Source organism: Dicentrarchus labrax, unplaced genomic scaffold (genome assembly GCF_905237075.1).
Source record: "Dicentrarchus labrax unplaced genomic scaffold, dlabrax2021, whole genome shotgun sequence".
In the NCBI taxonomy this organism is placed as follows: domain Eukaryota; kingdom Metazoa; phylum Chordata; class Actinopteri; family Moronidae; genus Dicentrarchus; species Dicentrarchus labrax.
In genome coordinates this window covers 13,953,195-14,025,283 of record NW_026136708.1, presented here as the reverse complement: position 1 = coordinate 14,025,283, position 72,089 = coordinate 13,953,195, and the positions used below count along the sequence as shown (strand labels likewise).

Below are 72,089 nucleotides of genomic sequence, written 5' to 3'. Positions count from 1 at the left end.
CTTTTTTGTAGTCTTTGAGTTCCAGCTATGACATACAGAATAATATAAGGATTTCTTGAAACAGTCCAGATTGTCTTTGTCAATAAGATCCTTGCTTTGATGGACTTGGAACAGAGGTTAATAAGGGGGATTCATGGTCATATGCAGCCTGAGAGAGAGAGAGGTATTCGAGGCAGAGGGGACATGTAAATTATAAAGCTGCAAACCAGTGAAACCACAATTGTTACTCCAGAGCCACCATTCATTTGTAATCAAATCTACTTGAGTCAAGGTCTTTGTGCTACTTCTGGGATATTATGTTTGATCCTGCTCCCTTTGGAAGGCACTGTTACTCTTTTAAAACTGAAATCTAAGACCAGTTGTAGACTTCTTTATGTATCACTGTGAAAAGTGTAAATACTCTAAGACCATAGCTAAGATGATTGGTATCTCCAGAGGGATTGTTAATGCTCATGTTTCTCCAGCTGAAGATCACACATCTCATAAACCTTCTCCTCTACCGCTCCGCTCCCTTTAAATCAAAAAATAATATGCCCTGTCTTCTGATGGTTAAACACATGCACAGTGTCAGGAAAAGTCATGCTGTGCTGTGCCACCACCCTCTTGTTAAGGGCCACATCAAGCCAGGGGGCAAAATCTGTAAAATATGTGGAAAGACACTGAGACGACTGGCTGACTGCTGGTTTTGGGTGGTGCGCTGCTACATGTACGCTTCTATTTTGGAAAGCCTGGTTGTGTCCAGATGGGAATTTCTCTGGCAAGTAATTGACAGAGAAATGTAAAGGAGGAATAATGAGGGATAGAGATACAGAAAGCCGGCTGTTGTTTGCTGTGCTCTCAGTTTGTGTAGGTATGATTGAGACACCAATGACACTAAGCCATGATAAAATCAGATAGAACAGAAATGCTGAGCACTACCATCAACATGAGTACCCTGGGTGGGGTCCAGATCTAGTCCAGATTATTGTACCTTAATAAACAGACCAAGGATGCAACCATTCAGTTAACTACCTACCACATCAACGTGAACGTCAATGTGAATTTTTCTATTCCCACAATGCGGCTACCATGCTGCTGAGCTTGAGAAAGATTTTTAACTTCATGACCTCAGCTGATGTGATGGGTGTATTTTCATATTAAACTGGTGCCTAGCAAAGCTTAAAGGTTATATGTAACCTCCGGCATCATATTAAAGTAGAGACAATGTCACGTGTCATAAACACACACCAGTGGTCCATGTGAGTCACATCCCTGTGTTCACATTTTGATTTATGAACTGCATCGTGACCAAGCTCTAGCTTTTGGGAATTCCCTATAAACAATTAAGCGTTTATGAACTGTAGAAACCTTGTTGATGTTTTCTTTTTGCCGTCTGCATTCATACATGTGGTTATGAAGTCACAGTTACCCGCTGAGTGTATGGGTTGTGTGGGGAGGCCACGGCTTGGCAGCATCCAATTAACGTTTCTGACTACAGCTGACCATAATGATGGGTCCGAAATTTAAATGTTCATGGAAACACATCAAATTTAAGAACAGTATGGTGTTAATAAAATTGGATTACCTTGACATTACTTAACAGGAAAACATCAAATTTTAAAGGGATGTTTTGTACACTTGAAAACTACATGAATTCCATCTGTTCTGTGTAACAATAAGCTCAACATCATCCGCAACAAGAAATCGTCCTCAGTATCTGTTGACCTTTAACGCTGACTAATTATGGATAACACTGGATTTGTAGTGACTGACACAGAGTTGATCATTCCAACCAACACAGCACAGATTTCCAGGTAATAACATGCTGGTTTGATATAACCATCATGGAAAATATTATTCATGCAGAAAGCAGTTGATGGAATAGTAAGCCAAGCATAAAGAATGAAAAATAAATACACTTATTTGTCCTATAAGCCTGTCTCTCCACTATAGTAATCTGACACCTGTTTCTTAATACATTATAATGCATAATTTGTTTTTTTTTTTGTCAGCACAGAGCTGTGTCGGTCAGGAGCAAGAAAAAATCTGAGCTCTGGTGGATCTAAGATTGCATTCCTAGTCAAGTGCAAATTGAATTGCTGTTGAAAGGGCATCTAGAATCCAGCCAGCCGGCGAAAATGAATTAATTTTCTCTGTCAGATTCTTGGAAGAGCTAGGTGAAGACAGCATCTGCTCAGAATCACTCGCCTGTCACAGGAACCTGCTACTAAAAGTACTGGATGGACTAGGAAAAAAAAAAGATGGTGGCTTGCTGATGTGCAATAAAAGGTCGCACTGATGTCAGGGTCAGAGATCTAAACTGTGTGTGTGCATGTGTTATGTGCTCCAGAAAATCAGAAAAATCTGACTTTTCAGGCAAATACTGTATCATATTATGGTTGTTTTCCAAATGATACATTTTATTTATATTACAACACCCACAATGGGATTTCTTGAACTACAGAAATCTTTCAGACTTTGTGATCTTTCAGTTTTCATTCTTTATAGGACATTTGTGTAGCAGGCTGGCGAGCTAGTTCAAGTGAACAACTGTAGCTCGCTGCTGCATGAAAACACAAACAATAAAGCATAAATCGACCTGTTTTCTACAGTCATCATCATCAAGTTCATTATAGAATGACATAACAGTTTTCATAGCATTCATAGCTTCTTGTAATAAAATAAATCAGTTTTTTCAGTTGTTGAGGATGCTGCCTCTTAACCTGACCTCTTTTTTTTATTAGTTTTTTTTTCTCTAATAGATGACCTTCATAATGCAACACAAGACAACATATTACAGTAAATCAATACAATGTATGTCATTAATTTGAACCATTCATCAATGTCTGACTTAGTTAGTAGTTAGTGTAGTTTAGTTTCACTTGCCTGGCCTCTGTGTGTCAGCCTTTTCGCATGATATACAGTATGTAGCACCCTTTTGGAGGGTTATCATTGAGCCAGTCGGAGACATTATCAACTCACAGGACTAAGCCAATTAGCTAACTAGCTACAGCTGATAACAATAACTAGGTGGGTGGTCAATTGCGGAGTTCTGGTGCCATTTTTCAACCATGTTGATATCAACTGTCGACCTCAAAAAGCATTTTAAGTCAGAAAGTTTAACTTCCTCTCCAGGTTTGGACTCTTTGGAAAGGATTTAACTTCCATCCTGAGATACAAGAACCAGTCCTTCACTTCAACAAGCTGTTAAGTATTTGCTGCTTGTGCTACTGTGTGTTGTTGTGAGTCCATGTTTAAGCTGTGTTTGGTTGGTTTTAAAACATGCTTAAGTTAGCTGTTAGTTAGAATTTTTTGTTGGCGGTAGATTGTCTCAATATTTGCTCATTTCTAGTGGCTAATTTTTGCTGTTTACATTCACTCTTTCATTGTTTATGGATTCATTTCTTCTAGTGTCTTGTTTGTTGCTGGTGTTTGAAATGTTTCCTATCACCTCACTTAACTCTTGGGCGTACCAAGTTTTAATGTATGTTGGCTTTGCGGATGTAGCTAAATATAACTGTTGTGTTGCATACAGCTCATTAACAAAGGCTACACATCATTTTCCTGTAATATTGGCTTCATGGGGAAAACTGCACGGCTTTTGTCTGACAAGAATCTGATAGCGGGTTGCATTCAAATTCTCTTTTCACACTTTGTATTTAAATAGTATTAGAGAAATTGTTAAATTAATAGAAATTCCGATATGTGACTGCCTGCTTCATTATTCCTTCCTATCATGATATCATCTAAACTGCTGCTGCACTCATATGAGCTCATATTCATGCACTGACAATCATCTGCTGCTTATCAACGCTTTATACGCTCTTTCATGTGAATGTTTTTTGTTTAATGGTTAAGTTATTGGCTGCATGGCTGACATTTTAACCTACTGTGATTTCAATCTCAGTTTACTGGATGGTGAGTTATTTGCAGTAACACTAGGTGGAGGCCCTTTGTTTGGGAATGGAAACAGAGTAATTTCTACACTATACATAGCATTGGGCTTTGGTTCAAATGGAGAGTTGGAGAGAGGTTTGTTGCTGTGTGCTGAGCTTTGTGTTTGAGTGACAGGGTCAGAGCTGAGATGCAAAAAGATCCATAAGACATAAATAAATGTGTTCAATGTGAGTTGGACGACTGAAATCTTCCTGAATTGCTTTACAGCATCTATTCTGTACATAATATTTGTCCCTGGAAATAATTTGTCCGGAATAATTTGGAATCTTTAGATTCATATAAATTATAATAAGACATAGGGTGTATTAGTGTTGTAAACATGCATCAGCCACACTTTTGATTATATCCTGTTTTGGTATGTTGCTGCTCTTGGATAACAGTTATAAATTAGGTTAAGTGATTTATTAAGGCTTGAGATGCAAAAGACAGTCGTAAAAGCTCATCTTGTTTTGTGTAATGCAGCTTTCATGACCTGCCAGCGGTGGCCAGAGGCACAGCGTGCTCTGCAGATTGTTCTCATTCCCTCATTTATAATAGTTATGCTTTACGAGAAGCTATTATCTGTCTAAAAACAATGGTGTTCCAAATGCAGAGATAAGAATTTGCTGGGGTTTTTTTTGTTTTTTACACAGTGATGTTAGGCCAAGGTTACATTCCCCCCCTTTTTTTTTTGGCCTTGCGGCTTGTGAGGTCTGCCATGATTAAAAGGAAGTGAGGAAACACACCTGTTAAAAAAAGAGTGGCCACATAAAGCACAACTAAAATACTGTTTCAAAGTGTCGCTTAAAATTAACTGCTTGGGTCTTAGTTTAACACAATGTGACCTCCTTGGCAGTTTTGGAGCTCTCACGTGTCTTGATGGTGACATTGATGCTTTAATAATATGTGGCCTCCGCGTATGTTTGAGTTCCTACATCAATGGGATCCACATCCCTACCCCAACCCCTGGCCTCTAATCCAGACTCTTGTAATCTGGCCAGCTGTGGTTTGGCTGACGGAGCGACAGGCAGCCCTCCACTTCCACTCATTCCCTCACATTCCCTCAGCCACATTCAAACCCCACAGTGACCCATATAGACAGCAAGCCCTGTTATTCGCCAGTAACTCTGCACACCATCAAAGTGTTTGTTATAATGTTTAATAATAAGCAGAACCCTCATTTGGCTCAGCTGGGTTTAGAACCGACTGAGAATTTACAATATACGTTTCAGAGACATCCAGTATGTTTTCGAAGAAGTTAACTTAACCTATAATAACTTATATAAACCTCTGTTATTGGGCAGAATTGCGACAGCATGAACATAACTTATAACTAATAAGAATACAATTATTTTGATTAGGGCTGCAAATAAGGTTTTTTTTAACTGGAAACAGCGAATAATGCCTACTCTCATTTCCCAGAGACCAAAGTGATCCAAAGTCCAAATATCAAAGTTTTTCACTTTGGGGTACATATTTATGACACAGAAAAGGATCAGATCATCACATTTGGGAAGCTTGAACCAGGAAATGTTTGACATTTTTTGTTTGAAAAATTACCAAAAAGTTTAATCGATTATAGATAGCTGCTGGTTAATTTTTGGTTGACAGAGAGATTAATGAATTAATTAAGTAATACATTTTTTTAAACTATTTTATTGATAATGACAGCTGAAGAGTGACAGGAGGAGGGGTTCTTTGACTCATAATTCTGATAATGGAATTACAATTTAAGCAAAGCCAAAAGGGAATTGAACAGGTTTTTAACTGTTGGTCAGACAAAATAAGCATTTTTAATCAACAGTGAAAACAATAATTTGTTTCAACCTGACACCGAATCCCTCTCCTCCCTTGAACTACCAAACCAATACAGACCAGATTACTAGTGCCTAGTGGAGTGATTAAGTCCCTAGAATTGATCATGGGTCCTATCAGTTCGTTGTATACTATTTTAATCTGCTCTTCTTGAGTAAACAACTGTCACTTTGGGTAAGGTTTCTTCCCTTCTATCCCCATTCGTTTGTTTTCATTGAACACTTAGCTGTCATTCTGCATTAGTGCTCGTGTCAACAGCTTGGTCAGTCACTCTTACGGTGGAAAACTGTTGTTGAGGCAGTTAACAAATCAACACAAATCAACAACAGTAGGGAAAGAACAGTTTTTCAGTGGGTGGCACTAATCTCATAATTCAGCTGTATTTAAACTGCATGCAAAGACATAAAAAATGTTTGTCTGACTGTGGTCAGAAAAAATGGTGACAATCCCCCAAAACCCAATAATTTATATTCTAAATATGAATGCACTGTTTTTGACCTTGCTATTTATGAGGCGATGCTGTGATTGTTTTCAACATGATATCCATGTCCATCTGCTTTCACTATGAATTTGGCATCCCTCTGCAGATTTCAATGGATCCCTTGCTGTTTGTGTTTGTGAGGTCTCTTATGAACACACTTTGTGTGTGTCGCTGGCAGCCATGACACCAGGGACCATCGCGGATCACTGAGAGCCTTTTTGAACCATTTGGGTTTGAAACTATGACCCGCATTGGTTATGTGCTGTGTAATAATAAGTGGTATGAGGCTGATCAGGAATCCGAGCAGCTTATGATTTCATGGAGACATCGTATGATAATGGCTGGTTGGTTTGTGTAGTCTTAAATAGAAGTGGCGAGTGGATGACAACAACATCCGTATCTGGTGTAGCTCAGAAACCTTGTGGGCAAGGCAACAGTCTCTTTATGAAGTGCTACGGCTGGACTGAGGTCAGATGAGAAATTTGACTTGTCAATATGTTCTTTTTTTATGTTGTCACTTTTTCCAATTAATGTACAATTTATTGACAATTAGGATGAGGAATAAATTAAATTGATGGCTTTAAAATCAGTACCTTTTAACTGCACTGTGTTCCTCTGGTGCCATCAACATGGAAACATTTCTTTGGAGAAGTTAATTTTAATTTCAACACACTCACAGTACTTTTAGTCCATTTTGCTAGGTGTAAACTCAGACAATACCAGATACACTTGGTCTCAGTTGTCTTTCAAGTGAACTGTTTGCATTGTTTCTCAGGCATGAGAACACAATATGAAACAACAATAGGTGACAACCCAAAAACATGACTGTTTATGAGTATACAGAAACAGATGCTTACATACAGCTCAGTTAGAGCAAAAAGTAGAAATTCCAAAACGCTTGGTCTGTGCAGTATGGAATAAAACATCCTGCCATATTATCTGAATTCGTCCAAAATTAACCCAGAATCCAAAAGTTAATTGTTTGCAGATGTTTTCAAAAAAAGTGTGACATTTAGCATCTGCAAGTTGTTAATGAAACTGAATTTGAAGCTTTCTGACTGGATGTTTCTTACTGAAATGCCCCTTTGGAGTTGTAGTTAGCTTCTCTGCTTACATTTATTAATTACAAGTTTGTAATTATGACTTTTTAATAAAGAACCTGAGATTTTCTATTTAATTTGATAATTGTTTCATGCATTTTCTCATCTCTAGATATTTTCCCACTGCACTCCAAACTTTGTGGTAAAAAAACTGCAACTACACATCTATTTTTTCTGCTGTCCTTTCTCTTAGAACTGTGTGATATATAATCACCTGACAGTCCTGGCTTCATGTTTTCCCCATAAACACAAATGCTTGAATGGCTTCTGTGGAAGTGATGTCATCACTTAATCCCCTCTGCTTGGCCTAATGTGCAGAGCAACATCTCTGCTCTCTTCCTCTGCCCGCTAATAATTTCATTTTGTCCTGGCCTACAGCAGTAAAGAGGAAGCATGACGATATGATTCAGCGTGGGCCAAGGTCTTAAATATGGGACAGTTTTGACAATCAAATGCGTGTTTGTCCTTGCGAGAAGTTGGCTGTACGGCATTAACACCGAGCGTGATCTTGATGCTTTGGACAAACATGAAAAGTTGGTTATTAAGAGTTTTGTTGTTGAGCCAGTGTTCGTCACCCCCTGGCAGATTCATTTGTTATTCATTTAGATTCAAGAGAGCACACCAAGTACTGATATTATCCAAATGTCAGTTATCTTTGTAACTATTTCACATGATGTTTTCTGCTCGAGTAGGCTCATTTTAAACAGATTTTTTAGTTTTTAGTATTTAGTTAACAAATTATATCTAAAAGTCTTGTTCAGTTTGAGTTTGAGTGTGCAGTTTATTGCACAGCAAATGTTTAGGTGTTTACGTTTAATGATTCAAGTTCAAATTTGACATGTGTAACATATTTTCATTAGTGTTATAGAATTTGTTAAAGTTCTGGTGTCACAGCACCACAGAGCAGCTCTGCTAACAGCTGGTATCTTTGTATTGGTGACGCATTCCTTTCGCAACTTTTACAGATTGCCGGCAGCCTGAAATCCCAAACACAACTGTCAGGAAAAGAAAAGCCTGAACGTACTTGGGCTCACGCATTGTTGTTGAGAGTGTCTGATTGTTGTTGAGAGCTACACAGGCAGTGATCTGACTCAGACTGAAATCAATCACCTCTCTGCGCTCTCAGCTGAACATTTAGTTCTAATAGAGTTCTGTGGGATGAGATACTTTCTAGCATCCAGGCCACCCAAATCTGAGCTAATGAGCTAATAAGACATTTAATTAGTTTAATTCTTTTGTTTGGAATAAAGCTGAAATGTATGTTATTGTCTGTAGGTCAAAAGGCTTTTGCGTGTAATGGAACTGAATCCTCTGATATGTGCTATATAAGTGATTAACACAAAGAGTGTCAGGTGATTGGAGGCTGTTGAGAGCAGAAGACCTCCTATGTTTTCTCTTCTCTTGGTGTTAACGTGGCATACCCTCTGCAGAGCACCCTTCTCTCAGTCTGTCCAGCTTCCTGCCTACAGACGACTGTTTGTGGGGCTGGCTGGCTGGCTGGCTGGCTGGCTGAGTGGGCTGAGCGGGCGCCCTTGCTGCGTTTGTCTCGGTTGGAAGCCTGAGGTGAGATCCCAGAGTAGCGCTGAGGATCATACAAGGACAGGCACATCTGGAAAGTCTAATCTGGCTGCACTTGCCAGTCAGCGAGCTGGTGCTAATGAAAAGCAGGACTCTGCCTACTGCTAACACTGCCTGGTTAGCATTAGTTAAGCCAATCAGTTGTACTTCTTAATGTACTTCCATACACTCCCAGTCTGAGCATGTTTCTTTACTTACATATTTTTTCCACCTCCAGTATTTACAATATATTCTAATTTTGCAGGCAAGGTTCAACACAGACTATTTTACTCTTTGTGGTCATAATGTCGAGACAGCAGGGCAAAATTTACAAGAGAATTATATGCTTGGACTAAAGGGACTCCAAAAGTTATATTTTGCTTGCTTGATATTGTCTGCAAAATCGTTGCGTGCTAATGTTAAACATAGATGCTGTGGCTAATACAGCATGTTCTGTATAGCTGCACAGTGAGAGAGATTGTTAGTGGTTTCAAGAATGAGTAAGTACACAAGGCACTAGTTTTTTCCTTTCTCTTGGAAGTCAGAATAAGAGACACCCCAGTCACATGGCAGTGCATTTGTGAAGGCACTCTGTAAGGCTGCTCGAGACTATATAGTGGGTTTATTCAAGCCTTTGCAAACTGCATGCTGTGTGGCTTTCTGCTCTAAGTGTGCCAGCATTCACTGCTCTGAAATTCACTGGTCATGAATCTTTCCTAAGCACGTGACAACGCCCTCGCACATGACCAAAAAACCCACAACCAGCGGTTCACAAAGTACAGAGCCAGAGGCATTACCATGACTTTTTGGGGTATGCAGGGTCATTGCCCCTTTCAGAGCTGTCCAAGGCCTTGCCTCTCTTCTCATCTCAGCCTCAGCTCACCCATGTCCCTGGGCTGCAGGCTGGGAAAGGTGAGCAGGTGTGACTGGAACACTGAGCCCCATTCAGAGGAGAAGGCCACAGGGCAAAGAGGAGCGAAAGATTTACACCGTGTCCACATCTTTACTGTATGTCGAGATTTACAGCCTTGCCCAACGCAAAGCAGATTTAGAACGGGGGACTCCTCAACTTTAAACAGGACAGTCAGTTGTTTACAAAGCAGGCTGGTATTTTTAGGTGGACATCAGACCTGAATTAGCGGCAGGCACTTCCTTGAATTAGTCCCTAAAGGAAGTTATGAATGTGACAGTGATTTTTAAAAGAGATATATCAACATTTTGCAAATTTGGCAATTGCCTACGATTTTAGTTACTTAAAATTAACCACAAGCAGTCATAGTCAAGCTGATACAATTTTGTATCCATTTACAAGCTGCTGTTTCCCTGCATGTTAAATATAAATTGGCACTTTGAATTACATAGTCATAGAATAGCTGAAATGGTTTAATTTAATTCCATGTTTCACATTACCCGACATTCTGCATTATTGCATTAATGTCTTCCTATTCTCACATACCCATTTTACTGTTTCACTGTAATTTTCAACATCCGTGGTGTTTTTGTCTCAGCTCCGACAGCAGGGTGAGGCACAAAAGGCCTTTATTTTCAGCGATGGCATACATGTCAACCAAAAATAAACCCAAAAACTGCAAACATCTCTTTTTAATGTCCGCTAGATTGTAAAGACAGTAAAAGTCTCCAGCCTAAACAGAAGACTTTGAAAGATAGTGTTTGTGGCAGTTGTTTAGGACTTGAAGAAACCAACATGGCCCGTTCTCAAGTTTCTGAAAGCAATGTTTATGGTCCGTACTTCTGTGTTTGCCTGAGTCCTAACAAAGATTAAATATATCTCCCAAGACAACTCTTTGTTTCGCATTTGTTGAATTGAACATCTTTAGGTTAATCTGTCTTGTTAAAACTTCTGTTTTGGCCCACATGCACGATTGCATGCATTTTAAATTCACTGTGCCAGGAGTTTTTTCCCTGAACATAGTTAGGTTACGCAGTTACGTCTCTGATGTTTGTTTTCAGCACACAAATTGTAAATTTATAGCCTTCCAATGGAAACATTTGAGAAATACTTTTTCAGCTTGTTTTTTATAGGTCAATGTGACAGGGAATTTTTGTTATTAAACAAAAACCAGTGTGTTAGAATAAGCTGGAATATGCTCAGTAGCACCCCCTAGACGCCACATCAGTGAGGTTATGAATCATTAAATATGTCAAGTTTTTGAACCATGAACATATTGCACACAAAGACAGATTTTTTTGCACATGTGTTTATGGTTGTGATCGGATTGTTTTTCAAAAACAAAACACACTGTTTGAATACAGTGCATTTCTTGTCATCCAATACTAATCCAGTGACGCATACCTCTTTGAATTAAAGCCCTGACAGTTTAGTTCTCACTGTCTGTAGTCATAATGATGAGTAATTGTGCATCACTAGAAATTACAATACTTTACTGTCTTACTTTGTGGTCCTATATCTTTAAAAAAGTAAAAAACAATAATTAGTCTGTTTGCCTTTGATGAGCAAATGTAATTTTCTGTCTGTTTTATATGGTAAAGGGCCACCTTGGACCACCCGTAGTCTGATTACCGGACAAACCGAGGAGAGAATATATCATTATGTCTGCCTCCAAGTGAGCAAAGAAGAAAGGAAATACTCAAAGTTCCCTCAAGAGCCAAGCCTGACTGTTCCCATCCTTTTCAGATAGGCAGTGCAGATCTGCATCATATTAAATGCCTCGTGTGCCCTTTGTAGTTGAGTATCAGTAAGCTGCAGTGCTGGATCTGTGTTTCCGATTTAATTTGGAAAGAAACATGTTGAGGTGAGCACTATCCAGTGTAGATATGAAACTGCATTACATATTTTGAAGCTCTAACGATAAACAGGCATTGGCCTTTCCCAAAAGGAAAAGAAAAGTAAGAACAGTTATCTTCTGATATTGTCAAAATCTTCCCTGATACCTTTTCATTCTCATTTATACCGTTTTAAGAGGAAAAAATTAGGACGCTCCAAAAATGCCTCAGTGGTGCCATAAAGGCTGGGAAACTTGTAAACCTCAGGGCCAGGGGTGTATAGGAAAGTATGCAGTAAAAAGAGCCTTTATAACAGGCGAGAGGTGGATTGAACGAGGGCCAAACTGATGCAAGGAGGACACAGAGCCAGACACGAGGACTCAGGGTGTTAGACTATTAAACAGCATGTGCTACATGCACATCAGACTAGGATTTCTAGCAGGCTGAACAATGTGCCTCTCAGATGAAAAATAACCTGACTGGTTGAGTTAAACCTCAGAAAGCAGAGCAAAAGAACCTCAAGCTTTTGGTTGCAAAAGGTAGTTAACTAACAGCTTGAAAAGTGCAGAAAAGGATGAAAATGAGTTTTCTTCATGGTGGAAGGTCAATCTGTTAAATACCCTAAGTGAATATAAAGTAGTTACAGGTTAGTACTGAATGGCTGGTATGAACTTGAAGGATTAAATAACTTAAGAAGAATCCACTGCTCTTTTCAGGTGGTTTTACGCAATAGTAGCAACTTGAGTTTGAGTTTTACTCTATTTAACTAAAAACTTATTCAGACTCTAATTTATCTTGACATCCAGAAGGAGACAGAAATAATAAGTTCAACAGTCTGGGATTTGGTTATCCCTAAAGGGACTCTACATGTTGTTATTTCTGACGTGCCATACAGAAAACCATCTTGACTCTCTTTGGGATCCACGTTTGTAAACCAGTAGAAAGTTGCAGCAACTCTTTAATATCCATCAAACGAAAGAAGCAAAAGGACTACTTACGCTGTGACACATACACTACGAACTACATTATATACCCCTCTTGTTTGGCTCAATTTACCTAATGACTGCTACATTTCTTGGCCAATCCACAGACTGAATTCCTTTGTAGTCAGCGCATCATTTTGGTGAAGAATGACTAGGTTATTTCAAGTATAAAATGTAGATTGGAAACCACAAACTTGTATTTGCAACATGTCTAGACTTTGGTAATGACAGGTTGTCCCTTTTCTAATGTGAATGGTGCTTTTTGTGTTGTTTTTATTACCATAGCTTTGTCTTGGTGATATTTTTACACTGATATTGGAAACTGTAGAGGGTTCAGCTTGAACCTAAAATAAAGGACGGAATCACTTTATTCTTTAACTTATTAATCTTGGTAGCATTAATGTGGAGACATAATGTTAACATTAAGGATTTCATCATACGTAGGGTCATGCATGGTACCACCAGACTTTATATATCTATCAGGCAAACATACAGTACACAGGAAATATTACTCGCATTAATTGCTGCAAATTAAAAGATAATGAGATATATCTTTTAAAAACAATTAACATTGTGGTAATTATTTAATTTGACAGGAGGAAGGATATTTTTCCTCTGGGCCTCCTGGGTTCAACACTGTCACACACACTTCATCGCCAGTGCTTCTTCCATGAGTCCTGGTTATTTGTGCACAAATATGCATCTGTTGAGTGAAAATAGCACATACCTCTTACACTTGAGATATGAATTATTCTACAGGCATCAATTTTCTTCCCTCATAAAACATACAGTTCAGTCTGCCCAGACCTCCCTGGGCCTATACACAGTGTAGTACAGTAAATCCACAACCAGGCCACAACAGACAGCACCAGGGCTCCTTCATCATATTGTCTGGCGTTACACTCCAGAGATGTCGGCCTTTGCGGTCAACATTTTCTTTTCTGTTTTGCTTCCATGATAAGCTGACAGAGTCAACCTGACATAATTATTTGTCTGGGGTTTGTTTGGGTTGTGAATTGCTGCTGTGGTGTAAATCAGCAAGGAGCTGGCGGCCAATGAGACAGCTAAAAGCCACATTAAAGGACAGGGGCGGCTTTTCTGCCGCCGACCACATTCACTGCTCAGCCGCTTCCCATTGTTTTTCCTCCAGGACCTGGCAACCGCAGCTGCGGACTTGGACCTGGCAACTGCAGCCAGGGTTTTGGTCATATTTCTTCTCACAATTTGTCCCCTGTTACACCATGTAATGTTGGATTTGTGTTCTCAGAGTAAGTTTTAATGTGTCAAGATTCAAGTTAGGACTTCAATGTAGGTCATATATTGTAGAGACTGTTGTTGGATATAAAATAGACAGGTTTTTGTGCCAAAGGATAATATTTATATTGATACTTGCTGTGTGCGAAGCTCACATAAACTATAACATTGCCATACAGTGTCATGCAATGCTCGAGAATGTGTATAAGGGTCACGTTCAGTAAAAAAAATAAATATAGCTGCTTTGCTCTTAAAATTATGAGGCTGAGGCCTAGACAGGGAGCCAGGCTGTCTGAGTAGACCTACTTTTAGTCAAGAGGAAACTCTCGGCACGTGCAGGAACAGTTCACCTTACAGGTCAACAAGCCTGAGAGACGAAAGTGGTTGGAAACATGCTACATATAAACAAGGAAGAGAAACTGTGGCTGTCAGGACGCCCCTCCCTCCCAATGGAGATATTTTTACGGCACTCCCAAGGCTATAATCGCGGTCTCTTAACTATGTCTTTGGGATTGTTGAATGGGAAGTGTTTATCTGAACCCCGTGGAGAAGTGACAGGAATAGCCAAAGGCAGTATAACATGAAACAGCCCTCTGCTGGCCAGAGTGTAGCTAGAGTTAGATTTGTCTATTTTCGGTCAAGAACCTCTGTGCTCATTTTAGAGCCTTTCCAACTGGCCCTGTCTCTAATCAAAGGATCAAACCGCTTTATTCTGAAAATGGGCAATTACTGTACCAACTACATAAAAATGGCATCAAAGACCTCAGCAGCTTAGTTCTTGCTGAGTTGTTGATATATTGGGATTTTCAGCACAGCTGCTTAAGTTTTTGGGCAAACATGCTGACAAGATACTTTTCATATTTAGTCAAGTGACAAGGTTGACACTGAACGACTTTAGAGGTCCTATTCTTGGAATTTACATTCTTGTATTTATCAGTATTTGCTCTAAGCTGATAAACCCGCCAATATTTAGATGTATTTTCTCTGTTGATTGTCAGTTTTACATGTTTAATGTACATAATTAATTCTGGAAACATTCACCGAATCACAGCTGGTTTCAGTTGTCAGCTGCATCCTCAAAAACTGGAACATCTGCAATTTGCAGCGTTGACAACTGCTTTAGAGTTGCTTGTCTGTACTGGTACCGATGTGAAATCGCTGTGTGTGTTGATGCATTAATTATGTTGTGATTTGCATGTGAGATTTATTCTTTGAATGAATGGATACATAAATCTGTATAACTTCAAATAAAACTTTGTTCTCTTCTGCAATCTGCCATTAGATCAAGAATAGTTGGATCAAATATTAGATGTAGATTTTCCTTGTGCTCTCATAATAAAAACAAGAAATCTGAATTGATCAAAATAAGACCCACAGTTGTTGACTGAAAATGAAATGCAGCTTGACACTCATGAACTGGAATCTGAAGACGTTATTCTGAATATATTCTTTTTTAGTGTTTTGTCACCACCCCGTAAATATGTCTTTCAGCTGTCAACGTCAGCTCAAAGTGGATAAAACGTCTGGTTCATTAATCAAATTCGTTACCTTTGTTTTGATGCAGAATGACTATTTTTGAGTCCTTGGTTGGACTACATTGTGTTGTGATATTAGCTCACCCTAGCCTCCCCCTCTTCACCCAAACACAGTCCATAGGGGTCCCCCATGAGAGGCGGTCAACCCCGCCCTGAGAAGCACTAAGCTCAGTGACACGGCTGTCAAACAAAATCTCTGCGCTTCCCTAAGTCCTGGTTGCCAGGGGTGAACATCAGGAATGTCGCCGGCTGACAAAGGACGATTAGTTGCCTGATTTCTCCATATGCTGACATTTGTGAGTTTTCATGTGTTGTATGGGAATTCTTGGCATTGAGGTTGGTTTGGATACCACAAAGGGTCCCGAAGGTCCTCTTTCAGACACTACACACAAAGGATGTTGTTGAAACACATGTGAAATTTTTGTCTCAATCTGACAAACTAGAGAAAGTGGCTGGATAACAGTATCAATTCCCCTTTCTGTTTACAGCTATGTGACTTTTAGAAAGGGTTTAGCTTCTTCGCTGTCACCTTAACACGAATAGTTACAAATAATAAAGCTTCTCTTATTAGCAGTTTAAGTAGCACTACCTAACAGGCTGTAGCAATATGGCTTGTGCCTTCAAAGTAGAGATGTTCCCTTCTTCTTCTTCTTCTTCTTCCTTCGCGATACTAATTCCAATACCTGCACTTTGCATATTGGCCAATACCAAGTACCAATCGGATATTAGTTTAGTTTTTTATAGTAGAGTTGCTCCGCCTCATCTGAAATAAAGATTGACTCTGCTGAAGTCAAATATTGCAAAATTCTGTACCTCATCAAAAATGCACCCAAAGAAAATCTGAATAGACTTAAGTATAATGACACCTGATCCAGAATGCAGTGGACAAAAACAGACAAAAGAACATCAACACTGGCAGCAGCATGATGTGCCACCAATTGGCGAGCAGCCACGGTAAAAAAGATTCTTGAAGGGCGTCTGACATGATGATTGTGATGTTCAGAGCTGATAGCTGAAGTCCACAGGGATCTGTTCTGGTATTGGATGAATTGACACCCAAGACTTTGGGCACTACAATGGGACTCTATCCAACCAGGTATTTCACTAAGTGAAAATGGCATGAATTAAAATTCACCAGCATGAACACACTTGACACAGACATAATTAATAGTTACTCGTTCATAGTTATTTTGAACTTAACATAATCTTTTCTGACCCACCTTTCTTCTTTTACAGCTGAATCAGTGGCATGGTTATATGTAGGAAATGCATGTCAAGCTCTAAATAGCAGATGATCGCTTTATATAACAGGGCAGAAATGCCAACAAAGTTATGAAAATCTTTGTCCCAGAAGGCACTTCTGTTCCTTCCGTATAAGACATAAGGTCTTTGTTTACAGGAGGAATATTTCTACTCTTAAAATGATCCTTTGTTTAGAATAATGAATCTGTTTGCATGCTCCAGAAACCCAATCTGATTTACTTGTGTTACCACAGTAGCTAATCGTGTTGATCCCGCAGTTAATCTTCACCATTTTTTGGGACTTCCGGCTAAAGCAAAGCAGACTGTAATGACCTCATTGAACTGCGAGTCTGAGCAATGAAGCGATGTAAACCACTTTTGGTCAAGTCTTGCCTTGATCTTATCCCTCGAAATGACATGTGCAAGTGGCAATTAAGTGTTTTCTTATTTCTTCTGTCAAAGTGAGTTCCTTGTGTGAGTGCAGTCTAAAACAAAGGCCTTAATCTACCTACAAAGAGGGCTATTTTTCAGACAAACAAAAACCTCTTCCTTTCCTACTGCAGATGAAGGGGATTGGAATCATACACACTCAACTGAACATTAACAATAACATTAACTGAAATAGTAATACAAAGGAGTCACAATAAAATCTTTACCGTAGCTTAAAAATTATGCAAATGTGTCTGAACATTTCGAGGAGCTGATGATATATAATACACATACAGAATGCACACCAGGTAACACTTGGACAAATGCTTAAAATTGTGACCCTGTATATACTGGCCAGTAAGTCATACAGAAATAGAAACCAACCAAAACATGACAAAAATTGTCGGATAACAGAATACAAGAATACAAACATACCCAGACAGCTCTGTGCTATGGGCGCATTTTTGTCAATGCTAATGCCCACCCCTAGTATTTACACAGGTTTTAAATATATGTTCACAAGCTATATATTTAGTTCCAAGTTTAGCCTGTTAGCCTGTATGTATCGGGTTAACCTTCGCCTTGAGGGGGGATGTGGTCTCTGTGATTTCTATTAGCACCCATTTACCACCTGGAACACCCCGGAGCTGTGGCATTCTCCTCCATTAATAGACAAGTGGTTGGTGCCAGACTCTGAGCAGGCAGAGCAGGGTAACATCTGGCCACTGCCGCCACAGCCTGGTTATACTGGGCACGTCTGACATGCCTGCCTCTCTCTCGCTCTCATATTGGACTTTAATTGCATCCAGGCTGTCCAGTAGCCGACGGAGAGGGGTTTCCTCAGGCGCGTCCAGAGAGTTGGCCTGGCAGCAGCACTTCCCTTTAACTAATGTGAATGGCAGAGGGAAAAACACAGATGATGTTATGTACACACATGGTGAGGCCCGAATAAGCACAGAGAAAGACACACATACAGGCCGATGCACTCTCGCTTGCACAGATTTTATGGCTTGCAGTAAAAAATAAATAATGCTCTCTGCATGACTCCAACATGAAGTAGAACAGGAGGTATTTGGGGGAAATTTCTCTTTAACAGCTGTCAGCTCCGATCTTATTTTTCATTTAAAATGTAGCATAACTATTGTTTGGTGAACCTGCTGAACTTATCAGTGGCTACACTGACATTCATCTAGATCCTTGGAGAATTCAGTCTGTTTGTCATGTTGATCTTATAACCTTGAAAACTTGGTAGTTATATACAGATGTTTTATAAGATGTAGTTTGGTATACATCTTGTACGTTTGCTGTTACTGTTGTCCTTGCTTCCTTCCCTCGCTTCCTCTCCTTTCTTAACCACCATTTTCTTAATTAACTTACTTAGTTTTTTTTCCTTTTTTTGCCTCTCCTACTTTTCAGGAGGCCTCTGCCTCCCTGTCACCTACTGTACCTTCATCCAATCATCCTTATTTCTCTGTTTCTTCAAGCCTGCATAGCATCCCATCTCATTCTTCATACTTTCTTTTTGAGGTCCAACACTAATTCACGTATTTGGTTAAACTAAAAAGCCCAATTAATGACACTGGACTCTGATAAATTCCAATCTGTGTTAAGATAAAAGACATAAACTTCACTCATCCACCGCGGGCATTGTCTCTGTCTAGTGAAGCACACAGAAAGACGACAACAGAGCATGTCAGTGGAAGTGGAGATAAGTAGAAGCTGATGTAGCGTGGTGACCCTGCTCAGAGGGCAGTGTTGACTGACGCACAGTGGTGTCGTGTGCAGACAGAAACATGTCAAACAAGCAGAATATCTCTTTAACTCTTTCCAGGGGTGTAAAGGAGAGTAAATCCAGTAATTTGAGCTACAAATACAAAGGTTGAACTTAAGAGAAGCAGTTATGCTTTTGGAAAATCTCAACGGATTGTGAAAAAGGGCCTGTAATTCAAACTCAGGAACATACAACTCTTACCTTATTTATTGTAGGTCATCATAAACTGGCAAACCAAAAAGTCACTTTATTCTGAAAATACAACTGATTTGTGTTTGTGATCTACAGCTCATAATTTTGCTATGGATATAGAGTAAAAATAAGTAACCTTAAAAATAATTATTTGTAAGCACCACTCAAAAGTGTTGCATGCCCAACGGTGCACACAACAACAACAACAACAACATCAACAACAACAACAACAACAACAACGCTGAAAGAAATTCTGGGACAAATTAGAAAGTAGTATTTAGTAGTTTGGTTAGTCTTCCTTCTGTCTGTTATGTTGGTCCGCAGGCTGGGACCACACACCTCTGACCGACAGCTGTTTTGTTTTTAGCTCTTGCAAACCCTATCAAGCTCATTTGTGGTTCACTGAAACCATCCACTCCCCTCAATGTGGCCCACTCCGCTCTGGATGAAGGGTGAGGGACCCTTGAACAAACCAGTTACAGATTTAAATGGATCATTTCCACACTGATAATCACGAACCAAGATCTCTGTGGTAGATTACATCTAATTCCTTGGCCTCGTTAAGGCTGGAGACACGTTTGAGTCTAATTTTTTTGGACAAGTTTACAGACATGATGGTTACACCAGGCTTAACCCTCATCAGGATGTATGCTTTAAATGGCTTCATTAGTGGGGATGCTGACTAGCCAGCACATTTGAGCCCACTATTTACCCTTTGGTCACTGTCTTAAAGCAAAGGCCTCACGCATGCTTTGAGGTGATGGAAAAATGAGAGCAATTCTGCCTTTTTGTGGTCTGCATCATAAAGCTCTTTAATTCCTAAATTGCCATGTAGATAACACCATAAGTACATGCTTTCTAAGTGAGCAGAACGCTTTAAATGTTAAACAATGTAATTAGAGGAGCTTCAGGGATAAAAATAGCAAATATGTAAGTGTTTTGGTACAATCATTGGATGCAATGCAGAAATGTTATGCAAACACTTGAAAACACAAATCTACAGATTTATTGTGAGCCAGTTTTATTCCTGTTACCTCCATATTGTTTCTAAATGAGTTTGCGAGTGAGTATAGATTTTTTATTTTTATTTTTAAAACTTCATTATGGCTTTAGATAAATCCTATGAAAGATATGAATACTTTGTAAAACCATTGATCTAATATAATAAAAAAAACAATTATGTCTAGGACTGCAATAATGATTATTTTCATCAATTATTTTCTTGATTTTAATTAATGTATTAAACTAAAAAAGAGGTGGTCCTGACATAGTTAATCATAGCTTCAAGATGAAGGTCTAAACAATAGCCACACTTACACTGTATATGGCACTTACTCTGTAAAATAGTGCCTTAGTCTTTATGCTTGAAGGTTAATGTTTTTTCATAGATGTATATAAATGATTTTAATGGAGGTGGTCTGCTATGAAACATTAAAGGAAACTCCTGAAACTACTAATCTAAAGTCTGTTAAAGGCAGCATTCTCACCAAATATCACTTCTACTTGCATTCAGCTTAAGTTCCAAAACCCAAACTGACTTACCTGGCCTCCATCACGTGCCCATTAACTCTCACAGACTCCATAATTATGAGGGATGTCCCACTCTAGCAGATGACAGCTGAAACAGTTTAGTGGCTCTTTTAAAATGAAGGTCAGAGATTTTTTTTTGTACTACTGAGTTGTTTGATGACACAAACACCAAAGTGTACAGTAGATGAAAGACACTGGTCAGGATTATACCATTACAACCCATTGTAGGTTTGTACTGATGTTACCCTGTCATTTTCATAGTCTGCCAACCCGGCGCTAGTGAATTAGGTCACAATGTCTGTCGCCTGTGAACGGGAAGCAGCCAGTGTTTTGGATTGTGTAGTATTGGATCAGTATTGCAGAGGTTTTTACCACAAACTCAACATCACATAAACTGAATGGCAAAAGTCTAACGGTTCTATATTAATACTTGATGGAAACGACTGGGTAATGTTTTTACAGCGGTTGCATTTTTCTGTCATAATCATTTATATTTCTCAACCCCTTTTAGCTGAATGGTTAAATTTTTTGTAGTCATCAATGGTGTGCCTTTATCCAGAAAGATGTGATGGTTGAAGTCAACAGAAAGAAAGAAAGCCCATAAGTTCATTGGCTACAGTGATGATTCTTTTGTAATTTTGGGAGCAATTCATTTTGGATATTATTGGTGACATCCTATCGAGAGCAATATACTATTATACTACTAAGGTTGGTTTGGTGACATATAATGCTATTAATAATCATTATAGAACAGTGTCCCTTCAAATTGTCTAGCTAGTGGCTGTGATAAGTGAAGTTAAACAATTGTACCTGTATCAGAATCCTATAAGGACATTAAAAGCTGGATTTAAATACCTAGAAATCATGTAATAAAATTGTAGTAAACCCTACACAGCACGGCCACAATTGTATCTATGATCCTATGTACCCTGTGAGTATGGTGGGTATGATGCAGTGAATTAGCCATGCTGCCATTTTACAAACATTACACAATGCACAGCTGTATGGTTCTGTGTATTTATGTAGCTATAATTCACTCACTTTTCTATTGGTTTTCCAATCCTTTTATCTTTACACCAAGAAAACCAATAGACCATTGGGGAAAGTATTTTTCTCAGTCAACCTCATGGTTTGGGTCAGGGCAGGTGTATTTTTACATAAAATTCTTGCTTTATTTGACTTTAAAAGTGTTTCGGTATACCTGAAATGAGTTTCTGTCTGCAACATTCTTTCTTTTATAAACCATACATGGTTAGTTAAGGGACGTCTTATAAGACAGAACCGCATATTGTCTGTGTGCATATGTATAGCTACAGTACTGTATAAGGAGCCCACTGTTCTCGTAAGCTGCCACGTTCTGGGCAGTAGCCTGTAAGTTCTCCAAGGAATGTTAGTAATTAGCTCAGTAATCACAAGCTTTAGGAAATCTGCAGGAAAACAGACTTTATCGCTGTGTGAAAGTCTTCTGTCTGCACTAGTATGGCTTTCTAAAAGGCTGGTTTTATTGTAATGTTAAAGCTAGCAACTATGTAGGGTTGGTCCAGCATGAGCCAGTCTGAGAGGAGTTTCATTAGAAAAGATGAATAAAGATTTAGCATTGAGGTTCAACATAATCTTGAAACTAAAATGTGTCTACACATCCCCTTTAAATGTTCTATTTTTGGGTGGGGTGGTCCCTTCTCTTGGACTGACACAGGGCTCAGAGAGGAGAGGCAGCGGAGAGAGGTGTAAAACAAAAGATCGGATCAGGTCAATAAAGCTCAACGTAGCCAATACTGAACGTAAAAAAATGCCTTGATCGGACTGGGACATCCCTAAAATTAGCAGTGGGGGTCAAGCAGGACCACAGGATTTAAATGTGTACAGATAAAGAGGGAGAGGAAGAGAGAGGAGCTCAGTGCATCATGCATAGTCCCCCTGCAGCATAACTAAGGGATGGTTCAGGACTCCCATGAGCCAGACCTAACTAAGCTTTATCAAAGAGGGACGTCTTAAGCCTACTCTTAAAAATGGAGGGAGTGTAAGCCTCCCAAACCGAAGCTGGAAACTGATTCCACAGGAGTGGAACTTGGTAGCTAAACGCTCTGGCTTCTGTTCTACTTTTGGAGACTACAGCAGATGCTGCTATCTACAGTGTAATATAAACTAAATTGCACAAAAAGTTTACTCTTCTAACACTGTTCTGTCTCAGCTCAGATCATATCCATACTATGATTGAGTTCACACAGTTTCCATGAAAATTATCCACCTGTTGCCCAAAGGGCCTAACCTGCTGGGGTAGGTGTTAATGTGCAGAACAAAAGACATCTGTTCCTATGCAACAGCAAGTCACATAGCAGGTGATTCAAATGTAAAAAAGACAAGTGAGCAGAAGATGAATAGATAAGAACTCCATTGTTCTTTACGTGTGTCTTCTTTCAACAGGTAGACATAAATCTAGCTTAATATTTGAACATTCCTCACATTCCCAATTATGTAAGCGGTCCACTTGTGCCCTCACATATGGCTCTCCTGATCCAGGCAATCCTTTAACTTCCATCTCTTTTATGTTAAGGTAGACAGAAACAGGAATGTGGGCAGATGTCTTTGATGAAAATGCAAAGCTCTACAACAGTGTTAATGGACAGGACACTGAGAGATGTCTATCAACTTCCTTTGGGTGTCTCCGACAGACCTGAGTCATACTGTAGTCCCCTTAGGCAGCTCCTTGAGGGGATTCTCTGTTTTTCATATTGATTGAGCACTTGGCTTTTGCCCATCTGGTTGAGAGCTCATGATGCAATTTCTCATTTTTGTTTTGACTGATTTGTGGTACAAGCTTTGATGCAAGTGGCCATTGTTTGGAACATGTAGTCCTCATGGGATCATCCCAATATTCTGCAGAACTTTCTTCTAGATTTTGAGCACAATACATGTGCCAGTTTCTCTCTCAAAGAATCTCAGCGCTTTTATTGTACTGTGTGTGTGTGTGTGTGTGTGTGTGTGTGTGTGTGTGTGTGTGTGTGTGTGTGTGTGTGAAAAGACAGGACAGAAACAAGGCAGCACTCAATGGCTACATCAACCAAGAGTGCTGAATTTATGCCAGGACTCCCACTCACGCTAAAAAAACGACAAAAAGCAGTGATGAACAGTCTGTTTTTTTTCCACAAAAGGCTGCAGTGTCAGATGAGACGAGGACGATGCTTTTCTCCCTCTCACACTTTGTGCTTCCACCACACGAATGTGACTGTAGTGACTCAGCAAGCGGGTGAATTCACACCAACACAAAATGCCTCAAACCCTCCCTCGCCTCTCTCTCTCAGGTTCTGGCAAGCAGAGGGGATCCTGCTTGTGTGTGTCCATTATCAAGGCAACCCATCTCCCCTCAGTGCTGAGTGCTTCTCCAAGGTGTACAGTACAGCCAGGCAGGCCGGACAGAGAATGGACTCCATTCTTCTACCCCTCCTGACTTACGGCAAAAGTGCAGCACTACCCCGAGCTCTGGTTTCTGTGGTCCTTTTGTCTCGCGCCACCGGTCGAGGACACAAAATGGGTCTGGAGGGAACCCAACACCGCACCCTCACGTTTCTCATCGCTCCTGTGGAAGCAACAGTCACAGCTAAGAAAAGAGGGAAGCTGTTTTCATGAAGAGAGACTGGAAAACATTTGCTATTTCATCAGCATCTTTACTCTCATTATAAATAAATACTCATTATAAAAATAACAAATCTAATTTTTTATCCATACCTTTTAAACTTTTATATCCATCACCTCTAACATGATATTAGATACAGTGCTATCATCTCCCCATAACCTTTAAATAGGTATTTCCCGCTCTCACTTGAAACTGTCCCAGGTGGGCTGCCCAGTAAAGCAATGCCACTGACCCAGTAATGTGAGAAGAATGCTTTCCTCTGAGTAGCTCCGCTCTGCAAGCATTGGACCTGAATATTACAGAGGCCAATCACTCGTAAGTGGAGCTTTTTGGTGAAGGAATGTTGCCGGTAAACGCAGATTTGCCATTAGATATGTGTGGTACCACATCTGACCTTCACTATCAAAGGGATACAGTACCTGTGCAAGATCACATGCCAGTAGCTGAAAGGATTAGTGTCTGTGTGTATCTGTATATGTGCACATGTGACTGTATGTGTTTGTAACTATAGTTCCATCGTAATATTTGACTGAAAAATACACTGATTATATAATTTTCTATGAATATTATCGTATTTACTCAGAAGTACCTGAAAGGATTATACATATCTTCCTATATCATTTACAGTAGATCAACATGTAAAAATTTTGCTTCAACCTCACATTACTTAAAGTGAAAGTATTGCCAAAGAACCTGTGTTAAAGGTACAGTGTGTGACATTTATGATTATCTATTGGCAGGAATTTAATACTATATTCATAGTTCATACCCGGGCACGTCTGTGTGAAAGAGCGCCTGCAGCCCGGACATCGAGCTCGTCGCCGTCGGACTTCGTCCGTGTTGTCTGCCACGGAAACTTTCCAGTGTTGTCGCCATCACTGTCTATGTTCCTCACAGTGGTCTTCATCATCACCATCACTGTTTACATTTATGATGTCTTATTTATTCTCCTGTACAGCACTTTGGTCAACTTTGGTTGTTTTTAAAGTGCTTAACAAAAAAAGTTGGATTGGATTGGATAGGTATGTCTTCATTAGTGTAGAGTCACCCTTTAACCTTGGTTGTTCTGGGCAGCTGATGTGAATGCAAAAAAAGCAAGTAAGCCTAGTCAAATGAATAATACACATACAAAATTCATATATATGTTTGTATACAAATATGAATATTGCCTAGATAGTCTCATGACTTGATGGCTCCATAAAAGCATATCTCAGTTCTGTGTTTTTCCTACTGTGATGCACACTGACATACTGGCACCTACTTGTCAGTCAGCCTCATGTGAAGGGAGCTTTTTCCTCATCGACTTTCCCCACTTCCAACTGTCACACAGCCTGGCACAGGCCCTCGGGAGGCTTTTGCAACCTGAGTGGAAACTTCGGGTCTGGCTTGGCCCTGTAGCCCACATTAATCACTTCTGTAAACGTTGTCACAGCACCGGCAGGGAAGACTGGAGGTTTGCCCGTCTCTCTGTTTCTTCTTGGTTTGTTCTTTCCTGGCTCAGCTCCGCCAGTGGAGCTCCTGTTCTGAGGGTCCCGACAGCAGAGGAAAACCGACTCAAGCCAAACGTTTATCTCTTGTCCTGTGTTTGAAAATGCATTATTTCATGGGTGAGGACGTACACTGTATGTGCAATCAGCAACTGTGACATATCAATCTAAAACAGAAGAGGCTTCTGTTAGAGGCTTAACTGACTGCAAACAAAGTGGGTTACTGGGTCATTCCTTACTTTCACAATCTACTCAATATGTAAGTCAGTGAGCTTCAGCCAAACTGCACCATCACTTTAAATATTCCCAAATATGTATCAACTAACATCAGACTTCATCCTTGCAGCGACACATAAACAAAACACAGGTGTCTCTATCTCAACTGTTTACATCTCTGTCTCTCACGCATTGCCAGCCTGTAGGGAAGTCTAGTGTCTGTGTGGAAATCTGTCTGCCACAGCTATCTCTAATATTTCACACCTCTGTGTGGAGAGTGGGGGTGGATGATTTGTGGTCAACAACACAGAGAATACTTGACTTCCTTTAGGTAGTCATTCATTGCTGTGAGTGTTCAAACAGAAGACATCATGTCCATTTTCAGGGCAAACTCTGTGTCCTGAAGCTAACTTAAGAGCTACTGCTGTTCATGCCACAAACCTTAATGCTCAGCACAGAGTAAGGTTTTTAGATGAGTAGCTATGTAGCTATACAATGTACTCCATTTGCAATACCAATATGAGCTGACAAAAGCAAAAGATGAGTGGGTCCATCATATTACATTATTAATATGTTTGTCAATCATCATAAATCCACTACTTGTACTTTATCATATTTTATTGTTTTACTATATCAAAGTCAGTTAGTCAAAGTGAGCTTTATTTTTTTACATAGATTGAAATGGGATGCACGATATAGGATTTTTGACAATATGCCAATATTTTCCAGCTCTTTTTGTCCGATTACTGATATATGCACATCTTTTTTCAACCTTATTGCAGAGAATATCAAGTCTCTCCTGTAGTGGAATGAACATAACCTTATCATGATGGCCCACTTTAACAGGAGAAGATCATCAAAGTAGGTACTGAGTTCAGACTAGACTAAAGTGGTAGACTGACTGACTGACAGATCACTAGTGTGGCTTAAAATGCAGTTCAGTGAAAGGTTTTGCTAAATTAGAAAAACAACTGGTGTCAGAAAAAAAGAAAACCTCTGAATTTGGATTTCAGTAAGGATTCATTTGGTCTTACACATTTATGTCGAGCCAATTAGATTCTGAGCTGTTAAACCTCCACAGCTGGTCCCCTGGATATTATGGTCATTAGAGCCTGTGAATCTACAGTGACGTTAATGTGCAGCTGAGTCATAGCAGTACTGATAGTAGAGGTATACTGTATGGGCACACACTGTCTTTGCTGTGGCAGGGGTGCTGTGTGTTTGAAGCCGAGTCTGTAACTCGACACAAGGCCAAGGCCAGAAGGAATTACAGGCCGTCGGGTAAACAGAAGCTGTAGAGGAGTAGCAGGGCGTGCTCCCTTCAGGAAATTAAAAGCCATTGCTTCTTCCTTCAGTCTCCCTATCCTCTCTCATCTGCTGCCAGTTTGGTTAATGAATAGCACACTAATAGTGTCTGGGGTCTTTTCTTTTCTGCTGTTGTCTGTATAGGGCATTTACTCTCATACTACATACATAGTGTTATATGAGCACCAAATAAAGGTTTCTGTGGTTAGTAGGTGCATTGTCAAAACCTGCAGTAATTGCTGCGACAAATTGGAAACACAGTTGCCTCATATCCTATCGTTAACATCATGATGAGCCATTTTTTTACTATAATAAAACATCAGAGGTATCTTTAATCATACCTTAATGACACCATCAAACAGCAGTTAGATGCTCTTTATTTAACAGAATTTGTTTGCACTATAGTTGGGGATTAAAAAAATCCTTCAGATTTGATTGGATTGAGATAGGGAGCTGTAGAAGACTGGTGGCCTCCACCCACACCTACTTGACGAATTTGTTAGATCAGATCATAATTAGACCACAACCACACTCTTCAGTAATGTAACATAATGACATCCAGAGACACACCTCCTGCTATAATATTGCTTTGTTAGCTACTACCCCGAAAAGCTAACAGTCAAGTGCAGTTTTATTTGATGAGCCCCAAATCCCATTTGGTTTGCAAAATGTATGTATACATCCAACTCACACAGGGACACAGGATTAGAACTTGAAACATTTATTTTTTATTTCACTGTCTACTAAAACATGTCAAAATAAAGTCAGATCATACCTGATGATTTTGGAAACTTGGAAAACTGTTTGACTAAGTAAGCAAAGTTAGGAAAAAAAATATAGTTAGGAAAGAATTTTAGGTCACTTATTTCAAGTAATGAGTTAAAGGAAAGAAAGATCTCCGCAGAGACAAGGAAAGCTGTTCTAAATTCTGAACCTTCATTGGATGCAGGGTGCTCTGCATGGAAACCTGCATGACTGGTCTTTTTATTGTTTTTATGTTTTAACATTTTAATAACATGCCACACATGAAAAAGAGATTGTATCTCGTTGTCGTTAAGCGGAATAGTGGAGGACTTGTATATTAAAGTCAAGGAGAGCATGTGCTGGGTATTTCCACACTAAAAGTAAAGTAAAAGCAGGCATTTGGCATTTGTATCAAAACAATAAAATAGGGAACAAGAACTAATTTCATCCATAATGGAATTCTGGTCAAACACGATGTTGCCAACATGGTCCTCTTTGGGTTGTTTTGGAACATTTATCTTTTCCCTATTCAAACACTTGCTCTGCCTCACTTGTGTCCAGAAGAAGATGGAGGAAAAACAAACAGTAGTAATGCACAAAGAACACACCAAGCAGATGTGACAGGGTTCAAGAGGCAAGCAAACATGTAAGACATGTCTTGCTCAAAACCTCAAAAACATGTCTGTGATTAGATTTCAATGCATGGTTCTCATACCAGACACTTGGAAATGATCAACAATTTTTCACCTCGCTGTTTTTAAATTGTGAACTTGCTTTTCATAACCTGTCATTTTATTGTCCTAGGGACATGCCAACATGAGAGCAAAGATTTATGACATCCTGGAAATGATGTTTAGAGATGGTTTTTTTACATGTCGCTATGCGTCAAAGGTGATAAAGTCACCTTTTTCCATCAAAATAGTCACTGCCTGTTTGAGTTCACCAGGTGCGGCAAGCTCTGGGGTCAGAGGTCAAAGCACATCCTAGTCAGGAATACTACATTGCGACTGCCAACAATCACAGGAACCATGTTGTTCTCTATGGGGAATTCTTCTATGATTGGATACAGAAGGGAATTACATAAAAGTCGCCAAAGTGTTTGTGTGATTATATAGCAGTTATGTCACTAGTCTGACATAATCAAAATAACTTTGTTTCACTGATACCATGATTGTTGTAAAACTCATTAAACTGTTCTGAAGTGGTGGTTAGGGGCTGTTGTGGGGCTTTGAGTTTGAGAAACGGAAAGTCTTAGTTATTAAAACAAGGGTCCCAAAGTGTGCCAGTGACCACTGATATAGAGTAATGACGTTTAGCTGTTTGACACAAAGCTTCACTAGAAAAGATTTTTATTTCTTCAGCATAAAGCACTTTCCATAGTTTAGCAGTGTTAAAAACAGGATGAAAGTGAACAAACCAGTTCAGTTCGACAACTTGTAAGCATGGGCAAGGCTTCTAAAAACTAGATGAACCAATCCTAAATAATTAAATCCATAATTAGTTATTTTCCAGTTTATCCAGGAGGTAAATCACAAGGTAATGCTGCATACACCTCTCTAGTAGTGAGATATCACAACTTTCTCTAGTTAAACTAGTGGTGAAACCATTCGACAATGACCTTTTATCAAGCAAAAATGACAAACATTTTCTGGTTCCAGCATCCCAAATGTGAAGATTTGTTGATCTTTTCTGTTTTACATCATGGTTAATAAACCTGCCTTTGTGTTTTGTACTGTTGGTTGACAGAAAAAATCTGTATGATTGATTGAAAAGTAGCAAGAGCGGATGTAATAAGTAGGTGTTTCTGGATTATAGATGCTTCAGCTGTTGAAGGCTCCAATATGCAGAGATATCCAGCAACAGCAAAGCCAAGCATGTCTGGAACCATAAAGCACAGATGACTCAAGATTTTACATAACCACAATGATTGTAACAATTGTGGCCCCTGCAGCTGTTTTTTCTTTAAAAAAAAAGTAGACTGCAGGTGTCATTGAGGTTTTATTTTGATCCCACCCTACACACCCAACTAATACTATGATGGAAAGAAAATGCCTTGACCAAAACCACATTCCAGACTTAGTCTTTATTGTTCAAGAAAATGTTATTATATTCTTATTTGAGTCTCAGATACTGTATGTACAGGTGGTGTCTTACAGCTCCTGTGCTTACAAATGTGCATGGTGGGTGAATGCCATAGTATTCAGTGGGGGGTCCTCCATCTTAACATAACACTTCAACACCTCAATACACAGCAGCATGAAGCACTAAGGTGTTGAATGACAGACTAGAGGCGGAGGGAGGCCAGATCAAATGTAGCGTTTCAGGTTTGAAGATTGAGGTTTGAGGCCAATTGTGGCAATGGAGCGAAGTCTCTCCACTTCCCTGGGTGGATTACAGGAGCTAAATAAAGCCGTTGTAACACCAGGGTGGATGGCTTTTGTTCCATTCATCAGCACTTTGCAATAGTCACTAGACTTCAAGGCTAATGTATTATCCTTTTACTGCAAAAGGTGCTTTTTGTTGACCCATTAAAGGTGCTGGAGGTTATTGGGTGGGTCATTTTCAGCTTTGGTCTGTCATTACTTAAGGAGTGTGTGTGGGGCAAGCAATCATGGTCGTGACTTGCAACCGGAAGGCTGCCGGTTTGAAGTCCTGGTCTCGCTGGGAAAATCTAAGAATGGGCAACATGACACTCTGTGGTTTCCGTAAATAGTTTCTTGATCAAGGTGTCTTAAAGCAATGCATCTAAATCTAATCAGGATATAGCTAGTAGCATCAGAATAATTGTACTGTATCACTGCATCTGTATAAGACACCTTAGGCTCTGGGAGGATACAACTATTATCACTAGTTACTATTTTAATTTCCAAAATATAAGAGATAAAGAAGATAAGATAAGAAGATATAACATAATGTACATAAAAACAGACATTACAGACATAGTCAGACATTGAAAGACAAATTTAACGTGAGATAATTGTCTGTGTACCAAGTGAAACCGGTGGGGATTCCCAATGTGGCAACACTCACATCCTGACATGCAGCCTATAAAGGGTCTGAGAGTAAACACGTGGGTGTTTGGAGACAGCTGGCAGGGACGTGTGAGAACTGCAGATGGTATTAAGATGTCTAGCCTTCAGTGCTGCCACATTGTAATAATCCATAATAACTCATGCTGCGTTGTCATCTTTAATAAGAACTTTTAGACTTTATAATTGACTTCCCGGATTAAACAAGGCTAAAATGTCATAGTTTAACCCATACATGTTTGCCTTTCTCCATTTGATTACTACAGAAGAACAGTGAGTCATCCTATACTCAGTTCATAAAAAGCTCTTACTGAACATGTCAAACCACACTGTGTCTGGTTGGCCCATCAGTAAAAACTGAAGAAGAGCTTGGTTTTTTGCATGAGCAGAGATTTAGCCACCATGGTCACAGAAACTCAAACATCAACAGAAAGTCTAGTCGGGCCGTGTCTTTATTTTTACTCGGGTTGGGTAGTGACCCCTTGCATTGTCATGGGTCTTAGAATTGTGTGAACTTTGGGTACAGAGAAAAATTACATGTATTGCTTTTGGAGCCTGCTTCTCATTAAATGGTGGTGTTGCCAGTTTTGTTTTTTTTGGAAAATATATTTAGTGTATGCATGTCGGGTTCAGGTAGATTTTCCACAGGTCTGTTTCAGGTGTTTTTTCTAAACTTATAATGAACTCATGATGTCCAAAATTTACTGAGACAAATCAGAGTACTGTTACACAACAGGGATCTATGAGGACACGCTTTGTGGTCTTCCTGTGTTGTGTTTCTGCTATTTTGTCCACCAGTATATTTCTTCAGTCTCTGTGTCCTGAAGCCAGTCAGCCAATGTCAAGGTTTGTGTCGGTCTAATATTTGCTCTCCATGTTGTTGTACCTTCTGCAGAGGTCAGTGCAGATCAGAGAGGTCAGGCAGATCAAGCTGAGGAGCAGACGTCTGTGTCACATTCCTCATGTGGCCTTCATCACAGAGGTGATGTGTGCCTCTCTGCAGAGAGAAAGGCCTGAAAGTACTACTCTGTTTGTGCCTTGGGGGAACTGGGCAATCGCTTTGACTTTGAGTATATTCATTGGGGCTTCAGTAGACCTAATCAAAGCCGGTTGTCTTCGGGATGTGTTCTGGTTGGAAAAGGCCTACATCAAGTCTGGTCTGAGTCATACACCAGTTTGTGTTTAATGTAAAACATGTATTTCCATGTCAACTAAACAAGATCTAGACTTGATAAACAATGGACTTGGACCTGGATGGAAAATTATAAAACAGCTCAAACAAAAGACAAACAAAAGCACAGACATTCTTGAGAATTTTAACAACTATTTATTGTCTTGAAGTATGTAACAAAATAATCGCTATGAATAAAAACAGCATTTTTGCTTTGTACAACTAAGAAAATGTTTACAGACAAGCCAAACTAATTGTACAAAAATAATGGTAACAATGATACACAATAACAAAGAAGGTAAAAACGATAAAGAACAGAACATCCTCACGTCAGTGTGCAAACCGTTTATACAGATGGACATGTGCCCTTTGGTAAGGCAACAAATCCTGATAAATTATTTAAATAGCATTTATCTACACACACGCACACACACAAATCAACCTCTCACAAACAGCTAAGACAAAACAGAACAATAATTTATCTGCTAAAAACAGCATTGGACATACATGATAAGCAAAATTATTTATAAAAAAGAAATCTCCCATTTTACTGTCATTTTCACCGGGGTAGATCACGGGATTGGGAGCTCAATGTGTTTTTAGATATGAAATGTCATACTATTTACAACTCATGCTACAGTAGCACTAAGATGTCCACCATTTCAAAGGAATATGAAAAAGTACTTAGGTTGTGTTTTTGTTTGATCAAATTATACAACAGCAATGAGGTAATATTTGTACATCAAAGATTTCCTTTGTTTTTCATCTCTCTCTGAAGAAAAGGCACACAAGTCACATACACTTCATGCTATCTGAAGAATACCTAATTCACTTTGTACAAAGGGAGATGATAGACACTGACAGGAGCGAGCATCCTGTTTCTGACACCTGGCTGTACCTGATTTTGGGTGCGTTTTTGTTGTGATAGTGCATGGATTTTACTTTTTCCAAGCATTCAAATTTCCTTTGCTGCCTACATTGTAGGCAAGAGTCAAATAAATTACTTGTATTTACATAATTTCTAATTGAAATCCTCAAAAGCTGAGGGAGATAAATCTCGTCATTGACCAAGGTTTTGATGGGGAATATTTTGAAAGCAATACTGGCTTTGAGATCACTAGTGCTAGTAATTCTCTGTAAAATATAATCCTCATATTTTTTTCTTACTGGTTTGATATGGGAAGGTTGTCACTTCCATCTCACCCTGAGAGTTGTTTAGTTAACCAGACAACATCAACAAAGCCTGTGATACTTGTAAGTTAAAAAGCTAGCTAACCTAAATTTAATTTTGTATTTATCTTCTCCATAGTTATTCTCTACAGAGATTCTTAGGTAGATGCACGGTATGCCAGATACACATACAGTGCATGAACACAAACATCAACATCATGTTCCCCTTATTTCTAACTTGCTCCACTCCCAACCCTATTCTTAAGTCACAAGTCCTCAACAACAAAGATTCCTAAAAACATGTTACTGCTGTCTTCATCCTTTGAGTCCTCAAAAGTTGTATCATTCAGAATCTACATCCTGGCAGATATAGTAAAGCAAAGGGAATATTTCATCGTTTTTTTTCTTTGGGATGTCCACCCAGAAAATAAGGTAGAAAGGCACACAAGCTGAAGAAGTGAGACAGAGAGAGAGAGAGAGAGAGAGAGAGAGAGAGAGAGAGAGAGAGAGAGAGAGATGTAAAGGCTTGGAAGTGCATAGTTGTCTATGGGGAGCCGTTCCCGCACAGAGATGAATGAGGTCTTTCAGAGAGCAAGAAAGCAGGCGGAGCTGGGATAGAAAGGTGTTTGTGTCCTAATGGCAGAGCTAGAGGGTTTTCTTTTTTATCCAGCTCTCCCTGCTCTCGTGGATGCTAAGGATGGAGGAGAAGGGGCTCTCTGATCCTCAACTGGCAGTCAACAGGTTGGTGCTCTGCCCGAACCAGCTTCAAGCTACCCTGAGGCTGACCACATGCCCTTCGCCCTGTCCGAGTGTGCGTGCCGCAGAAGAAAGAGGTGCGGAGATAGATCGGTCCCTGGACTTTGCATCAGAATACATAAGTTCATACTTTATACAAAAAAGGTGCATTCCTCAGAGCTTCCTGTGCTGTGCATTTAGACATCTGTTAAAAGAAAGAGACAGAATAAAATAAGTTGGATATGGCCTCCTCAAAAGCCAAACATCAAATGCTTTCTGGGATGCTGCTTTTATGATCACTTTGGTTGATTTTATGTAATTCCTTACCTCTGCATTCATACTTGAGGTCTGAGAAGTATACCATCTCTTGTGAGAAGACAAAAAGACCTAGCCTGCCACCCGCATATGTCTTGTCATAGATGCTACCAGAATCTGCCATGATCTTCTTGCCCTCGTACATCACAACTCTGTGGGAATAAAGAAAAAAATTTAAGTTGGTGAGGTCCAAAGCTTGGGATTTTAACATCATGTGAAGAGTACACGTCTATGTGGACTAGTTAATATCCTCTGCCCACCTAATAAGTCCTGTTCTCGGTCTGTGGATCAGATGCCATCTGTAGGCAGTGAAGTCTTTCCATCCAACATTCTTTGGGTCATGCCAGAGAAGGCGGACCTAAAGAATGGGGAAATAAACAGCCTTGAGTTAATATTTTTACACAATCATCTATTGGGTGATAGAACCTCCGGGAGCCCACCACATTTCTTACCTGTCCTGGGGTATTCCCTGTGTGCCAGAGGGCGTTCCTGAGGTGCTCTCCTGGGCCAGTGGTGGAGTTAACCACTTTAATGGAAAGGCCAGAGTAGCCCTGGGCTTTGGTGGGTTTATTTGACCAGTATGTCTGTGTGATCTGCTTCCACATCACGACATAGAACCTGGAACTGGACTGATAGCCAAACACAAAACCAGCGTAATCATCATCTCTCTCTGTGTTGATGAAAAAGGTCCCACTGAAGTCCACTGAATTGAATTCGTGGTACCCTGAAGGGAAAATAGGAAGGGAAGTTAGACAATGCAGAATTTCAGCTGAATAAATGATATTGAATGTACGCTATTTGAGTGAAATTGGGTTCATTTTGTAGACAATCACAACACATTCTTTTTACTTACCAACAGCGATGCCAGGGTCGCAGTTGACAGTCTGGACCAACTCTTTGCCCTGATGGCGGACAACCCAGTTAGGATCAATCTGCGAGGTGCCTTTGGGGTCCAGAGGAACCATCTGGAACTTGCGGAAGTCTGTCTCACTAATGTCAAAGTTCTCCGGACACACGTCATAGATGTCAGGCACGTTGTCTTGGTCAAAGTCATCCTTGCAAGCGTCTCCACGGCCATCACCTGAAAAATATACATTATTCATTAATGATATTACCCAAGTCTTTTTTAAGGTCTCCAGACATGCTATGAGCTTTCAGTTTATTGCTGCTTTAGAACTGCTCACGGACGATTTCGCTCACCATCAGAGTCCAATTGGTCAGGGTTGAAGGCCAGTCGGCAGTTATCCTTGTCATCAGGGATGCCATCGTTGTCGTCATCATGATCACAGGCGTCTCCCTTGCCATCCTTGTCATGGTCAGCCTGGTTGGCATTGGGGATGTACGGGCAATTGTCCAGGTTGTTCTGGTGTCCATCCTCATCAATGTCCTGGTTACTGTCACACTTGTCTCCCACACGGTCATCATCTGAATCCACCTGCAATTTGCGTCAGAGTTATGACTTAATGCATAGCTTAAGGGGAAAATGGAATATTAACACCCTAACACAGGTGATTACATTCCACTGAGTGTGTTTCCTGCTACCATTGATATTTAATCTTTCCTCTCCTGCTTCCATTAAGGACTTTCCTTAGGCTGAAATCACACTGCCTCTGTAAAGCTGCCAAGCTCAATTTGTCCACAATCTGTCAGCAGGTTTCAGCTACTGAAAATCTAACATCACTCCACATGACTGTTGTTCCTCCTACTCCAATTTGCTTGTTAAGTGCCTCCAGCATCTGCAGTGAAGGAGAAGTCATGCTAGCCCTACCTGGCAGGACTAGACACCCCCTGCGGCACTAAGAAAGAATAGGGGCAAGGGAGATAAATGGAAGGACATTGAGGGGGGGAGCAGGGGTGGATTATCGAAAATTCTACTGTCAAAGAGCTCAATAAGACTACAACGTTTGAAGAGGGCATTTTTGTGCAGTTTTTGTAGTCTTTGAAATAGCAAATAGCATTGCTGCATCCATGTCTGGACTTGTCTCTTTTGGCTTTTAATTGCAGCAAGTAATTCACTCTTTAAAGACCACATCAGTATAGATTTAGACTACCCCCTCCTTTCCCCATCCTTTGCCTGAGCCCTGTTGTTCATCACATTCCTATTTCTCAGTGTAGCATGGCACAGGTGGACTGAGCCGGCCTGTGGTGCGCAGACAGGGCATGCACACAGCCCAGGGCGAGCCCATTCCTCGGTAATATCCAGCCTGGGGCCTCTTCCCTCACATTAGCTAGCTAACGTCAATGGGCCATTGAAAAGACCCCTAGCCCCCCATCACGCCTTATTGAACTGATGTGCCCTTAAGCTGCATACAGGATTTACTCCACCTTTACATGGCATGATAAAGCCTAGACTGCTACACAGGGCTAATCACTGAGGCTCTGTCTCAATTGAAAGACAGATATATGCTGAGCTATAGAAAAAGGCAGGCAGATAAATGTGGATTATTGTTGGTGGGTGAGGTGGAAGGAAATGGGGAAGGGTAGTGTGTATATGTGTGTGTGTTTGTCCACACACCTGATCAGGATTATGTTCCAGAGGGCAATTGTCACACATGTCTCCCACTCCATCAAGATCTGTGTCTCTCTGGTCGACATTGTACACATAGGGGCAGTTGTCCTTCTCATTCAGTATGCCTGGGGAATAAATTGGAAACATGATATGAAAAGCCAGTACAAAATATGTTACTCAAAAAGCATGACCTCACTTAAGCACAGACATAAAGATTTAGTTCTCACCATCTCCATCGATGTCCACAGCACAGGCATCTCCCTCTCCATTGTTATCTGTGTCCGTTTGGTCTGGGTTACTATCGTAGGGGCAGTTGTCGCAGCTGTCACCAACATCATCGCGGTCATAGTCATACTGCCTCGGGTTGTACACGAATGGACAGTTGTCCTGTTAAAAAAAAAAGACAAAGGAGAAGAGAATGAGTTAAGTATAGGTTTTCAGGTGCAGTACTTGTCGTTCGCCATCTGAGCCTGAATGGATCTGTTTACAGGGAGGGAGAGATGCAGGATGAAAAGGCGCTTTATTTTTAGGTCCTGTCCTAAATCTAATGTTGGGATTAGTAAACACACAGTGCAGCTCCTTCAAAGCTGTACCTCAGTGTTGGAATTTGAGGTTTTGGCTCAGGCTGGGGAGAAACATTTGCTTTCTCGCTGATCCACCCCTCCCCTTCCCTCTCTCCACCAGCCTTATTATTAGACAGTATGAATGATGAATGCAAAAATCCCAGTCACTGAACACACACACTCCCTTGTCTGCTGTTATAGCCACATCTGGAGAGGTTCACTTACCCTGTCGTCAGGAATGCCATCATTGTCATCATCATTGTCACAAGCATCTCCAATGCCGTCTTTATCATAATCTTCTTGCCCAGAGTTGGGGAGGTTGGGACAGTTGTCCTGGATAACATACAATGCATTTAGACAATCAGTGATTATCACAAACATACAAGTAATTTAACTCTGCAAAAATCTGAAATTTCTTAAGTGACTTTGCTTTCATCATATTAGCTGCTTCACCACTATGTACCTTTTTGCAGTGGTATGTGGCGTTCTCCACACAAACCAAGTCAGCATTGGGCCATCCATCCAGATCTGTGTCCTCTCCACAGATGTGCCCATTGCCAGCATAGCCAGGCTTGCACTCGCAGCGGTACATGGGATCGGCAAAGTGTCCAAGGTAATTACAGCGGGCATTTTTGTTGCAGTCATGGCTTCCATCAAGGCAGGGATTACGGGGTGTGCACACCTGGAGAGGGGATGCATAGTTTGAATGATCAATGATCAGACTGGCTGTGCGTAGTCAATGTGCATGGCATTCTGTTCCTTACATCAACTATTCCTTTTATCAATATTTATCATGTGTTTCATCAGCTGGTATCTCCTTTTGACGGAGAATTTGCTGTTGTTTTCTGATTGGCTGCTTAATACAATACAAGACTGTACTTGCCTGTTTCTTAGCAGCAGCCTGCTCCACACCTCTGCCAAACGGCTGGGGTCCTGAGTAGCGAGGAGGGCAGGGCAGACAGTTGTAGCCAGAATCTGTGTTCTCACAGCGGTGCACACCATTAAACTCAAAGCAAGCGTCTGGGACTTCCTTGCACTGTTTTAGGATGAAAAGAACAACCATTGAGATTGTTAAACTGGAGACTTGGTAGAAGTCTCAAACCACGTTTGTAGCTGAAAAAAATCACAACACAAGTTCTAAGGAATTTTTACCTCATCAACATCTTTACACTTGATACCGTTGCCAGAGTATCCAGCTGGGCACTTTCCACACTTCCAGGAACCATCTGGGAAACTGGTGCACTTTGCTCCAGCAAAGCAGGGGTTAGACAGGCATCCATCTGAAAACAACAAGGTTGGCTCATTAGCAAGACATCAACTACAACATCAAAGCTATCATTCAGAACCTTTTAAGTAAAGGTAGTAATGATCTCATTGCAAAGGGACATCTCAGTATATAAATGTATAACTAAATAATTAAAACTTCTAATAAAAAAGGTTGCCCAAACAAAAGAGCAATATATAAAATTAAAGTGCAGAAATTATGTTTAAATGATGTTTTAATTATACAGATACATAGAACTCAATTATAGAAGCTCTGTAAGTCCATTACCAATTGGGCAGGCTTTCTTGTTGCACATCTGGGTGTCTTTGGCATCACCAACACACTCTTTGCCGCCATATTTTGGTGCAGGGTCATTGCACAGGCGTTTACGAGTCTGGACACCACCTCCACAGGTTAGAGTGCAGGTATCCCATGGTGACCAGGGTCCCCAGTTGCCATTAACTATGGGAGACAAGAAGAAAAGATGAATCATTTCTATCCTTGCTATATGTAACACACAAATACAACCAAGCAGCGAATATCAGATGGAACTTACTGGGGCAAGGAGACTTCTGACATTTCTCGGTTTGTCGACCCTCTCCCTCACAGTCCTTTCCTCCAAGCTGAGGGGTGGGGGAGTTGCAGAGGCGGATACGGGTGATGACACCAGCACCACAGGTGACGGAGCAAGATGACCAGGGTGACCAATGGCTCCAGCTGCCATCCTGCTTGACTGAAAGCCGCAAAGAAAGGTCAGGGATCAGTTATCAGAAAAGCAATTGGTCATTGTGGCACTCTATTTCATACATCATGGAACACTGATGATGACAGGCTGGCAAAAGTCAAAGTAAAATCACGGACTTACTACATGTAAATCAGGCTGGCTGCTTATTTGTTTGTGTCGTTTGTGTCTGGATGATGGGTGAGAGTATGTTGTGTTAACTCACAGCGCTTGTCACACTCCTGGAGGTAGCAGTCTCGGGTCTGCACAGAGGTGCCCTCACAGTTGTTATTGATACGGTCGCAAGAGCGCCCACGCTGTTGGATGCCCCGCCCACAAGACACAGAACAATGGGTCCATTCAGACCACGGCGACCAGCCGTCCTCTGCATAGTCGCTCGCTGAGCAGGAGGGAGAGGGAGAGAATATGAGAGAGAAGGGAAGAGGGAGACAATAAAAGAGCTATTCCAGCAAGGCAGCACCCCCTCACAAACACCCCCAAGCCTAAATGAGGAGGGAAAGCTCTTAATGCGGAGGGCTAATAGTGTGGATTTAGCAGGGACTTAGACAGAGAGAAGGCCGTCTGTTGAGAGGGAAGGCAGAAACCAACACACTGAGAGAAGCTGGAGAAATAGAAAGGGCCACTGTCCTCGGGATGCATAGGGATGTCCCATTGGCTTATGTTTTCCCAAAGAGGAAACCGGTTTTTCAAACATGGCCCTGGGTGTGTAATGACTTCAACAAGTGGCTGAGGTCTGGATGAATGCGGCTCTGCCTGTTTATTTAGGTTTTAGGGAAGCATCGCAGCCAAGCCTGCATAGGTATGAAGAACATGTCACTTCTCCTCATGTAGAAGATGGCTTCACTAAACAGCCAACCAATTTTCCATCCCGTTTTAACCAATTTGGCAAATTACAGCCATTTCAACTTGAAGATTCAAAGATGTTTTGGAGCACAAAGCGCCAATGTTCCAAACATATAAGCACCCTTTCATTTCCTCGGATGTTATTGCAGTTAAGTCATCTCTAACGTTAACATGCTTTCTCTTGAATAGAAACCTTTACATCTAGGGAAATATTTGTGGCTTTTTGTTTTATATGGCCAATAACATAGAAACGGCTCTTTCAGTGAATGGGCCAGTGTTTGAATGCTGTCTATGTTAGTTTAAACATATACATTCTAGCTTACAGCGGCCATTTATACAGTAGCTTATGGTGCAGGTTTACATAACTGTAGCCTAATTATAGTGTATTTTCCTATAGCTATGTAGATGCTAACAATGAGTTGGGCTTTAGAAAACAGAAATGCTTACGTGTTCCACAGCGTGGGCAGCACTCTCCATCAGGAACAGTAGCATTAGCGCAGGGGATCAGGGGGCAAGAGATCTTGCGGCACACAGTAGCAGAGTCCTGCACAGAGATCACATATATGGATATCACCCAAATATTGCTGCAAATTATGTCCAGGTGCTGGGATAAATCCCCATTTCCAAATGGAATTGAAACAGCACAGAACTGTGTCACTAACGTAGAACTGATTGTAAATTTAAATTGGTGCGTGTTGCAGGGTAATTTTTTATCCAAGTCCTAGTCCATGTCCGTGCAACCAACTCTTTAAATTCTCTGTTCAACATCTGAGTTTGCACAGATTTACCTAGCCAGAAAAACTAAAAAGCGGAATTCTGGCTGAGAACGGAGACCCCTGCAGACAACCACCTGCCCACTGGGTCAGGGGAGGGTGGGAGCGAGGCCAAAGTCCTAATAATGGAAGTCGGTTTCACTGTGGAGCTGGACTGGGCACTGAGCCCCAAACAAGTAACGCCAGCCTGCCAGCACAACCTGTGTGGGTGCACTGTGAATGACTCATGGATAACAACTGCCTCAAACTATGCATGCTAATGTACTCCCTCCTGGATCTGATCACTGACAGGGAAGAAAAGGGGAAATAGGGACAAGTAGAAGTGGCAATCAGGAAATAAAGCCTATCTGTGAAATGCAGGAATCTTTCTTGCCAAGTATTTTGCACTTAAACCCATCCCTTCTTTCCACTTGTCAGAGCCAAGGTCTTGTTTGTAATAACGGGCAATGCGTCTGGTCAAGTCCCTTTAGGCCACACTCAAGTTGAACTTCTGACAGCAGACCTCTCATTACAACAGTAAAGGCTGCTGGCCTTCTGCCAGGGCTTCACACTACTAATTACTAACTAGATCAGTTGAGTGGTGGTAAGTGTGTGTGTGTGTGTGTGTAGGTGTGTATGTTGTCTTCATATATGAGTGTGTGTGCATGTACAAACAAGTCAGATCATAGAGTGCATCACCTCACATGTGTTTAAGTACTCAAGACACAATATGTACAAGCCGATGGGAGCACAGATGAGGTCTCACCTGACAAGTGCACTCGGTGCAGTCATCCACGGTCCACTCATCTCTGTTCTTGTGCACAATGCCGTTGTGGATGCAGACGCCACTGTGAATGCCAATGCGGTTCTTAATCAGCTTGTTCTCATCCGTCTGTGAGGGAGGTGTACAAAACAGATGTTGTTTATTGATTGTTTGGATTCGTAATGCAATACACACAGGAATGAATATAATAAGAGCAGGAGTATCCAGAAAATAGTTTAAAAAGTGAAACATGCATGAGGTAGACAAGTTTATTGTTAATCCAAACAAGCACCCGTATATGAAACAACTTTTGAAAAAAAAAAATTGATTTGCTAAAATAAGAAAGTAGTAGCTGGTTAATTAAAGATGTTTAAGGTTTCATTTAGCAGTTATATTTATATTATCACTATATTTGAGTATATAAAACAAAATGCATTATGCCTCAATAGGCTGCTTTGTTTTCTAAGGGCTCAAAGTATTCTTAACGCCATTTGATTAACCATAAATGTGCTTTTACAGTCCAAAACAACAAACATGTTTAGTCACTACATCTCCTTAGCTGTATATACAGTATGTGTCTGTCATTAACTGTACACAGGTGGGGATGGTAACCTAGAGACCAGACAACACACAAACACACACAGACAGACAGACAGACGGTCTCCTCCTTACCAGCTGGCGGAGTTCATTGGACAGCTCCTTGACCACCACACCGAGGCCCTTCAGCTCCTTAAACATGCTGACCAGGTCATCACAGGAGAAGCCACAGACCATCTGCAGGTCTTCGCCAGGACAAAAACACAGAGAGAAAGCTCATTAACTGGTAGAGAAAAATCATTCTCACTCTAGACTAGACTGGTCAGGATTCAGGCTGGTGTCTACTCAACAGATGAGCCAGTGTAACAGGGTATAATGGGAAGTGTTTAAGATTTACCTTTAGTCTTATGTCCAGTGTACTCCGTTCTGATGGCTGAGGAGCCATTGAGGTTCTCCAGGATCATGGTATCAGTCGTCATGGCTGAAAGAAGAACAGCACCATTAATCAAACCACATATCTGCACACTCATTGTTATGGTTAGTTCATTAATGAGGAGGGATATTGTTCTTAAAATGTTGCACACCCCCACACAGCTATAAATTATTATGAAAAGTTAATACTGCACAGCCCAGAGAACATACTTTGAGACCACAGTACGCTGAGATATTTGTAAAGTGGCATTCCTGTGTAACAAGTGGTAAACAACTTCCCGGGGAGGGTGTAATGTAGAAATCAGCATGCAAATTAAGTATATACACTTTTCTTTGATAAGGACTTGCTAGGCAGTACATGAAGCAGATGAGTGATGAGTAAACACACAAGATGTATGATTACTCACAGCTTTGGCATCCTTTGTTGCGGAGGATGGCTTCCAGTGTTGTTCCAAACACAAACCGCACGTTTTGTAGGACCCCCTGCAAGGAGCAGTGTTCAGTTTAGGCTACAATCCTGTACAGCAATAAATAAAACCGCTTATCATTATATTGGCATTAAAAAAATCAATCAGTCCTGCCATGCGCGCGTTTTTACGCATTGGGACATAATTACGCATTTGCGTTTTGAACAAAATCTCCGGTGACAACATTAAAAAAGAAAGGTGACTGGATTGCCCCTGTGAAATAAAAACACAATCTTCAAACTTAAAACGAAATCTCCCCGTCTATAATGGCCCATGCTCTCACCATGAACTTGTCCTTCACGGCTCCCTTGCCAATCCTGAGCTGCGCGCTGGCCGGGGTCTCCGGCGTCAGGATGCTCTGGATGGGCGCATCCAACTCAGCGGTGTTCACCTCGTCGCATCCCGTGTACAGCTGCGCCCGGTCCTCCTGCACAAACAACGTGATGTTCTTCCAGTGGCCCGTAGCCAGATCCACGTCTTCGATGGAAACCACCTGCTGCTTGTTCTCGGTGGAGAAAACTATGTCCAAGGTGTTCGCCTTGCCGTTGGAGACGATCTCAAACACGGGTCCGGAACCGTCCTGCTTCTCCACGGTCAGGAGGCTTCCCCTGGTCCGTTTGAACTGCTTGAAGTTGAGCAGGAGGAGGAATCCCCTCTCGGCGTGGATGGAATCGATCAGGTCCCTAAAGGCGCTCTCGGGGACCGGGGGGATCAGGTCCGGGTTGTGGATCTTGTAGGCGGGGCTGTACGGGTCGTCTCCTTTCACCAGGGTCACCCCGTGGTTCTTCTTGGGGACTTGGACGAGCTCAAACAAGTCATACACGCTATTGTCGTCTCGACTCTCTGCGGGTGAATAATAATAAGCAATCAGCCTTTGTCTGGCAGCGCACCGGATTCCTGTTTTTATTCTCAATAAACTGAAAACCTTTAAAACCACAGCAGATGTTATAAAATATCACTATGAATGATAATAGTTATTTTTTTTATGTGAAAAGAAAAGTCATATTCTTAAAAGTTTGCAGGTCCAAGTTGAATCACGGAGTTCAGCCAAACTCACCTGCGACTCTCGCACTCTCGCAGGTCCAAAGCATCAATAGCAAAAATATCCCTGTCAACTTCATGGTGAGACACCAACCTGCTGCCTGTGACAAATAACGACAAAAAAACAACAATCTTACCATTTATAATCTTATTATCAACAAAGTAAGTGTGCAACAGTTTGAAAACAATAAATCATATTAAAGTTGGGTCACAACTCAGGAGCTGGAGAAATGGTCACATTCCTTATAATATTTCACACTCACCTGCTTCACGAAAACAGCAGACAAAATAACACAATAATATCCCGCAAAAATATGTAGAAATCCAGTAATAATCCCCAAGAATGAATTTATGGCGAATTATTTAAAAGACTTCCACAGTGAAAAGAAGAGAAATAAAAGTGTTTTTTGTTGTTGTTTTTTTTCTTCTTGATTGAAAACTTGTCCTTGCTGGTATCGGCCGCTAAAAAACTCCCTTTTAAGCCGAGGGGGACAAAGTGCTATTTAAATAGTTTGATGCCATTCCTAAGAAGTGGCTTCGTCCAATCACGGCGAGGGAAGAAAAAGGGACGAGCTTATCCTCTTAGCTCATGAGAGAGAGAGAGAGAGAGAGAGAGAGAGAGAGAGAGAGAGAGAGAGAGAGAGAGAGAGAGAGAGAGGGGCGCTTTCCACTGCGGGACGAGGGACCAACTTCAGTGTGTAGTCGCACTCAGACTTTTAATGGACCAGTGCTTCCTCTCGCAGCGTCCATCCATCAGTCCTCACAAGCATTTCCATCCCAGAGATTCCCATAAGCACTCTAGTACAAATTACTGTATTATTGCTATGATATTTCACTCTGCTATATTCATATCCAGAGTGACATAAAAATCACAAAAAGACATACGAAATCCCACCTGTGTTATTCCATAAAGTCTGCTCAATAGTAAGATTATTTCACTGTATGATATTATTGTAGAGCCCCTATACTAGCTGCAATATACCTACAATATTCTTATAAACAATGCCTGTGAGCCCTTATTTCAGGTCTTTGCGTTTTTCCAATACTCATATTGTTTTAGCTTATTTATATATGATGCTACTTTATATCTAAAAGGTTCCACCTAGAGACACTGTATCAGCTATATGTATAATTTAACAGGTTTTTTTTATGTATCCTTAAATATTCTGCAGAATTAGTACTCCTCTTTATTGTTAAGGCTGTTTAGTAAAAACGTCAAATAGGTCCTATATCAGGTCTGAACAGTAGTGAGTTTCAGTAGTGAGTTTAATTATCAGCCTCAGCTTGTTGCAGTTCCACCTCCAACCGCTAGGAGCCGACGTGAGTTCACTGGAGAGGTGCCTGAGGCAGTTGAAGTTAGTGCTGCAGCACACCTGAACTGACTTTCAGAATTTTGTTTTTGTTAAGATTTTGTGCAAAATAAATAATTAAATATTGATTAAAACTGGTGACAATGTATGGCCACATCTTATTTTAATTCTCTGAAAACAGTGAAAGTGGTAGGACATCCTCCTGAGCAAGCATTGTTCCTGATCATGTGTCACTGAGCAAGGCACTCAGTTTCTGCCAAAGAAGAATAGGTAGAGCAAGCAAAAACATTGAATGCAACTTAATCATTTTGCAGAGCAATAAACAAACCATAAACAAATAGGCAAAATTTTAACTAAAATATATTTAGAAGTTATGGAAATGCCTGCTCAGAAATGTCACACCATGTATCTGTCACCATATACTGGTATTAACAGCAATTTAGTGATGTTTGGCAGCTTTGACTTGTTTTTATCAGCTTCACATATTAAATTTCCGTAGCTGTTAATTTAATGCACCGAAAATAACCGTTATTTATTTCTATATCATTTTTTGTCAAAGCCACAGAGCCACTGGAGAGGGGCTAAAGAGTCACATGCGGCTCCAGAGCCGCAGGTTGGCTACCCCTGGTCTAAACTAAACACTCACTAAGCTGTTTATACTGAATAAGAAAATCACTGTTTATAGTTCATAGGGAGACTTTCCCTCTTATTTACCGGATAGCGAAATAAATGTATTTGCTGTATCACAGATTTCAGTCCAGTGTATTTCTCTTTAGTGCAGTCCTCTTCCACTGAATCACTGGAAAAATATCAGTTTGTCAAATGTAACCCAGTTGACACAATGTGAAACTATTTCTGGCACTTTAAGTCCACCTTTCAAGGGTTTCAAATGCCTAGAATTCTAATCTAATCTAATCTGTTTAATTATTTATCTCAACGTTTTTATCAGATTTGTAAACGGTGTACACCACCCTGTCCAGGTTGTAGTTGTAGTGACGTCTCATTCCTTCATTCTTCATCGTTCAGGATCCTATTTCTCATTTAGAAAAGAGACATATAGCATAATACAGAAAGAGCAAGAAGTGGTGGCAAATGTTACCGCAAGTGTTCTTTCTCCTCTGCTGTGTAAAAACAGGCAGTGTTTTGACTACCTGGTGATGGTAGACAGATCCAAGTAATCATACCTTCTGCTGTTCACTGGCAGAGAAACTTAAGCTCTTCTGGCTGTATGTTAGCAGTGCCATTTACTTGATGCATAAGACACATGTCTTTATATGTAATGCGACAGGTTTCAGAGCTACGAGTTTAACAGACGTGTATTGGTGGAGCTTAAAGCTGGTTTAGACGTCTCTACCCTGAGGGGTCCTGAGGTCAGAGCTGAGCTGACTCTTCTGGTGCCTGTGAGTCTCTGTCTCAGATCAGGACCCTTGATGGAGACTGTAGGCAGCTTGTTTCAGCCTGTGGAGGATATACTGTCAGTGCCTCAGGTGCCAGCACAGTTAGCTTGTCTACAGTGTAATATGAAAATATATAACGATAAAGATTTGTCAGTTTGGAGAGGCGTTAACTTGAGCGAGCAAATGGACCAACTTGTGTTTGAGTGATGCACAATTTGGGGGCTTGTTTAAGCTAATTTAAGACTCATGTTAGTGTTTGGTTGTTATTTTGTAAGCTCGACCCATGAAGAAGAAAGCACATGTGCAGGAAAAAAAATGTGCTGCTGTTTTTGGCAGGAGAAAATATAAATAAAAGGATCAAGGGGAAATTTGTCTGAATACACACATGCTGCCACACACATTCACTAAAGACGTTTGGCGTGCAAATGTGAGCATGTACTTCGTCTTCCTTTCCATTTCTTTCCTGTTTTTGTTACATGGCCAATAGGAGGAATGAAGAAGAAACAAGGAAAGAAAAGGAGTGATGAGAAGAGAGGGGAGCTACAAGGAAGGAAGAAACAAGGGAAGGAGAGGACACGAGAGGAAAGATGATGAGGAACAAGGAGAGGAAATTAGAACCAAGGAAGGAAAAAGCAAGGGAAAGAGAGGGGTAGAGACGGGAGAAAGGGGATTTAAATTAATTAAAGGAGTGAAGAAACAAAGATGGAAAAGGAGAAACAATAAAGGAAGAGGAAAAAAGAAATGAGTAGAGGAGAAATAAGAAAAGAGGAGGACTAACAAGAAGTAGAGGAAACAAGGAACAACAAAAGGAGAAAAAGGAAAGGAGGAGTAATGAGGAGGGGAAAGGAGAGGAGAGGCGAAATGAGGAAAGGAGAGGAGTAAAGCAACAAAGAAAGAAGCAGGGAAATGAGAGGGGAGGAAACATAAAAAAGAGAAGAAACCATTGAAGTAGAGAAATAAAGTGACAAACAAGGAATGGAGAGGAGTAATGAGGAGAGGAAAGGACAGGACAGAAAAAGAAGGGAGGTGAGAAACAAGGAAATGATGGTAAGAAATAAGAAGAGGACAGGACAGGAAAAACCATGAGAGGAGATGAGACTCAAGCAAAGAAGTGGCAAGACAAAGAGAAATAGAAGAGAGGAATAGGTTTTGAGAATCAAGGAAAGGAGATGGGGAACAAGGAAGTAAAGAAAAATGGGGAGAAGAGAAACAAGGATAAAAAATGGCATACAAGGAGAGGAGTAATGAGGAGAAGAAAGGAAAGAAGAGGAAAAACAAGGAGAAAAGGGAGAATTAAGGAAATAAAGGAGAAACAAGTAAAGTGGGAGAGGAACAAGGAAAGGACAGAAAAGGAGAAACAAGGAAAGGAGAGAAGTAATGAAAAGAATAAACCACTTATTGGTGGAAGCTGTTGAGAGTCCAGGTACAGGAAACCACTGAGTAACAGTTTATGACAGCTGACAAAACTTTCCATAACCCCCATGTCCTTCTGTCTGGCCTCTTGTTGCTGAGCTTCAGCGGCATGACAGGTCCTGATTATAGCCTCTGTACTGAATCATCCAAAATGTTCTCGTAATGTAGCGTCAGAAAGCTGATGATTCAAGGGTTGGGAATGAAAGGTGATAAAGTGAGTAAATTTATTGTCAGAGTTGACAGAAAGATGCCCTGTCAGTCAGATTTCCAGTCATCTAAATGTTCTCTTGAAGCTGCTTCATACTTGTTTGGACTGAATTTTGTTATGATGATAGATGTATAATGATCAGTGTTGGGGTTGTTACTCAATACATAAAGTTTTTAAAGTTAATGCATTACTTTGCTTAATTAGTTCTTGTAGAAATGAATTTGTTACACAACTCGTTACATTACTTATACCTTATATCAACAGCGTTTAAGGATCCAAACACTTTAACTTACTTGAGTCGCTCGCTCACAAACTATGAGTTTATTATAGTAGACTAATCCATCTTATTTGATGCGTATATCACTAAATCAGTGGTTATACCTCACAAGGAGGCGTCGCGCAAATGTTTTGTCAAACAACCTGTTCCTCCTCAGAGTCAGCACATGACTGCCCAGGCTCTCCAAAGGCCTACTAGACGGCATCGCTGTGTTGAATTGTTCATGGATATTGTATAGAAATAGTTCAGGATCTCCATCTTTGACTCCGACTTCAAATATTCATTGACTTCAGTGAAGAAAGCTGTACCCTCCTAGTGCGGGGGTAGGTAACCTGTAGCTCCAGAGCTTCTTTAGTCCCTCACCAATGGCTCCCTGTGGCTTGGGGGAAAAAAAAAATAGATGGAAATCAATATTTTTTAGCAGTATTGTTTTTTAACATTTTAATTTATCATTGTTGTAGTCCTATAGGAGTTATTACATTCTCAAGTTGTAAAAATGTTTAGCCATTATACACCAAACATTTTGTTTGAAATTACGTTACTTTGTAATGCCCAACACTGATAATGATAGACTTATCACTGGTTATTAAGTAAGCTGATAGTCTTTTTAAGGTCTTAATTTTCTCCCTGAACTCTCATGTTTGCAGCTTGTGCTGTCACACTTCTACAATCTGCGAGTTCAACTGGAAGGGATCGTAGCCTGCTAAAATTTATTCCCACGCCCTTCTTGCAATTACTGCTAAGACATGGGGAATTTTCCCTGTCTGCAGCTCTTATTTACAGTAAATCCAATATGGCATGAACTCTGCATTTCCTATTTGCATTTGCTCCACCATCATCATCATCATCATCATCATCATCATCATCAGAGAGCAGAGATTCTGTGTCAGGGCAGAGCAATAAATCAGTCAACAGGAAAACAGGGGTAGTTTTCTTTTTGCATGTAGTAAAGGGTTCAGTCTGTCCAGAAATTATAGTAGTATAGGGACACTTTTTAGTTTCAGTAGAACTTATTAATCAAGCAAAAATGCAAAACATTTACTAACAATTACATTTTTCACAAACACTGCCTGTTGACTTGTAGATTTTGTCATCCACCTATGTCAGTGAGGGTATGTGCACAGCCCACAATTTATTACAGTGCTGGCAAACGTGAAAATGTCAATGTATGCAGATGTGTATGGGCTTTTTTAAAAACGTATTTTATCACTGTATCTTTGGGTTTTGTACTGGTTGAAGCAAACAAGCAGTGGGAAGACACACCTTGGGCATGGTGTAATTGTAAACTGCATTTTTCTTTCATTCTTTTCTGACATTTTACATAACAATTAATGAGTGAATAAAAAAAAGAAGAAGAAATTTGTTTTCGTTATTTGCACTTTTGGTGGGGTGATCCTTCACGTGGAGATGAACACAGGTGCTGAAGTGTGTGTTTTTTGTTCAGCTGGGTGAGACTCTGCCTGAGGTCACACACTCCCATGGGAGATTACTGGTGTTTTTGCTCCATGCACAACACCCAGACAGACTGACAGACACACACTGCACCAACCCCCTCTGCTTCTTTACGGCAATTAACCAGTACAAAGCACACAAACACAGCTTCAATGGCCAAATTATCCCCATATACATTCTTTGGCAGCATTGGTAGATTTTAATGCAAAAACCTTACTAGGCATTTCTAATGTATGTTACTTTTTTGGTTGAAAAAACTCGACGTTTGGTTTATAATCCCGAACCATGAATTGACCGTTTGCACTCTCGGTCCGTGTGGGACAGATGCAATTAGATCTGATGCATTCTTGAGCTCAAAATCCATTTTCCAGCAATGCAGACCCACAGATGACCACCTGAGCGTCGCTTTCATTGGGCCCCCTCCCTGCTCCCACTAATTCTTAATAAACTACTCATTGGAGTGTTCACCCATGACATTACTGTGCCCGAGCCAGGACCATTAGCCGGGTCCTGCGCACGGGAAAAAGACATTGGTTGCCACAGGCTCAGCCACTCTGTGATTTCTAAATATCTAATAGTGTCTAGGAATGTACATTTGATCCAGTTCCATCTCCAGCCTATTAGGAGGTCACGGTGTGCCAGCTTCTTTTCATGGGCTTCCATGGACAATGTAATTTGCATTCCAGAGCTCAGCGGGTTGGGGAAAAAAGACGTTTGGGTGTTCTGAATCATCTGATATAATTGCTGCTGAGAGCGTAACTGCCGATTCTATTTTTCTTCAGTGAAATGTTTTCCCCAAATTTGGAAAATTAATCTAGAGGCCCGTCTCGACCATTAGCAATGTTGCAGCTGTTATCCAGCTGTTTAATGCTAAAAAAAAGATAATCATAACAGTAGCTTAATCAGTCTGCTTGTAATTTTGTTTCAACATACACTGAATTTATTAAATATTAGGGCACACATGCTCTTTTAATCAAGTGCAGTGATGTTGTGAATTCACAACCTTCATTGACTTCACTCACTTCCCATATTAATTCTATCCCTAAGGAGGAGATGCTGTTAAACAGGAGCAGACTATTAACTCGAAAACAACAATGGCAGCTGCTAAAGAGGTTAGTGTTGATGCTGTTATCAGTTATATCAGGAGTGAAGAATATTTCTTCATAACAAAAAAAGAGCAAAGTACGGCACTGAAGGCTTTTCTCGATGCACTGAAGGCTTACGTTATATGGTTTGTTGCTCTGATTGGTTGAAGTTCGCTCATGATAGCAATGATAGACAGATGGTTCATCCAATCACCTGTCAAGTATTTTTCGAAAGTGCCTGCCCTTTTCTAAACTGTTCACAACTTCCGAGGTGGTTCTGTATAACAAATCAACTATTTAAATTAATTAGTTGGGCAAGTATTTGGACCGACTAATGTTACTGTACTTAGAGCCATGGCACAAGCAGGGTGACAAATAAGACTTTTCTTATCATTATCAAATAACACCTTATGGTGCTATGTTTGTTCCTGAAAGTAACTATTGCAGTTCAACCTGCCCTAGGACTGCAGATGAAAATTGGTGTTTTGGCTAAATTAAACACCATAATGTTAATTGATATCCCTGCACCTAATAGATAAATAACAATAGAGTAAACTTAATTTTGGCTTTCTCTGCACTTGTTGCAGAGGCATCAATTGATAATGATAAATGGGAATAAACTCAAATATCACACACACACACACAAATATCTCACGGTCAGCAATTTAAAAACATCATGTTTTGTTACCATAAACAGTTTTGGGTGAATTTGCCATCCGTACGGCTCCACACACATTCCTCTGGTCAACAAACACAAACTGTGGTGACCCTGGGCAAAAGCAGCAATAAACAACAGTCAGCCGTCCTTATTTGGAGATATAGGAGGTCACCTGCCACGTCCACATTCCTGACATACCTCTTTAGCGTACATAAATATCCTGGGAGCCTTGTTCCATATGCCCTGTCTGTTAATCTGTCTAAGAGCTGGACAGAAATCACTCTGATTGCCTCTCAGCTCACTCAACACAACAAGAGGCACTACAATAGCACTCCTTGTCCTGCGTCATCAGTGAAAGCAAATCTGAGCTCATCAAGGATGTTTTCACAAAGCTGATTCTGATGGACTTTGTGTAAAAGGCCTGTCACATTCAGAAGCAGCACAGTTACATAGTTTTGTTTAGGAACAACTGTGTTTTTCCTGCACAATTTGGAGCAACGTAAGTGTTGCTGTTTCTCTGAAGCTCTTTCCCAGAGAGAGAGAAAAAAAACGCAGTGTTGAAACAGAGACACAGGGGCATGGACAAAAGGGAGGATTGGTCCAGACCTGCACAGCCAAAATCAAGCAACACACAATTAAAATCTCAGATGCCAGCAGTTATGGAGAACGGGCGTGGATCAGGACCTGGCAGTTGCATGCAAAAACAAAAAAACATCCTCTCAGTGAGGGCTTGTTTGCACATCGCTCGCAGGTATGGGCCCTTCACACATTGGCGAGGTACTATCTTCTCATCCAAACATCCTCAAATTGTTTACATGAGGTGTAATGGTTTTACTGACGGATATGCACCACACCTCAATGGTCTTACAGTCAAATCTGTCATATGCTGCTGTCCTACAGTGTGTAGCGAACCCAGCCTGAAGCGATTGGTTCAGCCTGGTTGATAACCATTTTACAGACTTATGTGCACATCATGTTCAGGAGCCAGTTTGCAATACCTTCAGCCAGTTTGGCGATTCTTTTATTCACATTTGGCTTTTTTTTTAATGCTATTTGAATACTTTGGAAACTCTGGTTGAACTGATATGGTTCTGAATACTTGATCAAGAAATCTCAACCCTCATCTTCATGTTTACTTTGCTTTACCCAAAATGATTTCTGATTGACTTATTTGTAGTATTTTTCCTTAATTTAATGTCATTTCTCAACAACTGTTTTACAAGTTTTCCTTTGACCCCTATATGACATCCTCTGAGGGTCACAACCACCGGGTTAAGAACCTCTGAGTGAGACATCTTTCAGCAGCTATTTAGTGCATGAGTGAACAGCTGACAGTTCAATGAATCCTCTTGCCACCTGCTCGCTCAGGCACTGCTCATTGTAAGACATTAGTGTCCTAGCAGTCATGCCAACCAATACTCCAAAGTAAATGACAAAATATGTCATTTGTTTGACCCCCCCAAAAGAGTTTTATTCAATCATATTCATACCATATGAATATGAAAGAAAAAACTAAAACTAAAAACTTCTCAGTTAAAATGGACTGTTGGTGGGAAACTGGATGTGAAGTTAACTATGTCAAAGTCACACGCTGTTTGTGTATGTTTTCTTTAGTTTGTTTGTTCCTGAATGACAGGGGTAATAATTCACACTGCTATTATGTCTGTGTCAGTAAACATAGGTCATTTCAGGCATTCAAACAAATTACTAATGCTGTTGTTAATTCTTTTGGGGACAGTCTGAGTCATTCTGACATAACAGTAATAATAATAAACTTTTATACAGTACTTTTTAAAACAACATTCAGGACTGCAATGAGGCAAATTAAATCAGAAAATTTAAATATTACAAAAAAATAAGATAAAAACAACAACAATAATAATAAAGTAAGACAATCTGGAAATAAAATTGTGTGCTAGTTTAGATAATCTTTAAACTAAGATGCGTTTTGAGAAGTGAATAATGTCAATGATTCTGCAGGCTCAGATAAACAGGGAGCCAAGACGTTTTTTGTAAAGTCTGTATAGACATTGGGGGACCAAGAACATTCGCTGGTTCTGGGATATATATTTGCGTGTCATCCGCATAACTATGGTACTGAATTTTGCATTTATGTATGATATGTACTAGTGGCAGCATGGATACAGAATGGGGGCCAAGGACGGAGCCTTGGGAAACACCCAAAGCTCCATCAGGTCACCTGGTGTTAAATGTTTTTTTTGTTGTTGTTTGTTTTTATGTTTTTTTTTATACCCCCTATAATACCCTAATGTAAATGATTTGGTTGATGTGAGTGTTGAGTGACAGATGGCAGCAAGAGATTACAAACTTATTTACATGATATATATGTTTGATTAAATCCCAAATAAGCATTTTATGTTCCAAATATATAGAACAACAACATTCTAAAAAAAACATGCAGATATCAAAATAATCTTACATCCCCAATACTATACAAATACTGTGCATCCCCTCTTTTCATGCTGTATTTTCTACTTTGTCATCATACATGCAAACTGTCACCCTCCATTCAATATGGAGATGTTTGCTAGCTCCAGGCAACATCCTGACTGTCATGTTACTTCACGTTATCAGTGGGACTGGAGACTCAGTGGGACAGTAGAGGTTATGTGTACATGCTCTGCAGTCTAATGTCTTTACTAAAGGCTTATGTGAGGTGTGTTTCTGATGCTGAGAACCTCTCAGTGTGTTTGGTCTCAGAGGGAGAAATCCTTTGTTTACTAAATCTGTCTGACAAAACAGATGTTAAAATGTCTGTCACGCAGACATTCATTGAAGTGTTTACTTAAAGCTTCCCCATTTGTAGTTTAATGTTTGGTATTTTATCCTCCGGCTTTAGGATTAAAACTGCGCTCGAAATAGGCAGTCTGTTTCCAGAGTTGTTGTTTTTGTCCCGACTAGTCTTATTCAGGTACAAAAAGGAAAAGCAGGGCTCTGTAAAGTCAGTTTTAAAGTTTTTGACATAGATTGACAGCTGTGACTGCAAGACAACATTGAGATTCAAACAAAAACTGTTTTATGCTGGCTAACATCCAGGCTTAAGGTAAAAGGAGTAATGAAAAGGATGTCTCCCATCATATATAAAGAACCCTTTACTGGCTTATTTATATATATACCAAACCTATGGATAATAGTAGTGGGTACTAAATTTTGATAATGTAGGTAATAATCTGCAATGTATGGAAACAGCTTGACGTCATGTAGAAATTCTTAGTTAAAGGAAAGGAAGTTTCTCCTTAAATTAGTGAGCTACTACTGCAGGTCTCCATAAACCCACCATGGTCCACTTACTTGGGTGCTGCTTCAGGTTCTTTTGGTGCCAGAACTAATTGAGCCATGATGTTAAGATCCACATTCCTATTTTTTAGACACAAGGTGGATTCTCATGGGGTTTTTATGATCTTGCGAGTCTAGTTGCCACCCATCCAAAGGTTTAACACAAGCTTTAGCTAGTTAGAAGTCGTTTTATTTTACTTGAAGCACAAAAGTTAGTCTCCTAAGTCTGTATTAAATTAATTGGCAAAAGATTAACATAATATATTATATATAACAAGTGTGTATGCAAACACATATTGAATGTGACCTGATCATACACACCCATACCCATACCCACACACACATATACAGTACATAGTGAAATAAACATACATATATTCATATACATATATAAAATCTATACTCAGACTACAAACTTAACAATACAATAATATAGAAGTAGATTAATAGCTATTGTCCTGGTACTGTTTTCATGAAGCAATCCTAACTTATAACCACAGCACACAATGTTGTTTATCTCTTACCTAATACTGGATCAGTTAACTTTGATATAACATCTTCATATTTAGCTTTGTGGGACAGTGTTTGTATAAAAAATCCTAGAGGAAATATTAACTATATAGTAGTATAAACTAGTTCACATACTTCATCAACAGCGATGGCATGCTATTACAGTAATGTCTCTTAAAACCATGTATCCCAACAAACAGCTGCTTATTTTGGCAACGTGGGACATTTTTTTCACCATAATAGCCTAAATATTTTCAGGAAATGTTTTATACGAGTCCCAAAATATCTTATCGCATCCGTCCTCTTGACTCGCAGTTGATAGAAACCAGGCGTATCGGCAGCTCTGTTGATGAGGTTGCCGAGGATACTGGGATACAGGCAGGGGGTGGGACGGACTTCAGGGTAACACAGGGTGCTGTTTCAGGGTTATGACCCCAAAGAAAAGGACGCAGAGATAGCTTGAGATGTTGACATGTACACAGTCCGCCCTTGTCTTGTCTCAAAGATTATAAAAAATAGAGTTTGAGCTTAAACTCGGTAGATTCTACAGTTAAACTCTACTCAAAGTTCTAATTGGTCTAGAAAATGTATTATAAGGACTTTCTGACATTAACTCTATGCTGGTCTGGTATGTTTAATTGTCTTGATGTACAAACATTTTAACGGGTGACACTTAATACTATAAAAACCAAGAAAGGGTCTGTTGTAGGGCTAAAATTCTTATTTTATTACTTGATTTGTAAATGATTGACTCCATGTGAGCTCATAAAATTTGAGATGGTCATATATAACGCTCATATTTAGCATTTTTAAACCTGCCATTTTGATTATAATGTAATTTTGAGATCTTAACATTTCCCTCTCCGGAGGACAAGAAGAAACCCTATCCTTTAAACAACATTCATTCTTGACAGTAATATTCCTTCTTCAGCACGTGAGTGAACTTTGTAGAACTTGAGAGCTTTAGTCAATCGTCCAGTTTTAAGCTCCTTAACGTATCTGGGTCACTGAGAACATGTCAGGCAAGTTGACATTTTACTTTCATCTTCTGCAACCCCTCCTGAGGATATGTTGTGACACCAAAATGAAGGTTTCTGTTGACATTTTGTTTTTACAAGTACTCACCTGACCGTGAAGCATAAATATACATGAATACGGTTCATGTTTTCAGGACATGAAGAATTTTTCAAATCCACGTTTTAAAGGCCATAAATCTTTTTAAGTACTCATTCACTTTATTTTTATTTTCTTTTAAATGCTTCTTCTCCACCCTCTGTAGTCAGTCAGTCTTGACACAAGCGATGCTCTGACCTCTCGTGTGAAGCACAAACACCACCACCTGTCTTTGGTTGCATTCCCCATCTTTCAACCCATCTGAACATTTCTGCAGGCCAACCTCACCTTTCTTGAGGTCATGAGTTCAGTGTGTCAGACTCAGCACTATGACGAGTGGAACCAGTGAAGGTTATTTCATGTTAGACTTGTGTTCCTGCACCACAACGAGAACACGGCTGTGTACCCAGCTGCTGAGCAACAAGCGACCTAGGACAGAACATGGGGTGAAGAGAGGGGGAAAGTGGGGACGGGGGCATACGCTTGTCAGAAGACAGCCATGTTTCATGTCTTTTGGTGGGATGGTTTCAATTATTCAACAGCAAACGTTAGTGTCAAACAACACAGTCTCTTCAATCATCTCAATAAAACCGCTAGATTGGCATAGTGGGGATGCCAACAGAGAAAAGTATACAGTGCTGTCCAGCTATAAAGTTGAAATACACTCAACAACAGCAGTTGCAATGCAACGTCATTCATCACCGCACTGTGTTAGCCAAATACGTGCAAGCGTGCATTCCTGGTAAATTACTTGACAAGGATATTTCTACTGTTTACTTTCAAGTTGTTCAGACAGAGAAGAAAATTATTGAGTTGGGAAATCTTTCCAGAGTCCTAAAATCTTGTTTACCACTATGTAGTGTTATCTGAAAAAGCCTTCATACTCATGGATCTATTATTCAAACTGGACCCTATGAATCTTATTTCAGTATCAGCACCACCACACAGTACTGTTTTTATTCAGCATATTCAGGTTAAAAGACAACATGATAAATGGAAATGATGTGAGTCCTTTTTGTTGCTCTGCACATAGTCTTTAATCCTTTGCAGAACAGGAACTGATGCATCTGCATTTTGTTTGTTTGGAAAGTTATCATAAGCAGTTTGTTTTTTATAAAACACCACACAAATATGTTGCCTATTACTACTTCAACTTCTTAAGAATATTCACAGAAGCTTGGTCATTTCATAATTTCACAATGACTTGTCATAAAAACTTCATTAATTATTAGCCAGTGCATGCCCCAAATGTAATACGTGTTGTTCAAGAGAAACATGCATTAAGCTATGTAAACGTCTTTGCCTTTTGCCATTAAGTTGTCAGCATGTTGTCCCTTTCTCTTCTCGGGTTCCTCTGTATAACATTCCTGAGGAAAGTCATTAGTAAATATGACTGGGTGGAGTGGCTCTAATACGACTTTGAACTTTCACTTAGAAACAAATAAACCAATCAGAAATTAATTGCTGCTGGCGTGGACGTGGTTTTGAGCAACACATTTTTACAGCCTTTGGAACCAAGTGCTCCTTTCCCTCAAATGATCTCTAACGACTTTTGGAAGGACAATGCTTCACCAAAATGTGTGTGTTAACTGTTTTTGCTCTTTTTCAACTTCTTTCCTCCTGTTTCTCTTGAAAGCATTTTGCCTTTTTTTTTTTTTTTTTTTTATACTTTGCAAACCTTTCTCACTCATTCCTGGAAACCACCCAGCGGAATGTCTGCAGCCCGACACTACAGTCCTGGTTAATTAAGCTTTTTTTTGTCACTGTAATAACTCCTGAAAAGGGAATGCTACTGTTGCTACTTGTCTGGCAAATATATGGTGCAGACCAGCAGACAATGCATCAAAGATACCAGCTCTGTGTATTTAAATTTGTTCAATTCAAACAACGCTTCACAGTAGCACACACAGTAGCATACACTGATAAGAGAGAGGAACTTCTGCATGTCTTGAAGCCTTTTGTGTTTTAGATAAGACAGTGAGTTTGTTTTTCTTGATAAAAGAGAGGATGCAGCGGACAAACACCCTGACAATGATAATGCCTGACAAGATCATCTATACTGGACGATTCTGCAGAACTTAATTGTAGGGAAAGATTGTAGATATGTCAAATAAACTATGGTAGAAGTTTAGGTACCTGCCGGTCCGTGGCACAAGCCAAAACTAAACTGCAGTCTTGAAAGCTGATCAAGCCCATCCATCCTCTTTGCTACAAAAAGCGCACACTACTTCCTGCAATAGCACAGACCACTGGCCAATTAAGCTGAACAGTGAAGTGTGGAATCATTCATTATGGACGTAAGGTTGGTAGATGTTAACCACTTGCGAGCGTATGTTCATGTACATACTGTACTAGAGCAGGCGAATGATTATTAAAAGACATTTAACTAGTAACCAGTTAGAAGTTACTGATTAAATTTAATTTTTTCACATGCTAATAGGTGAAAAGTCACATCATCCCCATTTTGCAAAATTTTTTTTTTTTTGTGACCTTAGAACTGACAAAACAACTCTCCCATTCTCAGCAGTCCTTTTGGCGTCTAACCAATTTCACCTTCTCTGTGGGGGTCTCTCTCAGAAATAGCTGCAAAATAATAACTCTTCATGGTACTTTGGCCCGGACTCAACATTAGCAGAATCCTGAATGGAAATGTCTGCAGAGAGGTTTATGGCCCTGCCGCTCTGCTGTGGGAGTCAGAGGGGTCATGTTTGTGTGGATATCAACAGGATTTACGGCACAATAGCAGTCAAGTCTTCCGCTTTGATCCAGAGGGTGTGACACAGGGTGCACGTTGAATTTGTTTCTGCCAGGCTCCCCGTTGCTTTTTGTCAAGCCTCCTTAACAGGGCAGGAAGTTATTTTTAGTAGTGCAGCAAATGAAAAGGCAATATAGTGTTTGTTATTTTTCATTATGGGGGAGTCATCTGTCAAATCCAGAATATGTATCACGCCCAGGAGCACAGAAATTCTCTTACTGAAAAGAAATCCATTTGAAATGTGTACTATAATAGTAACTGTATTTAAAGTAGCAGGTTTGTGGAACAATGACACTGTTATTTCATACCATGTAAATATGAAAACCAATGTAAATATGGTAAATAATTATGCAATATAAGGAAGATGTTTTCCACTGGCATACAAAAATATTGTGTAGTTGTGATGTTGTCAAGTCATCTGATTAAATGTTCCAGGATATCAACAACTTTTGAAGGCTAACATGACCTGACTTGCCATAAGCTTATCTGTGGATTCAAAACATTGATTTAAAACTCAACAAACAAAAACACACCACACTCACTTGTCAACAAAATTTATTTATTTATTTATTTGTCTGGCAAATTATTTCCCTATTCAAAACACTTTTTTTCAAGTTTTACTTCCACAGCATTCCCAATTTAAGGTTTTCGGTTTCTTTTATTAATTCCATGCTTTTGATTTTGGACATGGAAATGATCAAATATGATTTATTAAAACCTTGGAATGAGACTTTCAAAGTAAATATTTCAAGACCAGTCAGTGTCCCTGACGTTAGGCTACATGACGTGTTTGGAAACACTGAAGGCTGAAATGTTTCCCCACTTCAACGACTATTTGAGTTCCCCTAATCTGTGTCACTTTTGTGTTTCTCCATGGAAATGTCAAAATAAACAAACCATAATCTTGCCCCGAGGAAAAACAATACTGTTGGAATAGCTTGACCTTGCTGTGATACAGAGTTAAAACAGAGGTGGATGATAGACTCTGTTGGCTGTACTGAGAACGGTCCTTCAGACATTTCCCTTGATTTTCCTTGTTTTACGAATATATATATTACGTCATTTTATGATAAGTGAATTCCGTTTTTTCCATCTATCTACTAATCATTTCTTGGGCCAAAATGTCTAATGTTCATTTCACTTCTTCACATGATTTAACCCTGAGCGTTTGACAAGGACGATCCTGTCAGAAATCAGAGTCATTGTCATGTACCTTCGATGACATGCTCCAGGATGTACCAATATTGCAGTGTGATATGACAAGCACCAAGATGTGATGGAGGTTGACAGTGTCATTATTCAGACTCTGCTGTGCTCTATGATGTTGTGCCCTTCTGATTCTAATCTTGATCCAGCCTATCACATTTAGATTTGTGGTGGTCCTCGTGGTCTAGATGCAAACCACTTAACCACAAAATCCCTTGTTACCCCTCTGTCTCCCCACCTTTCATATCTCTCTCTTTTGCTGTCTAATAATGACAAAAAAAGCTCATATTATGAGTAGAATAGTTCAATTGGACTCTGAACCCATGGAAATAAATAAGTTTTACATAATTTATCCAAGGATGAGGGAGAGGAACCATGGAGGAATATAAGCTGCAGTGAGACAGAAACAACATCCAAGTCCAAGGTGACAAGAAAAATGATAAAAATGGATGTGATATCTGTTATTGATATACTTAATTTCGTATTTAATATTACATTTTTGTAAGTGTATTGAGCTCTTGCTTTTGTTCATGTTTCACGAGAGTAACATGTTTTTGAAAGAAAATCTATCGTTAAGTGATCCTATCAAGTTTGTATTATCAATAACATAATTATTGGTTATATATCAATAGTTTTACAAAGATGGGAGATATCAGTCACTCTAGAAAGCAAATTCTAGCAATCCTCCCTGCAAAACGTAGAGCCATATGTCACCAAACTACTAGTGATTTTATTCTCACTGGAACAAGCTCCCTTTAAATGTTTTAGAATTTATAAAACAAAGCATCTGTTTTTGCCATTTTCACTTTCTTCTGCAATTTCATTAAAAAATGCTTAAAAACATAATCATATGTATTCCTATTTTTAGAGAAGCTGCCATGAAATCAGGTATTTTAGGCTGCAGCAGTCCCCAAAAAAACATCCTATTATACATCAGAGATATTGGGAAGCAAGTCAGTATTGATCCTGAAGACATAAATTTTGCTTTTTTTCTGCATTTAGTGCGCACCTCTAAAAATACAAATCTTACTGAAGGCCAGCTGTTTATTTCAATGTCAAAACTGCAGTTTTCTGAGGTGACAATTCATTTATGTTGTCAGTAATGGTGTTTTGCTGGTAAAGCTGAAATAGTAGTTTTGTTTACAGACTATGACCTTTGTTTAAGTCAATACTTCCTCCATCTCCCTCCTTCCATCCCCAAATCATACTTTCTGCAGGTGTTTCGGCTGTTTTGATACACCTCAGATAAGGCCCTTATCACAGCCCCGGTTTCCTATCTGCTTTCCCGCATCAGTTAAAGCGCTGTTAAAGGGAGCTGTGTTTGGCCCCGGGAGCTATCCTCATCTCTGTGAAAGTCTGTCATGCTCACAGCTAAGGAATGCTTGTTGATTCGAAGGATAGGAAAACCTGCTGAGATATGCTTATTAACACAGTCCTGGGTATTATATCAGGTTACGCCAGCCCTGATGGAAAAGATAGCAAACCTTAATACTTCAACGTTAAAAGTGTCTGTGTCTGTTGTTTTTCACTAGCAGATATGGAGGGATTTATTAAGGTTTGAATTTCTACCTCCAAGACCTGTAGATAGACCTCCGACTTGAGCTTTAAATTTCCTATTTTGTGGATGTTTAGGTATATTTTTGGTACTGGTGGTCCCTTAGAAAACATACCCAGATACCCAAGGCCCACCCCAGTGAAAAATACAAATGTCCACCTTTGTTTGTCTGTAAATTACCTGAACTTAACATTTAAAAAACTGGGTTTGAACAATAAAATATCGATAACACAAATCTCCTTGTCCTTGTGGAAGTGTATAGATCAAGTCAAGTGACTTTTACACTGCTAAACCCAAATACTAGGAGGCATTTGGCACTGCATTATACTGTGGCTGGGTGGCCATCTGCACAAGTCCAAAAGGAACATTTAATCAGCTCAAGTAATCATCAAAAAGCCACTGTTTGTTATTCACAGGAAACATTACGTTCCATATGCTTATATTTAGTATGCTACCATCTGTCAAACACATTCAGCGATGTTACATACAGTTACAGTGTGTGTAAGCTATGAAGTTGTTAACCAAAGCTCTGGTATCACTTTGATTGTAGATATTTAGTGTTAATGAGAGCAGTGGTGGATTGTTACTCCTTATGATGGTCATTATTTCAAACCACATTTTGAAACAATTTTTTTCTACAACAATAAAATTTATTTATTATTGAGTTGCTTCTTGGTATAGTAGTTATTATTGCTACAGAGTCTGCCATTGCTATGCAGGCTTCAAGATGCCTTAACGTGCAAAAGGAATTCACAGGAAATTATGAATACACGTTGTACACCATCTCATTGATAGAAGCCTTCCTGTTTACTGATAGCTCTCTGCAGCCATATCAGAGCTCTGCTAAACCTGCAATAACTTTTTTTGACATATCATCACATATTGAGTTGATATGACTAACTTGTAAGCAAACAGTTGCTTATTAATACATCCAGCAGTTACAAAGCAACATTGTCATATATTTGGAGACATGTTTCTGGCGAAAGTCCAATATTCTCTCTCCTTTTAGATCTGTTTTTTGTTTCCACCAACTCCTGATATCTGGTTATTTATCTGCTAAATGATGCACTATGTTCACTTGCTATGTCTGTCTGCTGTTTGGTGCTGAGCAGGAAGTCTACAGTCTGTTTTTAGAGCTATTTCACTGTGAACCGCAGCCTGCTGCAACCAAAAAACCTAATGAGAGTGGACCAAAATCAGTCAGCTAGCAACAGCTTTCACATTGTCACCTTGCTGTTACCACTGAATAAAAACCATTTCATATTAAAATCGACCAAATGGTGAACCGCAGGGTGGCTTTTATTGTGAAGCAACCACAGGAAATTAATTAGGCCTACATTCGTCATTGAGGCCAGCACTGATGGCCATTGGACATTAATGATGCATTTTGGAACGGGAGACATGAGGGCACCTCAGTAGATGTCATCAAAGCAAACAACTCCTCTAACTGCGCAATTCTGTTTGAGTGGAAAACTACTTGTGCTATTCACACAGCATGAAAACAGATCCTGGTTGCTCATGGCATGACACTTAAGGCAAATTGTTAACTTTTTTTGAAAACAGTTTAGCGATGAATTCTGCCAGCTCATGGTTTGTTTGGCTACTCTTTAAACTAATACAGCCTTTGGTTTTCTTTCGGTGCATTTGAGAATAGAAGCTCGAGTAGCTGCTCAAGGAAAGTGTCTTTAGGTCAACCGGATTCACTCATTTTATTTGTGCATTTTATCATCCATGTGCTTTTGTGTGATAAGGCAGCATTCACCCTGCATGAGCTGGTCAGAGCCACATGGCAACAACACAATATGGGTTCAATTTCTCCTCATTTCTTCCTTTATTGGACCATCTAAAGAAAAATGTACTCCATGTGCTAACTGCCAGGTCATGTCCTCAGTCAGCGGTCCAGTGCCATTTGGCTTAAAGACTGTCCTCCGCCCAAGTCCAACATCTTGAATCAGCATCTCTTTTGCACTACTTGGCTTTGAAGCGCACACACCAGCAATACCTTTACTGATAGATACCTTATTGCATAACCAACCCACATGTTCCCCAGCTGTTCAGCTTGTTTTTAATGGTGATACGGAGTTCTCCTCCGGCATCTCTTGTTTGTACCTTTTATCATTCAGCACTGACGTTTTTTATTGTGGCACCTGGGGATAAGACCTCTAATATAGTATGTCTACCTTATGTAAAACATTATTTATATCCAACACACCACATTAGTAATTGATTACGAGCAGGTTATTGGTAATTTGCTTTTGGATTTTGCTCTATTTCAACTTTGCAAATTAACTTGAAGTTGCTGGTAAAATTTGACCTTGGCATTAACCTGTTCTACCATAAAACATGTTCTCACATGGATATGATTCAAACTGAACTGAAACAGTCACTGAATTGTTAAATAAACTCAGTTAGAATTAATTGACTGAGGATGCCATCAGCACAGTTCAAAGAATCACAATGCCTTTGAATCTGTTCAGCATCAAAAAAAGAATCAGTTCACAGGCATGAGTAATTCCCGCAGCAATCCTGAGCTGTTGCACATGCTGTTTAACCAGGATCCTTTGGTTGAATCTCAGCCTGTGAGCAAGTTTGATAGCTGTTTTGAACTGAAAGACCAAGCAGCTACATGAAAAAGAGTCTCTGATTATGACTGTAGGCATGGTTACAATCAAAGGAGCATTTCACTTTTGATGACCTTTATCAGCCTCTGTTGGTGAGCAGTAGCAACTCTACTTCCAGAAAAGGCCTTTTTATTAGCAGACATTTTGACTTGTCAGAGTAAGAAGTGGGGGGTGTTACTAATAACATTAGCGATGGCTCCATTGTAATCAAGTGTCCCAGTTCAGTAAGCCATGACAGTGTGACAGTAAGCCAGCATACACAATACCAAGACCCTGAAACTGAAGCAGCTAAATGGAGTTCGGCCATCATTCATTTTATTTTATTTATTTTTTGTCTTGTGACCCCAAGCTGTGTCTACATGTGACCCATTGTCACAGTTTGAACGTAAGAGAAGTGACCAGGTCAACCAAGGAGAGATGTTTTTCTCCCACTTGTTTTACTTGAATACTTTTTAGTAGCCTGAAGAGCTAAATTTAACCAGACACAATATCCTAAGATAGGGATGTTAATGTTTTAATCTAATGTGATGACGATCTTGCCCTAACTTTACCCAAGCTTCAAAACTTACTCCTGAAACCAACATGAAGCAATCCTCAGTCCACTCTCAGTTTTACAGAGTGGTGCTTCTTTTAGCTCGTAAACAATCTTTGACCGAGTACAGACAGCAGAGAGCACATAAATCCACAACCAAATTATTTTTTATCATGCGGTTACCCATGGAATTAACACCAATTAGCGATGGGTAAAAATGAGAAGCTGCTAGCTGAATGTTTTGTACATTGCTTTTTGCTAAAACAAGAGGAGATATATATATATATAATAATGGATTTGTTACCATTTGTTGCTCAGCGAATCTGTGTATTTTGCCAACCTCGGGCAGAACCGAATCAATCACACAGTGCAACAAAATAATTTCTCACATTTACACAAATTTGCACTCACATACAGAGCAAAACGCTCTCATCAAGGAAAGCAGAGCTGCAACACTAGCATACTGAGGGAAATCCCGATCAAGTTTTTTTGGCCCCCTATCTGATCCGAATAATTTAATGGTTTTTGATAATACAGTACACAGTACATTAAATTTACTCAGTTTCTCTCTCCAGGGTTTGTTGCTTCAGGGCAGCCTTTACCTGAGTTACCTGAATGAACTGTCTGTATTCTGTTGAGCGTCTCTACCGCTGTCTCTCTGCTCCGAGCACAGGCAGCCCCGCCATGGTGAAACTCCACAGCTGCCCCTGCTCTCACACTGACAAAGTTCAGCAGAGTGAGGCGGACAGCGGAGATGGCTGAGAGCTTCGTGAGTAAAACAGCTGTGTGACAGATAAAGTAAAACAAAAGATTTCAAAGGGTCAATAAAGCTCAATATAGCTAATACCGATCAGTTAAAAAATGCCTTGATCGAGCATTGAGATCGGATTGGGACATCCCTGCAGAACAGTCGAGTTCAGTAAAGAAAAGATCAGATATTCTATTTGGTTTATTTATTGAAATATACCCAGTCCCAATACTGATCCTAAGGATCGCCTGAGGACATCCCTAGTAATCATATCTGCAGTTGCCATGTGGTGATACTGTAGAAAATGAGAATTTAAAAATTGTTGGCAGCAGACATTCAAATAATTGAAATCACTTTGAAATCCCAAGGATGTTTTAGGTAACAATATTGGCGGAAATTTGTTTTTTGAAGCCAGAAACCTCTTTGTGTCACTCATGTTACTTGTAACCAATAACCCAACTCGACAAAACCATGTTACTGATATATATTGACACCACTTTTTGTTTCTAGACACTAATATCTTATGTAGGCCTTTTTTTTAAATATCCGTTCAAAGTACAATAAAGAACAACAAACAACATAGCTGTACCCAGGGTAGTTGTGCTAAGCCACTGAACCCCAGTGATTTACTACAATGCCTTCGGCCCCATTATTGTATGCGCAGGTAAGCCTATTTCTCTCCAGCCAGCCATTTACACCCCAGGTGGATAAGTCCCAAAGGTATGCCGGATATTTGTCACATTGATTGAGCATGTAAAGACTCAATTTTTAGGAATGTGCCAACGTTAAATGATTTGCGCATGGTCTGACTTCTGAAGAATGCTGCGTGTGATTTACTATGAGTAGGTAAGAAACTTCTCTACACACTGAAATGCAAATATTTGGGAAACTCCAGTGGTTTTTCACTGGAGACATGATTACATAAAACGAGAAACCAATTGTGTAACTGTGGTCAGAAAACAGGCAGAAAGAAAGAGAGGAAGATGGAGCGAAAGAATGAAATTCAAAGCGCATGTGGCTCACATGTGTCTTCCAGCTCCAACCTCTTGTTGTGTGGATTTGCATACAGAGCAGCACATGAAAGACGCAGCAGCCCAGACAAACAATGGACAGATGACTCATTAGATGCGTGAGGCTGCAGTCAGAGAAAGTCAGAGCAGAAATCAAATGCCACTTTGAACACCCAACTGGTGTTTACTGGAAGGGAGCAGGAATGCAAAGAATGTCTGCTGTCTGAGTTTGTCCTTGAATGAAAGGTGCTCATAAAATGTGTCCAAGGCAACCTTTGAAACAGTCTTCATTTCAGAGGATGGGTGCTGGGAATCCCCATCTTTCTATATCCCTTTACGGATTAAATGAAAGAAAATATCCATTGCACGTATGAGATGAGAATCAAAAAATCCCACACAGACAGTCTTACCTGACTGTATGTGCAGACATTTGCAGCTAAGGTGCATTGCAGACCACAAGTCATCCTCCCCCACCCACTGCATCCTATTTTTAGCCATGCTGGCAACTTTTAGTGAAATAACTCATTATCACATAATAAATGCTCAGCATCAGCATGTTAGTGTTGTCATTGTGAGCACATTATAGCATTTAGCTCAAAGCAAAGTTGTGCCTAAGTACAGCCTCATAGAGCTGCTAGCAGGGCTGTAGACTCATAGTCTGCTTTACTTTTTAGTTGCTTTGCAGCGAAGCAGCTAGCCAATCATGACCCACCCCAAAACGAGCTGTAGTTTTTGAAATTCAAGTCAGTAAATAGATTTAAATCTTGATCTATGATCTAACTTTAGATCAAAGGGACTCCAAAGGGAAATTCATTTTGCTCAGGTCAGTTAAAAATCACAGTACAAAACAGGAGACATAATTCTAAAAGACAAGATGAGTGCTCCTCCTCATAACAGAGTGCAGAGTAGCATCCTCACTGTATTGTATGATTTATAACCTTTCAACGTGATGATCAGTGTTTGGAGGATTGAAACTGAGTAGCCCCTCAATGGCGAAAAATGGAAAAACAGTGGTGAGAGATTATCACTGTGAAAGCTGTGGAAAGAAAAATATACAAGCAGCAATCCACCCTGTCACACTGGTGAGGATGCAGGGGTTGGGATGTCTCCCGAGCCGTTAAATGAAGCTCATATGAAGATGAACTCAGTGAACCCAAACGTAGACTGACTGTCCCTCATTTGTTCAGAGTCAACCTCCCTGAAATACCTGGTGCTAGGAGCATATAATGGTGCCCCCTGATCCTCGCCAAGATTTGGCAGCCATTGCTTTCCAAAATAAAGTTGGCCTCATTCACCTCCTTTCATAGTTAAGCAACTGGCATGCATGGTTCGAATTAAAAAAGATGCCCTGAAAACAGTCACAGTTATCGTTGGAGCAGTGAATCAGCACAGAGACGCTGATGTGAGTAGAGCCTCAAACTTAAACCATTTTCTAAATGTTTAAAGTCTGGCTTTGTTTAGTTTATTGTTTCCTGAGTGCAATGAACTGTACAGTACATTTTACTTGAGAAAAACAATATTCTTAGGCATTTTCATGTAAATAATTTCCAATCTTGTTCTTCTACTTAAAAGCTTTTTACATTCGCTGGTGTAAACAGCCTCTCTGGGAACTCTGTCACACAAGAAGTGAAGTCTTTTATATTTCCAGCAGTAGTAGCAGTGGTTTGAAATAAACAGGATAAGAACTACAATTAACATAAGCAGTGGTAGCCTTAGTCACTGAAAAAATAAGAGTCCCTCCTACAGAAAGTCACACTCCATCAACCAAAACAATCCAAGGAAGAAGATGTCACAGTACTGGATGCTCTGTTTGACCAAAGTGTTGGCAGAAAGAGGATAAAAGAGTTAAAAGTTTTGTTTTACATACTTGTGGGATGGAGGAACTAATTGTTTTGAGCAGTGGTTCAAGGAATGGATTTCAGAGCATTTGGCTTTTGGTCACGTCATTCTAGCCCAGCTAAACTGAGAAGGATTTTGGACTTTGAATTTAACTAACTAGATATTTTTTTTGCTGCTGATGAAAAGGCTAATTCAAAATGCAGATGCCATTTTAAATACCTTCACTCGTGTTTTAATTGGGTGAGATCCCTTTAACATTCCTTTTTCTTGGGTTTTTTTAAAAAGCATGATCCATGCACCCTGCCCATACAAGCACAGCGGTCACGTTGCTGGCCTTGTGACTAAGCGTCAGTCAATTCAGCAGGAGTTGGAACGCAAATAGCTTTGCGTCCACTTTATTTAAATGACTCATGTTGGTTCTCAGGCTTGTCATATATTGAGAATTGCATTAAAAGTTAGCAAAAGATGCCTTCATAGTTGCTTCGCAAATGAATACACTGACAACAGCTCATTAAGTAGAAGAAAAGAAATAGGAGAGAAAAACAGGAGTAGAAAGAGAGTAAGCTATAGAGGGAGAGGGAGATAATAGTGTGTGCAGGAAGGTTCACTGTTGATGACTCCTGTTTGTGGTATGCGTGACTACTGTGAATAGAGTCTGGCAGACAGGATCAAAGTGGCCATCCTAAGACCGGAGCTTCAGTCCTGATATTACCTGCTAGGAATGACTCGCTTGCTTGTTTCCGGGGGGAATTGAAGATTACCAAACCGATAAAGTTCGGAGCAGGAGGACTTCAAATGATACTGAATGCATTAGTGAATCCACAAATCCAGCATGTGATTTATATGCAGTATCATCCACAACCATGGTTCATTCATAGTTTTATGTTCTTTTGTATCAATAGTGACTATGCAGTGTATCAAGTATGTCATACTGTCTTTTTTTTCTTCATGCCTAAGGTATGTTTTCTGAATATCTAAGCTCTTGGTACATGAACTGGTAGCCGGAAACTGAACAAATGTCAGAATAGCTGAAATCTCTTATAACTGTATTCTGTTACAAAGCATTTTATACTCTCTATAAGTCAGAATCTTCAAGAATATATGTGAAAACACCCCAAATTTGAGATTAATCAATTGCACCTGCTGTCTAAGATGCAGATGCACACAATGCAGCCTCAACTCATTTTCTATTTGTCATAGTTGCAGTAGCAGAGACATTTTCATCACTCTGAGATGAGACAGAGCCAAAGTTCAGCTATTACACGCCAATATTTCTCGCCTGCAGCTCTAATCACATAGTAGAAGTGATGATAGAAGCCCAGTTCAGACCAAAGATTCACAACGAGTCATCAGTACAATCCAACTGTAGCGAGTAACTCACTATCAGACCTACCAGTACCAGAGAGTTGTTGCTATGGAGACGACTGTCTCGTCTAGTTGCGTTGGTGTAAACTGGCACGTAGTCAGAAAGTTGCAGACAACTTGCAAGTAGCTTTAAATTTCAACTTGTCTTGGCAAATCTTGGGTCTGAACTGGGTACAACATCTGTGATCCGTGGGTGACGGCTCATTCACACTGCCATCCTGAGCAGCACATGTGCGTGGCGGAACATCTTGATTTTTATTTTGGCACCCATATTAACAGATTAGAGCAGTCACACTGCCCGCCTGAGTTGCACATCTCAGCTGCAGCTGCTACCACTAGAGAGTTGAGGTCCCAGCAAAAATAGACAGTGAAAAAGGACTGTTCATAGTCATATTGACATTATACCAGCAACATGTTCACCTTTCACTACAGTTTTAATGTCTATATATATGTCTCAGATGTGGAAAAAAATCCATAATACACCTCCTGTATCGGTTTCAGTTTAAAGACAATCTATTGTTTCTGTGGACAGAATCCATTCATATGTTAACAAGGCTTTTATTGTATGGTATTTATCAAAGGCAAATTCAGTATAGAAAGATAGAGCTCTGCAGCTACCACGCCATCAGTGTGAACACAGCGCGCCAGACGCAGCTGTTCAGCGGCGCAGCCGTCACGCACTGCAGAAGTGTAAAAGTGTCAGCATGACAGAAGAGATACAGTGTTTTCGTTTTACAGTAACAATAAACTGTTTTCTTATGTTGTGTCTACAGGTATAAAAGAGTTGTCTGTGACCCACTTTGAATAGCATTCTGTCTGCTTGGTTAGTTTTTTTGAAAAGGGAAATGCCCAGTGCCTGAAAGTCCAGCAGTAGACCTGATTAACATGCTATAGAAAAATTAAAGATGCAGTAGGTAACTTTGCATGCGTATAACTACTAAGAGACAAAACTGAGCATGCGTCCACGTTTACCAGACCACCCGGAATAGTTGCTGTCCTGTATAAAATACTGCATTTTGTTATGTACTGTTATTACATGACATTACATGTAATTACAAATATGTCTGGTGTCTGTACCTGCCATAAACCTGCAGCCTCTAATGAGCTCTGGATTACTGTTGTTTGAGGTTTCCAGAACAAAAAAATGATAACAATCTCTGTTATGCCTGAAGATGCCACAAATCAAGCCTCCATATGCCTTAAACTGAACAAATCTCTCGGATGGTCAGAGGCTGAACTGCTCCAATACACCATGTTTTCTTAAACTTGGTTTGGTACGAAAGCCTTATTGAATTTGGCTATTGTAGGGTTTCAAATTTGTCTTGCATTTTTCTTAAATTTTTCTTCTCAGTCTTTCTTTAACTTCCAGGATGTTGGGAATGATTGACTTACTGAAACCATAGCAGCCCCAAACAGTCTCCAAGTCTGATGAGACGACTCTACAACTCCAGCTCACTCTGCAGCAATGAA

General features: G+C 40.1%; 1 protein-coding gene across 1 annotated transcript; it reads right to left on the bottom strand.

The window, feature by feature from the left end:
* Nucleotides 1–32,268: 32,268 nt before the first annotated feature.
* Nucleotides 32,269–44,759, bottom strand: thbs1b (thrombospondin 1b). Its single transcript, XM_051408922.1, has 23 exons — nt 44,532–44,759; nt 44,285–44,369; nt 43,511–44,070; nt 43,168–43,243; nt 42,726–42,809; nt 42,464–42,573; nt 41,795–41,920; nt 40,724–40,820; nt 39,639–39,812; nt 39,248–39,424; nt 38,980–39,153; nt 38,580–38,707; nt 38,311–38,463; nt 37,891–38,109; nt 37,653–37,760; nt 37,092–37,251; nt 36,871–36,989; nt 35,556–35,790; nt 35,209–35,436; nt 34,808–35,079; nt 34,616–34,713; nt 34,368–34,507; nt 32,269–34,245 (listed from the first exon to the last, which is right to left on the bottom strand). The coding sequence occupies exons 2-23, from the start codon at nt 44,346–44,348 to the stop codon at nt 34,238–34,240; spliced, it is 3,510 nt and encodes a 1,169-aa protein (XP_051264882.1). The 5' UTR covers nt 44,349–44,369; nt 44,532–44,759; the 3' UTR covers nt 32,269–34,237.
* Between the last annotated feature and the right edge of the window lie 27,330 nt (nt 44,760–72,089).

Coding starts and splice junctions, on each gene's coding strand:
- thbs1b (XM_051408922.1), bottom strand. CDS start 44,348: ATGAAGTTGACAGGGATATTTTTGCTATTGATGCTTTGGACCTGCGAG. Junction 43,244..43,510: donor CCGTGAAGGACAAGTTCATG/GTGAGAGCATGG, acceptor TGCTCCTTGCAG/GGGGTCCTACAAAACGTGCG. Junction 38,708..38,979: donor CAAGAAAGCCTGCCCAATTG/GTAATGGACTTA, acceptor TGTTGTTTTCAG/ATGGATGCCTGTCTAACCCC.